The sequence below is a fragment of the Benincasa hispida genome, chromosome 9, assembly GCF_027475165.1.
Source record: "Benincasa hispida cultivar pf3 chromosome 9, pf3_genome.v1.1, whole genome shotgun sequence".
NCBI lineage: Eukaryota > Viridiplantae > Streptophyta > Magnoliopsida > Cucurbitales > Cucurbitaceae > Benincasa > Benincasa hispida.
This window is the reverse complement of record NC_143486.1, coordinates 20,594,027-20,666,115: the sequence shown is the minus strand read 5'-3', so window position 1 is coordinate 20,666,115 and position 72,089 is coordinate 20,594,027. Positions and strand designations below refer to the sequence as shown.

At 34.4% G+C, this 72,089-nt stretch overlaps 6 protein-coding genes and 1 long non-coding RNA gene across 8 annotated transcripts; 2 read left to right on the top strand and 5 right to left on the bottom strand.

Annotated features, from left to right (window-relative positions):
* Positions 1-10,606: 10,606 nt before the first annotated feature.
* On the bottom strand, positions 10,607-10,948 carry LOC120084599 (uncharacterized). The gene has a single exon (XM_039040407.1). The coding sequence runs from the start codon at positions 10,946-10,948 to the stop codon at positions 10,607-10,609; it is 342 nt and encodes a 113-aa protein (XP_038896335.1).
* Positions 10,949-20,949: 10,001 nt separating this feature from the next.
* On the top strand, positions 20,950-23,305 carry LOC120085192 (large ribosomal RNA subunit accumulation protein YCED homolog 1, chloroplastic-like). The gene is made up of 3 exons (XM_039041080.1): positions 20,950-21,078; positions 21,277-21,930; positions 22,885-23,305. Exons 2-3 carry the CDS (start codon positions 21,383-21,385, stop codon positions 23,297-23,299), a joined length of 963 nt encoding a protein of 320 aa, XP_038897008.1. The 5' UTR covers positions 20,950-21,078; positions 21,277-21,382; the 3' UTR covers positions 23,300-23,305.
* A 2,477-nt stretch (positions 23,306-25,782) lies between these two features.
* CCB3 (cofactor assembly, complex C (B6F)) lies at positions 25,783-27,935 on the bottom strand. Of its 2 annotated transcripts, XM_039040254.2 has the most exons (3): positions 27,771-27,915; positions 27,630-27,673; positions 25,783-26,460 (listed from the first exon to the last, which is right to left on the bottom strand). In XM_039040254.2, exons 1-3 carry the CDS (start codon positions 27,823-27,825, stop codon positions 25,924-25,926), a joined length of 636 nt encoding a protein of 211 aa, XP_038896182.1. In that variant the 5' UTR covers positions 27,826-27,915; the 3' UTR covers positions 25,783-25,923. The 2 variants fall into 2 exon arrangements, with proteins under 2 accessions (XP_038896182.1, XP_038896183.1); XM_039040255.2 differs by lacking the exon at positions 27,630-27,673 and having other exon boundaries at positions 27,778-27,935.
* Positions 27,936-30,900: 2,965 nt separating this feature from the next.
* On the top strand, positions 30,901-32,940 carry LOC120086891 (uncharacterized). The gene is made up of 2 exons (XM_039043706.2): positions 30,901-31,262; positions 32,279-32,940. The coding sequence occupies exons 1-2, from the start codon at positions 30,952-30,954 to the stop codon at positions 32,709-32,711; spliced, it is 744 nt and encodes a 247-aa protein (XP_038899634.1). The 5' UTR covers positions 30,901-30,951; the 3' UTR covers positions 32,712-32,940.
* A 3,821-nt stretch (positions 32,941-36,761) lies between these two features.
* On the bottom strand, positions 36,762-39,884 carry LOC120084600 (exopolygalacturonase-like). Its single transcript, XM_039040408.2, has 5 exons — positions 39,576-39,884; positions 38,344-38,658; positions 37,398-37,687; positions 37,095-37,311; positions 36,762-36,998 (listed from the first exon to the last, which is right to left on the bottom strand). Exons 1-5 carry the CDS (start codon positions 39,882-39,884, stop codon positions 36,762-36,764), a joined length of 1,368 nt encoding a protein of 455 aa, XP_038896336.2.
* A 7,061-nt stretch (positions 39,885-46,945) lies between these two features.
* LOC150033681 (uncharacterized) lies at positions 46,946-52,177 on the bottom strand. The gene is made up of 4 exons (XR_016532308.1): positions 52,081-52,177; positions 51,955-52,012; positions 48,703-51,047; positions 46,946-47,601 (listed from the first exon to the last, which is right to left on the bottom strand). It is a non-coding gene; the product is annotated as an uncharacterized LOC150033681 (long non-coding RNA).
* Positions 52,178-62,996: 10,819 nt separating this feature from the next.
* Positions 62,997-65,157, bottom strand: LOC120084601 (exopolygalacturonase-like). The gene is made up of 5 exons (XM_090317019.1): positions 64,846-65,157; positions 64,178-64,492; positions 63,675-63,964; positions 63,367-63,583; positions 62,997-63,248 (listed from the first exon to the last, which is right to left on the bottom strand). The coding sequence occupies exons 1-5, from the start codon at positions 65,155-65,157 to the stop codon at positions 62,997-62,999; spliced, it is 1,386 nt and encodes a 461-aa protein (XP_090173145.1).
* Between the last annotated feature and the right edge of the window lie 6,932 nt (positions 65,158-72,089).

Here is a 72,089-nt window from a genome sequence, read left to right as displayed (position 1 = left end):
GACTAAAGTCTAACGCATGGCCTAAATCGAAAGGACGCATCTCGAAAACGCAAAACACTCAAGTGCTGGAAGCCCTAGGCACGTCCTTTCGTCTTCGTAATAAATGCGGACGTCAGGCGCCGCCTGACGTCACCACTCTCTCTCCCCAGACCTATAAAACGCGCAACCCTTCATTTTCTTTCTTCTTCCATCGCCTTCAAAGCTCTCTTCGAAAGAAAAAAAACCCTAGCGCCCGAAGCCTTTACCGCCGCTCGATCAAGCTTGTTACTCCGGTCATTCTTTGGCAGCAATGTCTTTAGCGTCCAACAGCCAAAACCAATCAATGAGCTACGGAGACATGTCGCCGGTGAGCTCATTCTCTTCTTTGTCTGCTTCAATGTTACCTCCTCCAAACCCTCGCCAAACTTCAAAAACCCCTGTTCCGACCAAGCCTTTGCACTTGGGGCCTTCTTCTACTTCCCAGCGACTATCTCGGTCGAAACCCATCAAAACCACCACAAACCCTTCCTCTAAAACCCACAAAAAACCCAAAACCATTGCAAAACCAAAACCCAAAACTCCTACAAAACCAAGGCAGCAGCGCCCTTCTTCCTCCGCAGCTGCCAAGAAACCTTACACCAAGCTTGCCTCACCACCGTTCATTCCAAATATTACTCTGGTGGGTCCGACGCATGACTCTATCCCTGTTTATCTCCATAATGCGCCATCGCTCGCAGTGCGTCGACCTCCCCCACTATCCATCCAACCCTTAGCCACTATTTACTCTATTGAAGCAGGAGCCAGCCAACCGCCACGTTCACCATTATCATTTCATCCCCTGGGTCGCCACATATCCCATCCGGCACCCTACCAATCACTCCACCAAGGGCCAATTTTGATAGTCCTGTTTCAGAGCGAAACATCGAGGAACTAGCGGAATTGGCTCGAAGAGACGAGCAAGAAGTCTTCGGAGCAATCTTGGCAAGCTTGAATCAGGGCCAAGAAGAAGAACAAGTGATGCATCTTGACCCAACCAACACATCACTTGAAATCGATGAAGCGGAGCGCTATGCAATGATGCTTGAAACTGGGTTGGAAGAAGAAGAAGAAGATGAAGAAAGGGAAGTTGGCCCGGATGCGTCGCAACCTCACCAATCTGATGCGAATGAAGGGCCATCAAAAGCAAAGAGAGTGATGAGAAAAAGAAAATTAATATTGGAGGAAGAAGAAGAGCAGTTCGCATCCGGTCCTGAGGGTGCAACGCATGAGAGCTGCTCAAGGCATATAACTTTAGAAAAGGAATTGGAACAATATCAGCCCACAAGGTAAGGGCAAAGGAAGTTAGCTCTCCAAAGAGAATTGGAAAATGAATTAAGAAAGCTGGCGTGGGAAGCCAAGGCACATGAGGCAGACAAGCGCAAGGTAACTCACGCGTTACCTAAAAAGACCACAAGGAGAAAATGCCAGTTTAGTGACATTCTTACAGAGAAGGGCTTCTTCCCTGAACGCAACCCATTGTCGGCATACATAACTGAAACTGTGGAAGCAATGGGCTGGGGTCAGCTATGGTTGGGCATACAAGAATTTGGCCCAACCTTGTCCGCCAATTTTACATTAGTGAGTTCGACATGGAGAAAAGTACGGCATGTGTTGATGGTGTATTGGTGCGCTTCTCAACCTATAAGATTAATGAAGTGTTCAATATCACAAGTAACCCGGATGCAGAGGGAAATTGCATCTTGGAACATCCGACTTCGAGCCACGTAGAAGATATGTTAAGAGTAGTGGCCAAGCCTGGAAGCAAATGGCAAACATCAAAAAATTGAGTAAAGATGTTAGCTTCCAGGAACCTAAAGCCAGGCGCAAACTTATGGTATTATTTGATTAAGAAAAGCATCATGCCTACAACGCATGATGAGACATTATAAAGAGAACGCATCCTGGCCACTTATTGTATCATGCAGCGCATTCTTCTAGATGTAGGGAGGATAATAAGAGACCTGATCAAAGCCATTAAAACTAAACCACGAGGATAACTTTATTTCCCTTGGCTAATTTGCGCGCTGTGTGAACGTGGGGGCATCCCTCTGGGGGATGATTATGAGGAAATCAATGGTCTGATGGACATCAAGTTGATCAGGCATTTGCTTCGCAGTTTGCCGCACCAGCCTGCCCTACCTCGCAAAGAAGCGATAGCCAGACCTCGACCCTCCAAACACGCCCCCAAAAGAAGACGCGTCTGGGTGATTGAACACAGCGATAAAGCTTTGGAGAATGAAGATTATAAAGCGGAACATGCATTCACTGATGAAGAAGCGCGGCCAGACCTAAACATCACTCTCTAAAACTCACCATTGGCCCCGCAAGAAGGAAGTCTTGATCCAACGCACCAAGAGCCTACCGATGTAGATCAAGAAATCCCTAGTCCCCTTCTTTCGCCCTCACCAATTCCAATTCCAACTTTTGTGCCTCCTTCAGTCATTTTTGAACCAATTAGGTTAGAGTCAAGTAATTCAGAAAATATTAAAGACTCAGTTGGAAGAACTGAAGAGCCAACACCGCCACAACAACGCACTGATATTGACGAGTTGAAAACTTTTATTAGCGATCAACTTAGATCACTGGTCGCGTCCATTGAAAGTCTTCAACAACAAAACAGGGTTCTAACGGATTACTTGTGGCAACAAACAAGAAGAATGCAAGACCAATTTGTCTACACAACACAGTATATTAATCAGGTCTTGGTCGGAATGTTTGCGCTGCCACCACTACCTGCTCACCTTAGGAACCCTCTGCGATTTATGGATGAAGACCCTACAGAAGAACGCAGGGATGATGCGCTAGCACAATAAGTTTCGGTGTGTTGGTTATTTCGTATTTTGTTTTATTTGATAATCTTTTATATTTGTTTGCTTTTTTTTTTTATTCCATTAGTTATCCAATAAAAATGAATGAAAATTTCTCATTTTTTTTATCCTTGCGTTTGTCCTTAGCATACTTTTTTTGTTCTTTAGTTATTTTTCTAGTCTTGTGCATTGCTTTACCTCAATGATATTAGCAATATGAAATTTATAAGTACAGAGTAGGTGTTAGGAAAATCAACAAAGCCTGAACTTTTCTAAAACGACTACATGTTATCTTTCTAACGCATGCAAGCTTTAAATCAAAACTCCTTTCGAAACTCTCAAAGCCTTTTCGAATTTTTGTTTCTCTTTTAGTAATGAAGACTTAGCCTATTTCCAAATTTGGGGATGAGGGAAATCCGAGTTAAGACACATTAATCGATTACATCAAAAAGAAAGGAAAAAAATAGCAAAATGTTAAAAGCAACTTCTCTATCATTACTCTAAAAGAAAAACCTCAAAGTGGTATGAGTTAAAAAGTTGGAACAGGCACTTAGCCGTAGTTGGATGCTCGCATCACACTCGTGGGGGCAAGCCAAAATGAAGTTAAGTCTCCTAGACCAATGCGTCCTAAAAACTCCTCTATTTAATTTAAAGAAGTTGTATCTTGAAATGCATGAATGCTAGATATGAGTTTATTTGTAAAGGGCTCTCACCCATAGTTGGATGCTCGCATGACACCTGTGGGGGCAAGCCAAAACGAAAGTGGGACACCTGGAACAACGCACGGGTAATCGAAAATTTATACTTTTTCTTTTTAACTGACATCTATTTTAAAAAGCATCTAACGCATTGCTGGTTTAGAAAAACGGGAATGTTTTGAGAAACGAAAAAGAGTTGTTGACGAAAGGCTTGCTACACCTGAAATAAACCATTATTCCTTTTAGAAAAGAATCGACCTGCGTTACATTTTCCAAACTCTTGTCTCAAGCTTATAAGTGAATATGATGAAAGGTGAACACTGTACACTAAAGACAAGGGAGATAACAAAAAATTATTTATGGAATGCTTGAGGACAAGCATTGTTCAACCTCAGAAAGGTCTAAACAACCCTATTGTAACGTGGCTTGCTGATCCACATAAGGATGACCTCGGAAAGGTCTAACAACCCTATCTGACCAATGTAGGGATGACCCTAGAAAGGTCTAACACCCCTATTATGCTGCTTCTTGATCAACATGGGATGACCCCGAAAAGGTTTAACAACCCCATTTTGTCCACATAGTGATAACCCCATAAAGTTCTGAAGAACCCTATTATAATATGGCTTCCTGATCCACATAGGGATGACCACGGAAAGGTCTAACAACCCTATTTGACCAATGTAGGGATAACCCCTGAAAGGTTTAACACCCCTATTTGTTGCCATTTCTTGATCAACATGGGATGACCCTAGAAAGGTCTAACAACCCTATTTGGTTCATATAGGGATGACCCCAAAAGGTCTAAATAACCCTATTATAATGTGGCTTCCTGATCCACATAAGGATGACCTTGAAAAGGTCTAACAACCCTATCTGACCAATGTAGGGATGACCCTAGAAAGGTTTAACACCCTTATTTTTGCCACTTCTTAATCAACATAGGATGACCTCGAAAAGGTCTAACAAACCCATTTGATCAACATAGGGTTGACCTGGGAAAGGTCTAACAACCCAAATATGGCTTAAAGTATAATAATGTTTTATGGGGCTTTTTTTTACGGCTAACTGCATTTGGATCATGTTGTCGAAACTCATTCCTTTATGGTATTTTTTTTTCAAAACGATGGTTCACTTTATCGAACATATCTAGCCTGGTGAGAGGTACCTCGTGATTCTTGGAGACATAGGTCAACCAATAAAAGATGGCCTTAGCTTTCTTGTGGCAAAGACATTAGCTCGTCCCTTTGCATATCGTTGTCCAAGTTTAGACAACAACATGATCCTTCCCAAATTACCAATGGAAGCGCCTTTGACTCAGGGAGAATGTGTATGGGTTTTACAATCTTCCATTTATGATGAGGCCCGAACAAGTGTTAACTCTTGGACTTCGTATAATTGAGGGTCAGGTCCACTGGAATACCATAATGAAAATGCCTAGAGAATTTGGCCTTATTGATTACTACTGGGAGTGGCTTAAATTTTTAGTCGGCCGAAATGAGCAATTCCTTTATGATGTCAGTTAATTTGGCACAGTGATGGCTTCTCTATGCACGTATGATCATAATAGTGACATAGTTCGAGCCTTTTTTGATGCTTGGTATCCTTCAACCAACACTCTTCATACCATGGCAGGCAAATTATCAATTTCTTTATGGGACGTGGAATCCTGTGTGAATCAGCAAGGACCACCTTGCAAGGCTATGGTCATTTGGAGGTCTTCCAATCTGGGGAAGATTTTATGAGGAGGTGATTCCTTCCTTTAAAGAATTAACTGGCTATCGTGATAAGGAGAAATATTTGCCAAAAACCTGTGAACATCTTTTCCAGGCGTATTATTCAATAGTATGTTGCAGAGAGAAAATCACACGAAACCTTCTAAGAATGATTCCCTAGTGTCCATTAGCTCATGGATTTCTTTTTTGTTCATAGGGGCTCAGAGATACGATAAGCCTACTACACGGAAACAAAAGAAAACCTCTCACTCCAGGTCTATTCAAAATCCTCATGGTACAAAGATCGCGTTTCGAGAATGATTGAGTAGGAAAAATATGTTATGCACGAAACTTGAGATAAAAGATGACTTGAAGGATAAAACATATTTGGCTGCCTTTCTATCCTATTGGTTATGCCTTTTTGTGTTCTCGCAAAAGGGAGCTATCTTCGCCCTGGAGTCTTTAGAATTGCTAGCTTGATGGCTAACAGGACTGTCTATAGTCTTGTTGTTCCAGTTTTAGCCAACATATATCACGACTTAGAGTTGATAATAGAAGCTTCAAACCCAAATGGATGCATGGACTTTCACTTTTCCATGCACTATGTCCATGGTTAGCTGGCCCACTATTTTAATACGTAATATCCACTTCTGTAGCCGTGCGGGGTCCAAAGATGTCCAACTTTTCTGGAGAAGGTGGCTCAATCTATTTTGACGAGTACGAGGCGTAGGAACTGATCCATAACAGCGCTATCATTTAATGGCACGTGAAAATTTAGAACATAAGTAGGCATGAATGCTGACTGATGGCAGAGATCTATCATTCCTAAGGTCCAGTTATTTTTCTAGCATGCGATCAGGCTACCTATCTTCCAATGTGGCAATGATCAGACTATAGAATCATACAGTCCCTTTAACTTTGGCCGACAATTCGACTTTTACCAGAACATTCTTAATCATATAGGGGGAATACTGCTTGGCCTCACACCGAGTAATGTGTTATATAACTAGAGAGTGTGCACGAGACGTAAGACATTATCTTAAGTATTCCTATTGACCCGCACATTAGACCCACACAAGCATATTTCTCCATGGTTTAGGGATTGGTGGCTGACAAAGCACGAAAATTACTTTGAAGAGAATCGACCTCATTTAGTGACCAATGCAATTCCTCCTCCGACACAACCCAAACTACCCAAATTTAAAGGGGCCATCCAAGAAGGCAAATAGATTCATTTGATTGAAGAGACAATGACGATCTTACAAAAAGTTGCTTCAAACCCAATTGGAGAGGATAGTCATAGTAGCACCGGTGATTGTCATTGGAGAAGACCCTCAAAGAAGCAGAAGGCAATGGATAATGACTTTTTTAAAAGGGATCAAAACGACCCAGCGGTTCCTAATGCCCTCAACTTACTGGTATATCGACCCTTCCTTTTTTCTAATATTCTCATCTCATTTATTTGACTATATGGTTTACGTCCTTGTTTTCTCTTTTTTTATTTTTGTAATAATCCTTGAACAATTCTCTTCAAATACTTTTGGCGCTGGGAAGCGAAGAATCTGTAATGTGGCCTTTTGCTATTGATTCAATTGCTGAAAAAATTGGTACTTCTAAAGCATTGCCAATGAATCCCGTCAAACAATCTTATCAACTTTATGCTATTCTTGATGACACCCATCATGCCAAGGAGACAATAGATGTTGGGAACGTTACAGTTTCAGATCCTCTAGTCAAAGAAATTGGTTGCTCTTATGTGTCTTTAATAGACGAAGTCTTACAACCCAGGGAGACTTCAAAAGCCTTGGCGAGTCCAGGTGGTTGTGAACCTGCATTTGTCCGTACTGGTAGTTTTGGGGCCTCTATTAGCACAATTTCGACTGTTGGCTCATCTTCTTATGACCAAGAAGCTTCTAAGACATGTGAATAAAATAGCACCTCTGGCTACTTCTGAGGTATCCGAATTTTGTGGTGTCGATTAGTTTCTGATGTTCGACGTCAAACGGTCTTAGCCTTGTGGGAGACTATACATAAGAAAACCATGCGTACTCCTTTTGAAAAGGTACTTTGTCTAGAAAAAGAAACTCACGAGATATTCGAAGCCATTTCCAACATTTGTGGTGCCAAACTTCCCCCTCTCATAAAACTCGTAGATGATTCCTTTTGAAATGTAGAGAAGTATAATAAGTTCCAATCATTATTTTCTTCTCAATTGACTCAGACAAGTAAAAGCCAACGTTTAGAGGAGGCCAAGTTTAATCTGGATAAGATATTGTATGTCGAAAGTAGTGCCCTTGCTAAGAGAAAAGCACAACTAGAGCATGATTCTCAAGCCTTGCAAGAAGAGGAAGAATTAGCGAAGCTGGAAGCTATATGAACCGAACGAGCCAAAATATCCAAGTTAATCTCCGAGAATGAAAATATTTTGAATCAACATAAGCTTCACACCTCAGAAATGCGGGGGATCATAAAAGATATTGAGACCACTTCAGTTCTTTCTGATAAAGACATCAAGGCTTTGGATGTACTACGTCAGATGTTAGAAGTCATATAGCAGGAGCTGGAGAACTACAACTAAGTACCATGATTTGACGTTATCCACCTTACTTAGCTACACATATGCCGGTCGTTAGTGGCTTAAGCATTCTTGTAACTCTGAGCTCTTTTAGTTGTTGGATTTGTTTACTGTAGTGCTAAGAAACTCTTTCTTATATGAAGCCACTTTTTTTCTATTCTTTAAAAATTCCAATGCTTGAAGTTTCATTTAAGTTTCTACTTATGCAACTGAACTTTTTTTTTTTTTTTTATCATGTGATTGAACTTAAATTTCTTTAAGCTGTCTACATACCCTTTATAATAACAGGGACCAAGTCATAACTTAGTTCAAAAGATTTTTTTTAATGAGTCGTTCACCTGTTAAGTTCATGCAGGTCAGAAGCAACATGCAGTTTATACTTTTATAATAAGGAGTTGTTTTTATTTATTTATTCATTTTTTTGTTACACTTATCAAGTTTAAAATTTCTTAAGAAACTCGTCGTTGATTAGGCCAATTCATAATCCATCTTAATCAACGATCTTGTATGCTCAATTTGTGTAGACCTCTTTGACGATGTAGGATCCATCCCATTTAGGTGAACTTATTTTCCATATGTCTTATCATGATAATGGGTCTTCTTACAGCAAGCACTAGTTCACCGACTTGAAAAGATCGAGGCTTCACGTGCTTATCAAAGGCTTTAGACATTCGCATTTAGTAACTGATGACGGGAAATTAGAAGTCAAATTATTCAACAACTAAAATCCCTTGGACACGGTATGCGATGCATGTTCTTAAGATATGTGTTGATAGTCATGCGTCGATGGTCATGCGTTGGAATGAATATGCGCCAACAAATATATGCGATGACCATGCATTCTATCACAAGTTTTCTTGCGCTCACGCCAAGTATAATGTGAACGCAAGTTTCTTGGGTGATCCGAGGTCGAACACAGGGACTTGTAGCAAAATGAATGCGGTAATGTGCATGCAGCGGTTTAAATAAAAGAATTGAAGGGAGGTTGCTAAGTTAATACTACTCCTACTTCTATCTAACAGACAACTCAATGGGAATATGCATGAGAGGTAGAGATACGAAAACACTTGACATGAAATAAATGAATGGGAAAATAGATAAAATGCAGAGATGTTTTCATTGCAATCCTTAAGAGTGACCGCAAGAGCAACCTTAGTCAACGCAAGCCATGCAATCATGCTACACACATGTGAACCTAACTCTAGGACGTATGCGGTATATCTGCGATATTATCGAGAAGCCTATGCTTGCCTAGACCTCCATAACCAGCTCACTAGCTCTCGCCGCATGAACGTGGCTACTGCATAACCCCTTATCCTATTTCCTGGACGCATGCAAATCCAATCTGTAGGGTGCATACACTGTGTGAAGCAAATAGAGCTTATCTCTAAGATCCCCATTCTTGCCTATGCATTCCAATCCACTCTCCCGAGTCTTAGATTTATGTTTTGGATTACTCTCCCAAGTATGCCTAAATGATGAATGAAGCGCTCATAGGACAAGGTGACCACATAAACTTTTCTAACCTAAGATTGTTACTATCCCTAGTGAACAATGCATACATTACTTAATGCAACCAACCACTTACCCTCCCTGGCAGTTGATTGTTGTTGACTTTACTCATAGACAAGCAATGCGTTAGCCTATAGACAGGCGTTGCCGCAACTTCACACTAAGAAAATAAGGTTACTCACACACTCACACAACGCACACCTCTCGATAGGTTGCTACATGCTTCATATCCCTAATCCACATGACTAAGTATGCAAATACCCAAGCAATCTCACTAAGTTTGCAATGAAAGTAAAGATGCTAAGAAAAGAAGATAAATATGGAGTCGAAGGAAACAGAGAAATGCATTGAAAACAAATTGTATAAATTCCTTAATCACAAAATGTCATACAATACAATATAAGAAAAGAAAGGGAAATGAAATGATCGGCTGAAAGCAAAGACTTGCTTCCATCGGATGTGCGTCAAGGCTGCCGGGGGTGCCATGGATGGGCAAAGGAGTTGACTCTCTCGAGATCTAGCTCGGTCGAAGGCTCCGGTCGTCACTCGGAATGGATGAAGGAGGTGAAGAACTTTCAGCATCCTCTCACACATTTTGTCTGGATCACAAGGATCCACCCTAGGCGAACCTCAGGCAAAAACCTTGAATAACTTGAATTTTCGCTCATCGGCTTCTATTTATAGAGCTTAGATCGCTGACAGCATTAATGGACTACTTTGAGTCTGACATTCGGCGTGTTATTCCTTTTCTGAACCTCTACCGCTAACGGCGTGGTAGGTGAAATGTCAGCATCATCTTTTGGTTTTTTCTCGAGGTAGATGCGTTGATGCATTCATTCCACCAACCTTGTATTGATCCCATTAGTATGCGTTGTTGCGTAGCCACAATCATTTAATGACCGCATTAGCTTAATATTGCAACTCTACACGATGACCGCAATCGATAGGCGAGCGCAACTTCTATGTGATGGATGCATACGACTGATTACCGCAACAGCCATGCGTTGATCGACGCATTCGACCTTGCGATGGAGTGTTTCTTCGCATGCGGTCGTCTATGTGTGGTTTGGTTTCCGCGTTTGTGTCCATTTCCTGTTTTTGCTACAAAAATAAAACTTTGAACACGTAAAACGCAAACTAACGGGTTAGCTGAGATTCAACATGCTGATCGACGCAAGCTCATTTTCTCATGAATTCCTATCATGATTGCCACATATTCTGCTTAACAACCTTCATAATTCTAAGTAAAAGGCCTAAGATGACATGTATTTCTACATGTCATCAGTAACACTCCAATGCTTGCTGAGCTTCCAGTCGTCTTTCATCAAGTGCTTCTAACTCTTGAAGATGTAGCTTGACATTGTCTTTTGTAGTCAATCCCTCTGGTACCACCATTCTTAGTGATAGAATTTGTCTTTCAAAAGGAAGAACAACCTTCACTCCATAAATAAGAGAGTATGGCGTGACTTCTGTAGGGGTATGATGAGTGGTTCGATAAGCCCAGTATGCCTCCCTGATCTCTTCTTGCCAATCTCTTATTGACTTGGAGAAACTTTTCTTCAGCAGGTTGCACAACGTTTTATTGAATGCCTCTTCCAACCCATTTGTAGCAGTGTTGTACATAGATGACTTGAACTACTTTAACTTGAACTTCTCACACAACCTGTCCATCAAACTATTAGAGAACTGTCTCCCATTATCTGTCATAATTCAATGGGGGATACCATACCGATAAATGATGTGAGTGCGGATAAAGTCCACCATGTTTTCCTTCTTAACTTCTCTCAAGGTGATGGCCTTAGCCCACCTTGAAAAGTAATAAGTGGCTGTGAGGATGTAAGAATGTCCTGTTGACGACTTAGATGTACAAAATCGAGTCCTCACGCTTCGAAAGGCCATGAAGCAATAGCTGGATGTAGAGGTTCTAGAGGTTGATGTATAAACTTTGCATGGTATTGATAGGCTACACACTTCCTTGCGTACTCCATCAAATAATGGATCAACCTTGGCCAGTACTAACCCATCCTTTTCAGTAATAACTGAAGCTTTGGTCTAGATTGATGCGCATTGCAAACACCTGAATGCGCTTCTTCCGAAGCCTTCATTGATTTGTACTTTCCAGGGAATCAAAGATAGAGCCCTTCAAGAGAGTGGCGATATAAAACCCCTTTGTAATAAATGAAGTGTGTAGCCCTCCTTCGAATCTTGGTCTTGTGGAAGGGGTTGTTTGGAAGCCTTCCATGCTCAACGTAATCTATAATGAGTTGTCGTCGGTCTTCCTCATCAGTTAAGAAGACTGATATTGCATTCATTTCTTTTAGTCATTTTGCCTTCAAGGCAAGACTTACACACATGTAAAGAATTTTCTTCTAACTCACTTAGAAGTTTATTCTTCACCAATCTCTCAATCCTATTGAGATTGATATGTCCTAGTCTTAGATGCCAAAGTTGGGTATTTTCTTTAGGAGAAATTTTAAGTCTTTTATATTGAGTTACTGCAGTCTTAAACATTTCAGTGTTATGGAGTGCCTTAATAGCTAACGATCTTAGCACAAAAAGGTTGTTTTCCAGCTTTGCAGAATAAATATCAACACCAATTTTGGAAATAAACACTTTATTAACAATGAAGTTAATAGCATAACATTGTTCAAGCAAACACTTTACAGAAACTAAGTTTCTTTTTAAACCAGGAACTATATATACATTTTCTAAAATAAGAAATTTGTTTTGTAAAGTCAACTGGAGACCTTCCACTACCACAACCGAGACGACGTGCCCACTTTCTACCTACATCGTCATCTCACTAGCATCTAGTTCTCATCAGGAACTAATTCCCTGAAATGAAGAATAAACGTGGTTAGTGGCCCCAGAATAGATACTTAAGACAGAATCATCATTTTCACTAAGCAGGTTTCCAATACAAGTAAATCATATTTACCTTACTTGACCTTCTTCTCTTCTGCTAAGTATTTGGGGGCAAGTCCTCTTCCAATGCCCATCTTGGTTGCAATGAAAACAAATTCCCTTTGTAATCCTGATTGGCCTTTTGCCCCTTTGAGCAGAAACTATAGGGTTAACTTTCCCTATCCTACCCTTCTTCTTCTACCCCTTTTTGGTGCAGGAGGAAGATGGTACAGACTTTGTCTCAGAGGTCGAACCTCTGTAGAACTTCTTTGAGGATGAAGCAACATTTGCCTCACCCTTGTGTTCCTTGCTTTTCATCAAGGATTGGAAAGTTTGTAGCTCATTGAGCAGAGTGGTCAGGTTGTAGTCAATCCTATTCAAAATAGCATTGCTACGAAAGTGGAAGAAACTTTCAATTAAAAATTCCAAAATAAAGCTAACCTAACTGACTTCATCGATGCTAGACCCATTCATCTCTGCCACGTTGAAGTAGACCATAATGCTAAGAACATATTCTCGAACAGATGCCTCTTCTTGCACACGGACATTGAAGATGTATTTTAGAGCGTCATGCCTGAGCTATGTAGACAGTTGTCGAACATTCCCCACAGGGACTCCATGATCTCATGGGTCATGAGCATGGGTTAATGCTTTTTGGATAAGAATTCGTTAAAACTTGCCAAGATGTATGCTTGGGCCTTATCGTTTACTCGTATGCCTCTCGAACATTTCGAGGAGCATTGGGAGTAGGAATGGGAGGACAGTTCTCCATAAGGACAAAACGTAAGTCATCGATGATTAAAATTGTGTTGATCGTGTTTTCTCATGAAGCATAGTTTTTTCCAGTTAATTTATCAGCGACAAGCAAGTTTAGAGTTGTGGTATCCATTGTAATAAAAATTTCTGAAACTATACAAATTATTAATTAGTCTACTTGCATTAAACCACTAAGAGAACCAATCAGTTTTTAGCAAAATAGTCTAATGTACTCTAAGTGACATCTATTTTGCAATGATGTTTCAGTGAGGCAGGAAAAAAGTCATCGTAGGGTGATCAAGTTTCCCTTCACTAAAATGAAACACTCTCAACCATTAAACAGAAACAATACCTTTTCACTGTAACTAACAATCACCATTGTTCGGTCTATAGTTTGTTAACTTGCTTAACAATTCTCGTAAGTTTAACCCCTCATTTTAGGTTCTAGAGTTCTGTCCCAATGAGCCAACCATAGGAAAAAAACCGATTGGGACATGAAACTAAAGCAACCCTATCCATTTCTGGAGATTAAATAAAGCGTCATGCAAAACTGCCATCCTTTAGGGGGACACCCACGATGCTAGAGGCGATGCATGAAACTTTACTTCAATCTAATGAGAGAGACCAAGGGATGTGTTGTCACACGTCCCACACCCACATACTATAAACACTCTCTCCATTCACCTTGATATTGATCTATACAAATACCACTCGTAGGGGGACATCCATGGTGCCTCGAGGCTGAGTATAAATCTCATGGTGTGAACTTTAAGGGAGAAACATGAAAAGGATAAAATAAAGTATCATATACCCCATTTTCCTTCCACTTAGTGTTTTACCTAGGGTTAATTAACTTAGAAAATTTCAAATACTGATTTTTAACTAAGTGACTGTTTAATTTGCCCAAAACAAATATTTGTCTTTGGATAGTTAAACAATTTTGATTAAGGTCTATTAAACTCTTTAATAGACTTCAATCAAACTTGCATGCATGTAACAAATTTATCTAATTCACCTTTCCAGGTAGGTTCCTAGGTAGGGGTGCGACGTTTCCGTCATCTTAAGTACCCCAGCCTAGACAGAACCCGCCTTAGACAAAAGGTTCTTTATAGATACATTTATCACATATTTAATATTTTACTAAGAATCAATTTAATCCTATTAAAATGATTAAAAGATTAAACTAAGATTTTTAATCTTATTAGAAATGCGATCTTAGGTCTATCTCAATCATGTTTTAAAACAATTTTAAAAGATGATTATAACCTAAGGTTTGCGTGCAACTCTTAATTATTGATTTTAATTCTAATTTCATTTAGTTATAAAGATTATAAATAAATAAAATAATTAAAACATTCATCGCATGCTTGATATACTTTAATTAATCATAACATTTATAAATTAACCTAAGGTAGTGTCATGCTTCATGCAATCTCAATTCATTACTAACATATATAACAATTATATAATAATGTAATGAACCATAGTATAGCATACATCCATACATTCATTCAACGATATACTATAACAATCACAATATAAATTATGTATGGATATGCTATAAATACATGCATACATATACTATAACATTTATGCTATATGATGCATGAGCATGTTATATAATTTAAATCATGCATATACATACATTATAACACTTATAATATAAAATGATGCATGAATATAAATACATAACCTATGGTGGGTTTTAAAATTATATGACATACAATATGACATATAAGAAAAAAACATACATCACATGTATATTTAAAAGCTAATTATTACAAGAATAAGAGTCAACCAGTTCAAATACAAGCGAACTGGGCCTTGAACCACCCGAATCATACCAACCAGCCACTGAACCAAACCCAAACCGCCTGAAAGGATTGAATCGCGGCTGAACTAGGTGAACCATGAATCGAACCGGACCAAAACTAATTGGTTCTTTCTGCATCGCAGTGTTGCAATGCTGAGAAAGAACACAACGTTGTTCTTCGTCATAGCATTGCAATGCTAGGGCACAACGTTGCAATGCTGCGAGATAGTCCCTTCTAGGCAGTATCGATCTCCATCGAAAATTTGTCGAAAAAAGTCCCATTTTCTCCATATCTGCATCGGAAAAGCCACGAACGATACAAGGACATTCAAATACAGACTCTATTTCTCATAATTATGCACAAAACAGGGACCTTTACAAACCAATTTGTAAAAGAATAAGTCATCAAACTAAGTATCCTATCCAGAAACATCCATTAACAAAATCACATTCATCACAAGGCTATTCATCAGATGAATCATGGACAAAATGCAGAAAGAAAAAACCCACAACACTGTAAAATTTAATTAAAAGAAAAAAATAATTTGGGATCATAACCAATGGCTCTGATACCAATTGAAGGGTCCCATTGAAGGGCCCTTGAGCGGAAGCAGGATCGTCCAAAATCCCATTTTTATAGAGAGAGAAAGTTTATAGAAAAAATCAAACAGATTATGCATCTTAACAAATAAATACAACATGCTCAATAAAAAAAAAGGTTTTAGGGTTTCATGAAACCATACCTTTGACGACTTTCTTCATACAGGAAATCCCTCGATCTGAAAATCACGTACAGAAAGGAAGATGGCTAATTGGACACGACCTTTTGGAGTCTTCGGTATTCTCTGGTGAGAATCCAGGGGGAGTGGACTCTGATAAGTTTGGATTGAGGGAAGGAATGAGAGTTTTGGGATGAAGAGAATGCGGAGAATTCAGAGAATTTTTCTGTCAAAAAACACAACCTTCTCAGTATTTCTGTCTTTCACAGGTTGAAGAAGATCAAATTCCTGAAACCATAAAACCACCCACTTAGGGGAAAGAGTTACAATTCAAATTAAATTAATTTTAAAAAATAAAATTAATTTATTTAAATTATCATTTAATGTATATATAAATATGATAACTAACTTATCATATAATATATATATTAAACTATATGTTATATTAAATATTGTTGTAAATAATTAATTAAACTCTTTAATTAAATTATTCACCATCCGTTAATTGTTGGGCATTTTACTAAAGATCAACAGCTGCACTCTTCGTACTGTAGATATATTTCTATATCCATTGGATATAACCAATCAACAGTATGATGATCCTTCACAAATTGCTCGTAAGTACAACTAGGCCAAAATTATTGTTTTGCCCCTGTAGTTACATTTAACTTGTTAAGTATAATTAATCCCTCTAATGAACAATCGATCATAGTGTAACTATGACTAAACCCCTCTCAGGCCAGGAGAGGGGGTGGCGCCACATTGTTCAAGCCTCGAAATCAGCCCTTAAGGGAGCAATTTATCTACTTACCCCGACCTCAAGGAAGGAGCAAATTCCTTCTTGTGTAGCTATGTTCCCAACTCCCCAATTCGACGAATCCCCAAAATGGTACGCTTATTGAGTTGGCAATCTGGCTAGTCTCTCTCATATAAATCAAAGGACCATCCTCATAGGCAGGAATTCACAACTCACTTAGGATTCAGGTCATGTTACCTATGGTCATCCTTGTGAAATGTAAGTCTCTATTATGAACGACATTATACAATGAGACTAAACATTTTGTGGTCCAATGTTATACAAACTTCTTTGTGTAGAATATCCCCACTCACATATCTACATATGAATGAACAGGATCAGATCATTTGTAGCACTTTACAACAATTATAACACCTACAAAGCAAGTCATACTCGTAGTGTCACCAAGATAAAGTACCCAACCTTATCCATCTACTACAGACCATTTAGGTTATCACTTAAACATGATCTACTCGTATGTCTCTACATACATGTTTAAACTACAAGATAACCTTGAATGTTAGTTTATTGGTTTGTGGTTAATGCAACTAATTTTGAAATAAAACATCATATATTTTATTAAATAGATAATAAGTTTGTACAATATAATTCAAACTATAGAACCCTACAAGATTTAGGACATCAATCCCAACATCTATGACATTAAACAATGCAACCTTCCAGTCGCCAATAAGAAGTTCTAAGTGTATCATGCCTATCGCTTTTGGATACCTTGATTGTACCTTTGAGTTACCAACTTTATTTTTAACAATTCTTCGATGAGGATGCCCAATTGTTTCATAGTCGTCTAGGGCATTATATTGACGGTTGATCCATTGTCGTTGAGAATTTGACAAACTCTCTGTTCTCGAATATATCTCGAGATATACAAAGGTCTATTGTGAAGCTTTGATTCTAGCAATAGATCTTCATTTGAGAAACCTATGGACGTACAACACGAGGCATACACATGCACTATAGAGGTCAGTGCAATAGATTTGTTGAATTCTAGCAATGTGTCGATGAGAGTTGTCTGGGCTACTTGAGGGAGCGATAATAGGTCATCCACACTGAACAATGGTGAGTCTTTTAATTCTTCCCTCGTTTTTTTATAAACTTAGAGGAGTATCCTCTTCTCCTGTCATGTTGACAGCGTGACATGCAATAACCTCTGGCGTTTTCCTCGAATCGCGGCCATAAAAGTTCTCCGGAAGGAAATCTGCTAACGTCACCTGTCGCCTAGGTTGATAGAAGTCCTCATCTTCCTTTTCAATGAGCTTGGGCTTCCTATCTTTCTTTTTTTTTCTTCCTTTTTTGAGTCTTATCCTTCTTCTGTAACTCCGATAGGAGCGCGACTCTTTTTGGGAAGGACTCAGATTTCTCTTCTTTCAACGCGTTACGAGGACCCATCCTTCATCATCGTCACTATCAACGTATTCTTCTCTATTTTGTAAATCTGTCATTTGGATCTCTTGCTGAAATCATACAACCATAGGTTCGAGGGTTCCAAACTGGACTAAACTATCTTTTTCATCATAACATATAATCGATGTTGGAGTGTTCCGAGTTACTGCCACTAGACGTGATTTTTTTGAGCAACCTTGTCTAGATCTAGCTCAATCTTCCTCTCACGAGCCAACCTTAGGATCAACTCCTTTAGCACAAAACATTTTTCTATTGGGTGGCTAATCGCCTAGTGATACTTGTAGTAGTTAGGATCGTCTACCTTCCCTGCTTGTTCTGGTCATTTGCATTCTAGAAGCTAGACAAGTTGCCTTTCTAACAGCTGCTCAAGCATATCTGCAACATCAGAGTCAGGAAATGGATAAAATTTTTCCTTCCTTTCCTTCAAAGTTAGGCAACGTCGCTCGCCTCTATCATCTTTCTTCTCAATTTTCTTCTCTTTTCCTTTCGAAGAAAATTTCAACGAGGTCGTATTAATGACCATTGATTCCTTTACAGTGCCCTTCACAACTGTCGCCCTTTATCTCTTTCTTGTCTTTCTTCATTCAAGGATTAAGAAATCCTTCATTCCCCTATTCGTGATGCTCAACTCCATATCGTGGGCGCGAGTTACCAATTCTTTGAACGTATGGGGCTTTATTCCCTACAAAATGTAGAGAAGTCCCTATTACATACCTTGGGTGCACATTTCTACAACAGATAGTTCAGTGAGTCGGTCTTTATAGTCCAAACTCAAAGCTATCCATCACTTGATATAGTTGATAACTGGCTCCCCTTTTCTTGCTTGGAATTTATCAAATCCATCATGTTGACAGTGCGTTTGGTATTGTAGAAGTGGTTCAGGAATTCTCATTCAAGCTACTCCCAATTGTCGATCACTTCAGGCTCTAAGTCAATGTACCAGTCACCTTTGAGGGTTCTGACAAATTGCTTGATTAGCAGTTCTATTCTAGTTCTTGCATTCTCGTATGTTTCCACAAAGTGGGAATGTGTTGCTTTAGGTTGCCCTTTCCATCGAATTGTTGGAACTTTGGGGGTTGGTATCCATCAGGCATTCTCAAGATGTTAATACTCTAGGTGTATGGCTTGTAATACATAAAAGAAGTTTGAAACAGGGCTCCATACTAAGCCCTTATAGAGGTCATGATCATATCTTGCAGGTTGTTGGACTGACAGAGAGGCAATTGAAGTTGATTGTTGCAATTGATTTTCCTACAACGCGGTCTTTGACGTGGTCTTCCCTTTGTCGTTTTCCTTGACAGTAGGAATTTGGCTTGATTCAGCAGCTTCTCGAGACTACATCTGTTCTCTTAAGGCAACGATCTCGTGATCTCGCTCCTCAATAGCTTTCATCAGAAAATTTATCTTCCTTTCCATTTCTGCCATGACCGCCTCAACTATTACGTCCACCATCATGACAGAAATCACATCTGGGTGTGATCCTCTTTTTTGACTTGGAGGCAGAAGTAGAGTTGTCAAACAAGGGATTTTCCTTGATGACAATCCCGCCTTTAGGAGACGCTGTCATCTATCTTAAGATGTTGTATGCGATGACGGGACCTTACTTTTTCTCTTGGATTACTTCCTTTGAACGACTACAGGTGATAGGTCCCGTGTAGGAGTCGCTTGTAGCAATTGCCTTGAATGCAACTTTCTTTGGTGTCATTGATTTGTTTGGATGTTGAGAGAGAGATGAGAGGTAGAGATGTCCCCCCGGGCGTGCCAATTTGGTCACATGAGATTTCTGAAGAAACTTGTTTCGTGGAGTTGAACTTGAGTTGGTGTTGGTATTGATGTTGATTTGATGCGACGTGGTTCGATCTCTAGTACTTGATCCTCTGATTCTCTCTCAGTTAATTATGTACGCTTGACTTGAAGAAGTAGAGCATGTGATTTTCTTGAAGTTGAAGTCTTGGGAAAGTCCTTGTATCTTTAGGATACTTATGTCTTCAAGGAGTGTGGAATGTAGAATCCTCCCCTCCAAATTAAGGGAGCTCCTCTATTTAAAGAATTCTCTGGTGGGCTTCATGGGCTTGGACTTGGCTGATCCATGGGCCTAGCTCTTGGGCCCAATTAGTTGGACTTACTCATGGTTGATCCATGGGTCTGGCCTTTAGGCCCAATTAGTTGGTTTGAGCATGATTTGATATTTGGGTCCAATTCAACCTATTTTTGGGCTTAGTTGGACTTTAACTCAAATAATAATATCAATTTGGGTCAAATTAATTTTATCAGGTTCAACGATCATGATGAAAACACGTGGTGTCATCGGAATTTGTCTTCAACTTCAATTTGGAACACATGTCAATTCCTAATTGGTACACATGTCAATTCCTAATTGGTCCCAAATTTAATGATTTGGAATTTCGTCATTTATTTAGTAAATGACGTGGCAATTTGCTACTGGTCCAAGCCACAGTCATAAATAGCCTCCTCAAGTTTTCATATTTCAAAACTAGCATATGTTTTGAAAATTCGTTACTATAGTTTTTCTCGGTCCATCTTGTTTGAGATCAACCACCGAGATTTACATAAAATTTTAACTTTTTCTAACTTATTTTTGGCTCTGTTAGTGAAATCTTGAGCACTTAATACCGAGATTTTATCAATTTTCCTAAATATTATGTATTCTTTCTAAATTTTATATCAAATCTTATCTAATTTTTCAAATCTTTCTGCAGAAAACTAAATTTTTCTAAAAATGAGTCAGATTTGGGAGATATAAAGAATTTCGGTATATCTTGAGCAAAATTAACAGTGAAATTATATATATTTGGGATCTCTTGGTAAAATCTCGGGTAGATTAACATCGAGATTCTTTATTTTTTTTTCCCAAATCTTATTTTTTTTATTTACAAAATTTAAAAATCACAATATACTTAAGATCCATATGAAAAATCATAATTGGTAAATTCATTTGGAAATTTGGGAATTCATATGAAAACAAAAATTATGGGTAAAGGTTTGAAAAATTAGGTAAAAATTTGATATAAGATTTGGTAAAAATAATCGAATATAGAGAAAACGGTCCAAAATTATGAAAATAAAATCTTGTTGTTAAACTGTCCAAAATTTCATGGAAAAGACTCAAAACCATTGATAAGCTAGAAAAAATTATTTTTTTTTTAATTAAATTCGTAAATTAGTTTAACGAATTCCTAAAAAGGGTACTAATTTTGAAATATGAAGTTAATAGTGTTATATAACTGGAAAGAGAACTGAGCGCTAAAATCCTTCCCCGACTTAAGCGATAGATATCTGCATAGCGTCACCAAAATCTCCACCATTTTCGCGAACTCAGGTACTCCTACCCTTCTATCCGCCTCTCTTTTCTCTGTTCTTGTATAGTTCTTTCCATTTTCTATGTTGCGCATCTGGACTTTCTTGCCAATGTAATTTTCAGATTGGGTCGCAACCTGTTTGAAGAAATGCCTAACCGAATTACCCAATTAACTTGTTCATACTTTAAACTGACCTAGTTTCTCTGATGTTCTTGTAGAATGGGATTGTTTTCGACTTCATAAGCTGGTTAGTTTGAATAATCTGCAGAGCCTGCTTGTGTAGCTAGAAATTCCCTTATCCAATTTCTATGTGCAGTATTTAAGATGTCAGCCACATTCCCCACATCATCCGTCGTTTCATCTTCTCATTCCAACGAATTTATTAAGGTTTTCTACTTGAAATCAAAAGGGAATGTTTCTTTTGATTCGCACTGCCGAGTTCCATGGAAATTTATGAGAAATATTCAGCCAAGCTTGGGTGACTCATGTATTATGCTGAAATCTACTTCCATAAAGTGTGTGAAACCTACTTATCAATCCCTTTTTGAGGACAATTCCATAATTACTGATTGGGAGGATAAAGGAGACATCGAGGAGATGGGCTCACCTTGGGAAGGAGCAGTTATTTACAAGAGGAACTCATCAGTTTCTCATGTGGAGTATTGCACAACATTAGAGAGGCTTGGATTAGAGAAGCTTTCGACTGATGTCTCGAAATCTAGAGCATCAGCAATGGGTCTTCGCGTAAGGAAGGTTGTGAAAGATTATCCTTTTGGAACTCCTGTTCAAATCTCTGTTGATGTTACAAGGAAAGAAAAGAAGTTGAGGCTTGATGGGATAGTTAAGACTGTGATCACTCTCAATTGTTATAGGTATTCTGATTACAAATTAGCTCCCTTATCACATTTCTATTTTTTTTCTTTTCAATCAGCTAGAGCATACTATACACTGAAATGCTAATCAGTTTTGTTCTCTCAACAGGAATTTTAGTGAATAAGGAAGTTTCTTCTATTCTTGTTTTACATTTGTTTACTACTCGCTTGCTGAACCCTTCTTTCCATAGCTGATTGTTGGTTGGATGGTCAGGTCACTAAGCATTTTTTCTGTATATGCCAAAAACAAGATATATTATTATTCACATCTCTTTTCCTTGACAATTTGTGCTTTAAAAGAAAGACTACATTACAAAAAATATCCTTGAAATTTGTCATTTGTTTAAGACAAACCCTTATTCTTTCAATAGTTGCATTGCTTGACCTTTCCTAAACATTTCAAACCATCCTAAGAAGAGAAATCTTTTAAAATTTCATACAGAAGTTTGAGACCTAGGTCACTTCCACCTGTTTTAGGTCCCAACTTTTGTCCAAAATGTTATAAGATTTCTACTCCAATAGCAGTTTTGAAAGAAAAGATCAAGGTTAATATTGCAACTTTTGAACGAGTAGAGGTACTTTTGAAACAAAGGACAAGGTTTAGGGGTGTTTTTCTATAATTTAACTACAAAAATGGCAACTATACGACCTACTCGAGCTACTCAATGACTGCATTAGATTGCCTTCTAATCGATTTCAACAGTTGACTTGTCACTTACAAGCAAGCCTATCTCACATCAACTGGGTTGAAGTATTTGCTTTCTCAATTTTCCCCTCTTACACCTCCACATCAATCTACTTCTTTGCTTAGCATGTCCATGTAGTTTATCATGGGAAAAACGAATAAAAAACCACATCCGGTGAACATGATGACTGTATGCTCATAAATTTGTTCTGTACCATTTATGCTAATATCAATGAGGTTCGTAATATGCTAATCACTTTGTGTTGCAGGTGTTGTGAACTTGCTCCAGAATGCATTTTCTCAAATTTCTCCATCATACTAAGCGAAGAACCGATCGAAGAACCTGATGTCATAAATATGGGAATCATTAGCGGGCAGGATATGTTCAAGACATATGATGGGAATAGTGATGAAGATGATGAAGAGTTAGTTGATTTGGATGATCAACTCTATTTTCCTCTTATAGAGAAAGAAATAGATATATCAAAGAACATCAGAGACATCTTGCATCTGGAAATTACTATGAATGCGATATGTGATCCAGGATGCAAAGGTATGTGTCTGAATTGTGGTATAAATTTGAATACTGGAAGCTGTAACTGCAGTAAGCAGGCTGTAAAGAAGAATGATTTTGGTCCTCTAGGAAATTTGAAAAAGCAAATGCAGAAAAATTCTAAGATTTGAATGCAAGATCATGTGTTCTATTTGATCAAACCCTTTCTTTCTGAAAAGTCTCTTATCTTGGCTGAGCTCTTTTACCAACCATCTCTTTGTTATCTTATTCGTTTTGCATTTTTAACGTTGGTTAAGTTAGAGCACCTGCAAGATATGTCTATTATTACTCAACCCCCCAAATCTCCACTTTCTATTGGAGTATCTTAATTTTGATTGAATGCATGAATCCTGCACAATGGGAATGAGAGCCAAATTGAGACTTAAAGTATGACTGGAATTCTAGCATGGCTGCTTCTATTAACAACTTTTGTCCTTTAGAATAGGAAGGAATACTGTCATTACAGATTTACAGCTTGAGTTTTCATGGAGATTCACATATGATCCTTATTGCAGTACTATTTTGTTTCAGTGATGAGTACTAAGCCTGTTTACTTACCTTTGAAAATGTAGTTAGCAAGAAGAAATTATTGGTTTTGGAGTTCGGAAATGAGAAGATGGTTCTGGGTATTGGGAGACGACCAATTGAGCCAACAAATACAAAAACATTCAATTAATTTAGATAAGATTACGTACTTTCATATCATAACAAAAAGCTTTGTGGTAATCAATTATGCTATTTGCCACTAAGGATTAGAATATTTGGACAACTACACATACAAAAATTTCTAATGGATAATATGCCATATTAATAATGGGACATCAATAAATGAATAATTTAGTTAACACATAAAAATATAAAAATGGAAATACCAAGAAAAAAAAATGAAAATAGAAATGATGATCGTGAATGAGAGAGAGAAAAAGACACACTATATAATTTATATTATATAATATATAACAAAAAAAACTTGAACATGAAAAAAAAAAAGGGGGTGTGGTTTGTGAAAACAGAGATTGGAAAAAAAAATTATAAAATAATTATGAAATGCCTTGAGTAATAACCGAAATCGTAATTTTACGAAAGTTAACCTAACCGTCCACCAACATGGCAAGTAGCGTACTTCGATAATGAATTCGAGATGCACAAAAATATGGGCAATAAATCAAAATATCGTCAATATTTTCGATATATCTCGATTTTTTGATGGTTTTATATAAAAACAATGTTAACCCTTAATTTCTCTATTTGTATGTCCATTTTGACAATATTTCAATGACAATTCAGCGATTTTCTCATCCTTACTGATAAATGTTTATAAGTGTATATAAATATTTATCACTGATATGACGTTTTGCTATATTTATAAATTTGGTTTATTTTACTATATTTGAAAATAATCTAAATAATATGAATTTACATGCATGATGACCTAAAAACTAATATTTAGATGAAATGTGATGAGTTTTTCCAATTGATTTTTTTTTTCTAACCTTTTGTTGGTGTGACCAAATCTTATTATTTTTTTTACAATTTTTTTTTTCTCTTTTCTCTAGCTCCCACTCTCCTCCCTCTTGCTCCCTCACCCATCACACTCCAAAATGAATATTGAAAAATGTTTGCTGTTTCCTCTTTGTTTTGGTCAATTGTTAATAATTTGGGATCTTGACCTAGATATGTTATTGGCATTTCCATTAACATTTCTATAAAATAGAGACTTTAGCATTTCAGTATTTTAAATCTTGGTGTAGAATGCTTATGAAACACTATTTTGTGAAAGTTTTGAATTTTCTTCTAAATATGTAATTTTGTTCTTCTTTATCACATCTTCAACCCATATTATATTAGGTTAAAATTCAAAATAATTAAAGGAAAATTATTTTAAATGACAAAACTGTTAAAAATATTTACAATCAATAGCAAAATATCACAGTATATCCGTGATAGACCGCAATAGACTACTATTTGTGTCTATCTGTGTTATGATAGACATAGATAGTAGTTTATCATTGTCTATTGCGGTTTATCACAGATAGACGGTGATATTTTGCTATTATTCGTACATACGTTGGGTTCATTTTCCTATATTTGAGAACAACCCATAATTAAACATAATTTATTAATTAAATGCAACGACAAAGATATTAAAGTAATATTGTATTTTACATTTTATTAAGTGAAGAAATTAAAATAGAGATTTTGAAAATACAAAAACCAGACATAATTGAAAGTACATGTTAAATATCATCCAAAATTATCCTTCTAACGCTTGCCTGTGGTAAATATCATCCAAAATATCATCCATAATTGAAAGTACATGTTAAATATCCCCCAAGCCCCATTCATCGTTGGTATCATTGTAGTGTCTCAAATTAACATGTGCTATAAATTATAGAGTAACAAAAGAAGCTTTGTTAGTTTGGAATGAGGTCATCTTCAAGCCACAATAGTAATGTAATCTCAATCACATTTTTTAGCTGGGATGTTCGATTAGCTTGGTTCTCAAAAAATCGAACTTTCGGACAATGTTCAATTTTCTTGAAACAACACACAAAGTTCATGTCGGTCTCAGCTCAAAACCAATCCGAAGTCAAACTGATTAGGCTCTCTAGGATGGGGAAAATTTTCTTTCATTAGGAATTTCAAGTTCTTACATTCTTTGCCTTTTGGAACCAAAGAGGCTAAGCTAAGAACATCAATTACATATACAGAACAAAAGAACAAAAATGTTTCTCTGAAGCATTGTCATCAAGATTCAGCTGACCTGTTGAGAAAGGAGGACAAGCAGCCCTTGGGGACCGAGCAATATCTCGTTGAGGAAACTAACCAATCCAAACCACACGACAGGTGTTACGTCAACTCCGCCGAGAGGAGGTATCACCTTCCTTGTTGCAATTAGAAGTGGTTCAGTGGGGGCATAAGCTATAACATATGGAAACTTCCCCACAGGCAACTTAGGATACCAAGACATTACTATTCTCGCAATAAACAAAAATGAAAACGCCGAGAGAAACGGCCCCAGAAAGCCGATGGCAAGCTTTGCCATTCCTGGGTCGAGGTCGGCCAAGGCCACATTGTTCATGAAATCAGAGGCAGACATTGATGCATCTTGCAAGGCAAAGGGGATAGTCCTTGCAGCTTCATATGCAGCAGCTGGCTTTAATGGAGCAGTGGCATAGGCCAGTGACAGATGAAGCTTGGAAGTGGTGAAAGAATCCAACATAGATGAGCTACATTTGGTTGCTTGGAATCTGCAGTTTGGATTTCTTTGAGGATGGTACTTGAAACCTCTCTGTCCAAAGAAACAAAGTAATAAATCTAAACATTTGAGCATTCAATGCAATCGACAACATGGATTGGACAGAGACCAAATACTAAATCAAAAGCTTGTAATAATGTGTTTTGAACGACTTTTTAAGTGCTTAAAAAAGAGATTTTAAGCACTTGCAAAGTAATTTCAAATACACGTGATTCTGAAAACTTTTTACTTAAACAATGATACAACACTAACTAGAACTAATGAGTTCTGATTTAACACGAGGAGAATAGGCCAACGATACGGTGAAAAAGTTCGACAGAATGAGTGGAATACAGCTTAAAATAAAGGCCAACAACATGGGGAGAAGGGTCGCTTTTTATGACTTGATGGGGTGTGTGCGATCTTATGAGCTTTGGTGGGGTGAGTGGACTTCTAGGATTTTTAGAGAAGAGGAAATTGACCCTAGTAAGGTTTGGTATCTTGTTTGCTTTCATGTTTTTTTGTGGGCTTCAATTTTGAAAATCTTTTGTAACTAATCTATAGGCGTTATTTTGCATATCTGGAGTCTCTTTCTACAAAGGGAGTCCTTTTTGTGACTTGTTTCCAATAAAAAACATTCTATGTTTAAAAAAGTAGTTTTAAGTGCAAAAAAAAGTGTTTTTTTATAAAAATTTTAAGGACTTGGAAAGGCAAAACAAGACCTAAATCTTTTTCATCCATCCACCATTGTTTTATTTAGCTAGCTCATTCGTTATGCTGGAATCGTATAGTAATGGTCTTAATCACAAGAAGTAAGAACATAATTTGAATTTGCTAAACTATAAAATATACCCTTGAATTTTGCCGTTTGTTCTAAATATACCTTTCTTTCAAATGTTGCAATATTAACCTTAACCTTTAATAAATATTTCAAACTATCGTTGGAGCAGAAATTCAAAAGAAGTTTGGATGCAAATTAGGACCTATAACATGTGTGACAATGAACTGAAACGGTGTGATTCAAGTCCAGTATACTCCTACAACGTTCCAGGTCTCAATCATCGTTCAACATTGTAAGAAAAATTTTAAGAGATGCTTGTCCAACTGAACAAATCAGAACCCTCCATTCAAAAACCACAAACAGAGAGTAGTAAAGGAAAAAGAAATGAACAGAAACAACAAAATCGAGAGCAGAGGAGACAGTGTAGGAGGTGAATACATACAGAGAAGCTTGAATTTCCATAGTTGGGAATCAAAGGGGACGATCCTATACTTAAATCACAAGGATTAAGTAAAAACTAAAAAAAAACCCCATTTCAACGGGAAATGGAATCGTAATAAAACAAGGAGAAAGAAAGAAGAACCTATTACTCGAATGCAGCTGAGAGAGGAGCAGGCGGCGGCGGTGTCGGCGGCCATGGCTTTCGCAGAGGAGCTCCGGTGGAGGAAGAAGGAGAAGGTTATCCCTTTATCATCAATGGGCCAAATTGGGTTTGGGAAGGAGATTTGAAAATGAAAATGAAACTCGGACACCCATTAAAATGGAGGATTCATGATTCGATTGTCACGGTTGTCGTTGGCCGGTTCAACCCGGTTTAATTGATGCCGGCCTAATCTCTCTCTTTTTTTTTCTTTTTTTAATTATTTTTATTATTTTCATTATTATTATTATTATTATTATTATTATTATTATTATCAAATTCAACAAGTTCATGAGTTTTGTTTAATTTGTTGGATTAATTTTTGAGATAGGAGAAGTATTTGAGATGCAATTAAAAATTTAATAACTTGAATGAGAGAAATTCTAATACTCTACTTTCTTTTTATCTTAAATGGTATTTTCATTACTTATATCTTGTGATATTGTTTCGTAGTTTCTTTTGCTACTTTGTCTAAAGAAAAAGATTACGTGACAAAAGTAAAGGTTCGAATGAAATTTAGGAATAAAATAGTTTAAGATAGATTTTTATTGTATTACTTTCTGGCTATTTTTATTATTGAGCTTTTAGGATAATATATGTTTTCATATAAATTAAAAGTGAGGAAAATATGAAATGAAGAATTATTTATATTTAAGATAAATGATAACAATTTTACGTAGACATATATATCTATTCGATAAATCTTTGAGAAGGGGAAGAATTTATTAAATGTAGGTTGACCAAATAATATTTAGGATCTTTTGTTACCTCAAAATGTAGTTCGTGGTTGAGTCATTTCACATGTTTGGAGTAGAAAACTTGACCTAAATAAGAGCAAGAACTCTCAAGTTGCTAGCAATAACAACAAACCAAATATAATGAACAATTATTTGAAGAGATGTAAGTTCAAGCAAGACTTTCTTTGAGAGAGATTTGTGGAGATATATGACCATAACTCAAGATCGATTAGATAGAAAAATAAACTTTAGTAAATAAATGAGAACGATACCTATTCAAGTATCATAATCAATAATCTTTCAAAAGTTCAAATGTCTCACTCTGTATTAAAAATTTGGTTAAATTATAAAAACGTCCCGAACTTTACACTTTATGCTAACAATGCCTTTGAAGTTTCAAAAGTTTCAAAAATACCTCTAAATTTTCAAAAAGAGTTAAAAAAAAAAAACTATCATTGCTGTTAGTTTTGGATGGAAACCGTTAAATTAAGTTTCCTGAACTTTCAAAAGGTTTAAAAAATACTCTTAATTTAGTAAAAATTCAAAAATACCTATACCATTAGTATTTGAATAAAAACCGTTAATTCCTCGTGACAATAATGACTTTAAAAATTAAAAACAAAAAACAAAAAATAAAAAATAAAAATAAAAAGTTCGAAAAGAAATTTTTTTAAAATAAATTATATAGACATCCTCAATTTTTTTTTTCATATAGGTACTCTCATATTTCTCTTAATTTTCTAATTCCTAGCCTACACGAATTTTCTCAATAACCAAAATAAAAACTAAAATTTTAGGTTAAAATATAAAGTACCACAAAATTTCACAAAATTCCAAAATTAAAATCTCCTCTTGAAACATACCAAAATAGCAAAGAGTCAAATAAAAAAAAGTATTTGACTATTTATCGTATATATAGATACTCTCATTTTTCTTAAATTTTCAATTCTTAGCTTATACCAATTTTCTCAATAACCAAAACATACCAAAACGTTGTGATGTTGAAGGCCCCCTCACGAAGTGTCTTGGAGAGAAAATTAGAAGGATGTCTCTTCATGTGCGCGTATCAAATGGAGAACGTTGCGGCACTACAGGGGGGCAACACTACAACACTTACTTAGCCGACTATCTCTGTGAATGGTACGAGGCACAGGTGTTGTAGCGCTTGCGTAACGTCGTGCCTCCCCTTGCTTGATTTCACCGTTTTGTCTATCTCGTTACTTGTTAATTGCTCTATTTAAGCCCGAATTACATCCAAAACATCCCGACAAGCTTCTTTTGCAAGATAGTCTATCTAGGAACTAAAATAAATATTAAATTCCTAAGAACCAACACAATTTAGGCTGATGGTTTTTTTATTTAACTATTTATCATTTTGGTATGTTTCAAGAGGAGATTTTGATTTTGGAATTTTGTGAAATTTTGTGAAATTTTGTGGTACTTTAGGTTTTAGATTAAAATTTTGGTTTTTATTTTAGTTGTTGAGAAAATTGGTGTAAGCTAAGAATTGAAAAATTAAGAGAAATATGAGACTACCTATATGAACAAAATGAGGGTATCTATATAATTTATTTTAAAATTGATTCTTTTTCGAACATAAGAAAACTTTAAACAAATTGATCATTAGAAGTATTTTTTTATTTTTAAAAAAAATTTTAAAGTCATTTTTGTCATGGGGAATTAACAATTTTTTTTGTTCAAATACTAATGGTGGAGGTATTTTTGAACTTTTATTAAGTTAAGGGTATTTTTGAAACGTTTTGAAAGTACAAGGGTATTTTTGAAACTTTTTGAAAGTACAAGGGTATTTTGAAACAAAACTTTAACGGTTTTAATTCAAAACTAACGACAATGATATTTTGTAAACTCTTTTTTGAAAGTTTAAGAGTATTTTTGAAACTTTAGGTGCATTTTTTCCCAAAGTGTAAAGTTTATGGACATTTTTTTATAATTTAACCTAAAAAAAAAATTCTTCTAAAGTCTCATTTGATTAAGCATTTGCTATTTAAAAAGTGTGCCTGTTTACAAAAATAAGTCGTTGAAAATTACTTTTTTTTTTTTTTTTTTTTTTTTTTTTTAACATTTGGATTGGTTTCTAAAACATTCCAAAAAAGTTAATAACAAACCAAGAAATCAATGGATAAAAGTAGTATTTATAACTTTTAATTTAGAGTATTTCTCATTTTCTAAATACCCTTTTAAAAAGTCTTCAAATGTACTAGAAACCTTGCTTTGTAAATGGGCATGATCACTTTACAAGCAACGAACTTGATACACTTTTGAGAACCTTCAAAGTTTATTTTTTTAAAAGATCTCCAATTTAAGCTCCCAGGGGACATCAACTACCTCCTCACTTCTCCTTGCCTAACGGCCAACCGATCATATCAATGTCATCCGACCAAGAAAAATCAAGCTTTCACCCCAAGATACCAGCAACCAACAAGAAGCACATCATAACGCGTATCATCGAAAACGACGGCGTACCGCGGATGGCTGCGTGGGGTGGAGCCTTCGCTTTCGCTTGTTCACTCGTATTAGCTTCTACATTCAAGAGGAGCAAGAAGATCATATCCCCGAAAAGGCCGAGTCAAGACGGTGATTCGGATCTTGATGTCGGTGATGACGATAAAGCTCGACGAATGGAAGGACTGCAACTTCTTCTTCAGTCTTCATCAACTGATATCATCAATCGTTCATGGTTAGAACTACAAGCTCCATATTTCCTTTGTTGTGTGAAATGTGTGTACATTTCTTCCCTTTAACTCAAACTTTTTAGAATGTTGGAAGAGTTAGATAATTAACATCCTACTTATATTTTATTTAGTTATTTAATATATTTTGGGGAAATTTTGATTTATATACTTTATACTTTGTGGGTTAAATCAATTAAAGCCCATCTAAATTAATAATTGTATGTGATACTTCATAAATGTTTTCACTTTATTTCATTGAAAATAAACTACATAAAAAAATATTTAATTTTCTTCGCCCAAAATCCAACCAAAGTAAAAAAGAAAAAAAAAATGATGTAATTCTATGAAAAGACTACTCTTATGCTTAATATTCACTTATTTCTAGTATTAATTCCATCTTAGAGAAGTTTTAAACATGTGTGAGAATTATACATGCATAAAGAAATACTAATAGAGGATCATCCAAATTGATTTTATTTATGGTAGTTTATGGTTTAATTGATATATAACTTTTTTTAGTATAACTTGGGATGAGAGGATTTGAATCACGAATCTCTTGATATTCAACACATATAGATGTCAATTAAGAATTAAGCTCTGGTTGGCAATTGACATATAACTATTAGTTTGGTATTTTGATTTTTTTCGTATAATAAAGTTGGGAAGATCCAAACCGCAGATCTCTTGATATCTTAATTGATTTTTTTTTTTTTGACAATATTAATTGATTCAACTTTAGGGCCTTAATTAAATAGATTTTTATTTCTCATATTTTTTTAGTTCAACAGTTTGGAGGGAGTGGTTTAAACTTTACTTTTTTCTAGCTAGCAAATTCTATTAGTTCATAACTTTATAAGTAACTATCCGTTAGAGCATATAATAATTTGGTGGGTAACTAAACTTTTACTATGATGGTTGAATCTCATGTTACCTTATAATTGTCGAACTATATAAACAATATCTATATTGTAATAATAATCATTCATTTTTATTGTTACTTATGTATGATATTATTTTGTAGCCACACAACGTCGAATATGTCAGTGAAATATACTTCAATAGAAGACTCGAAAGAAGAAAATCGACCTCTAATGACGGAACACATCTTAGAAAAGAAAAAGGAAGAAAATATTGTAGTTGTTATTTATGAAGAAGGAGAGTACCCAAATTCAGAAGAATTTATAGAAAACGAAATCCAAAAATATGAAGAAAGCTCAAAAGTTACAAAAAGTTTTCCATCTGCAGAATTTGATGATACTTGGCTCGAAGAGTGGACGTATAGACCATCAACATCATCTTCTTCGTCTTCGTCCTCGTCATCGTCAGAGGAAACTTCATTTAGTATTGGAGTTTTTTCACAAGAGATCGATGGAGATGACAAAAGTATGGATATCGTTATATATATTGATGACGACAATGAGAATGGTGAAGACGAACAATTTCAGAGGGTTTGATATATTGAAGAATCTTGATTCAAATTTGTGTTCATATGTAAAAGATACTATTTTGATCTCGTTTTTATATTGGTTTGTTTTAGTTCATTTTAGTTTTTATATTTTGAAAATATTCAAATTTAAATAATTTAGTCCCTATAATATTTTCAATGAATCTTAATAACCGTGATCCTACCAGTAGGAAAAGATTGATGAAATAAATACCAAAAGTTTACTTTTATTTTTGGTACAACAATGGATACAGAAATTCGAACCGCAAACCTCTTGAAGGTCACTAATACATCCATATGGTTTAACTTAGGAGATGTTTGACTCACTAACATGAGTTGATTTGAGTTGGTATTATATAATACCAACTCAATGTTCCCCACCAACTCTAAATGTTGGTGGAGTTGAGTTGGTATATTTTACCAACTCACTCCAACTCTTCCTTCTTCCAATATTTTCAATGGTTCCATCCATCAGCCACTATCGATGACTATTACTATCACGCCCCGAGAACTAACTCCGGACTTCGACAATCACCTCGGATGATAACTCCAACGACCAACTTTAGACTCCGATAACTACATCTGATGACAACTTCGTGCTAGGATTTATGTCCTAAATCTTACAGTCTGTGTAAATTTGAAAACAAATTATTAATAAATAAATAAAGTGTTTATTTAATTAATAAAGTATTCTTACTTTATTTTGCATTATTCAAAATTTCATAAACTAAGATCCAAAGTTATTCATTGTAACTTAAACAGTCTGTAGTTGACATACAATTAGATCGACTTCAAGGAATAACCTGAAAGGTCTATAGTATATGGATAAGGTTGGGTACCTTATCCTGGTAACACCACAGATACGACTCACTTTGTAAATGTTATAACAGTTGTAAGTGCTACAGACGATTTGATTCAAATCACTCATGTGATGACATGCAAGTGGAGTATCCTATACAATGAATCTATATAAGATTGACCCACGAAATATAATCTCTATTTGTAGCACCGTTAATCGAATAGATTTATATTTCAAATGATAACCATATAACTCGATCTTAATTCTGAGTCAGTTATGAACTCCTATTCTTTGATTTGTATGGGTGAGAGTGACCTTAGCCGACTAAATATGCCTACCATTTTGAGAATGATATCGAGTGAGGAGTTGAGAACGTAGATTCACGAGATGAAATTCACTCTTTTCCGACTTTAGGGAAAGTAGACATATTGCTCCCTTAAGTGCTAACTCCAAGGCTTATATTAAAACTATATGTTATTAAAACTTTGTGTCTATTTGATATGAATAAGATTTATATTAAAACTATATGTTATGTGAGAAATGTTAGAATATGGTTGAAAATAATTCAATTAAATATTGGATATTTAATTAACTGGTTGTAATTTAATTTAATTTAATTAATAATTTAATTCATTTTCACCCCCGGTATGGTGTACATAGGTTGGGTTGTAATAGATATCATATAGATATGTAAGAATTGAGTTTTTTTTTTTTTTGAGATTTTAGTTATTAAATATATGTTGTGCATAAATTTAAGTATTTTAAATTAAGAAGAAAACAAATAATACCCCGATAACCCATCCAACCCAACCTATGTACACCATACCGGCAACACCTCTGACAACAAATTTCGATGACCAACTCCGACAACCACGTTCGTAAGCTTCAATAACCACCTTCGACTACAAACTCTGACGAAGGTCCTTCGATGACCATCTTCGAGCAAGCAACTCCGATGACCAACTAGGAGCTTCGACAACCACTTCCAACGATAAACTTTGACAACAAACTTTAATACCACCTTCATGTACCCAACTTCAGGCTTTAATGACCACCTCCAGCTACAAACTTTGGCGAAAATCATCTTCGATAATCAACTTCGGCGATCACCTTACCGCGACAAACTCCAGGCTACAAAAACTGCCTCTAATGACCAACTCCAATACCCCCTTCATGCAACCAACTTTAGGCTCCGACAACCACCTCTGACTATAAACTCCAGCGAAAATCATCTTCAATAATCAACTTCGACAACCACTTCTAACAATTATAAGACTGATGACTGTTAAAATTTTGCTATAGAATTTTTGATTATATAAATAATAGTATTTCTACATTAAGTGCAATATTTATATGTAAAAATTTATAAAAGATGTTTTTATTTAATTAAATTCATATATCAAATGAATGTTTAGAATATTTTAACGAAAAGTATGTATGTAATTGAAAAGTATGTAATATATAACAAATCATAGAATAAAATTTTTCCCTAAATTTCTAGAAAAAATTAGTAAAAAATGAAGATTTCTTTTCTGATGATCCTCCAAATTCGGAGGAATTGAATGTGAAATTGTTGAAGAAATGTGATAACAATTCATTGGTTGCTAAGATCATAAGAGAGATTCAATTAAAAAAAATCATGACAGAGTAAAATATACTGAGCAACAATAGAAGAAGAAGAAAAAGAAGATGAGAATGAAATTCATGAAAAAAAATTAGGTACCAAAAGTTTTGATTTCGCTTTGGTTTGTCATTTTATTTAATCATATTTCTACAAGAAATGTGATGGATTAATTTGTTTATTACCCAAAAAAGAAAGAAAGAAAGAAAGAAAAACTTTAAAAATTAAAAGAAAAAATTGCAATCTATATTTTATTCAAACAAAGATGGGTATAATTATTGAACAAAAAAGTTTTGAAACAAAAACAACAATCAGAAAAGCAGATTATTTAGAGTTCAAAAACTGCACCAGATATTCTGACATATGAACTCAACTCTGCATCCCAAGCACAGACATATGAACTCAAACTCAGATCAAATAACTCTATACCCCAAACACAAATATATGAACTTCATAGATATATAAACTCTATAGATATATGAACTCTCCAGACATTCTATTTCAACTCAGCGCTCCTAACAGCCCTTTAAAATTTTGGTTTATGTTTGTTTGCTAAGATAATTGGTATATGAATTGGATAAATGAGAGAAAAATGAGGGTATCCATACGAAAAAATGTGTTAGTACATTTATAAGTTGTTTTAAAATTAGTTTTTCTTTTCCAACCCAACATATCTGTAAAGAAATTACTATACTAACAGTAGTAGAAGTATTTTAAAACTTTTTTTATAAGGTTAAGAGTATTACTATGAAACTTTTGGAGAGTTCAGTGATATTTTTATGAAACAAGTTACTAATGCTTTCTGTCCATATACTAATTAACGATAAGGGTAATTTTGAACATTTTTTAAAGTTTAGAGGTATTATATTATTATTGAAACATTTGAAAATTCAAGGTTATTTTTGAAATAAAGTACTAATAGTTTTCATCCAAAACTAATTGTTAGAGTATTTTCAGACTTTTTTCTTTAAAGTTTAATGGCAATATTAAACATTTTTGTAAGTTCAGAGGCATTTTCAATAATTTGGCATTGTTATTATTATTTTAAAAACAATAAAAAAAAATTTGAAAAGTCAAGTATAAAACAAATAAGGGTAATTGCAATGGATTAACACTTAAAGGGTCAATAATTAAGTGTGTAGCAACATCTTAAGTAACTGCAAATATAACAAAATCAACCAGCGATAGACTCTACTGCTGATAGACTCCTATTAGGGATATAGTCCATCACTGGTAGACTTTGAAAGCTAGATTTAAAATTTTATATATTTGCAAATTCTTTTGTGCCATTGTGCTATATCTTCTAATACTTTAGATCTTATGGCTATATTTGAGATTGAACCCAAATAAATAAAACCAAAACCCTGTATATTTCTTTAAAAGGAAAACCAATATCACATTACCTTTTGGGATTCTTAGTTCTTATAAATATAATTTAATCAATTGTAAATTAATATCAATGGGGCACCATATGTAAGAAAGCTTGGCATTCAATAATAAGTTGTTTGAAAGATCCAATATGAGGAGAGAAAAAAATCACATTGTGTTCATCATCTGAAACAGAGAACACAATGTGTTGAATCTAATTCATAAAAAATCCCCCATGCATAAATCACCCTTGACCACACACATATTAACGTTTAAACAACACAAGCTGGTGGGTTCTGCATCCCATATGAATCAATCTTTGCATTCGAACATGAAGAAAGAATGGTCGTATTCCTCAAGTTGGGGCCTCCATAAGTCAAGTTAATGTCCCTAAGCTCCACCTCCTCGCATGGAAGCAACTCGCTGCACTCCAACGACACCGCCACATTCGTCGTCGATGTTCCCCGTATGTTCTTGAAGTGAACATCGCTGATCTTCCAGTTCGAAGCCTGCATGGAGTATTAGTTACAACTTTGTTATAAAGATTAAGCTCATCGGTATTAACATGATGAGTTTTTGTTTTTGTCATTGTTGTTATTATGTACCTTCTTCTGCTTAGTGCCGTACGTTTGATCGATGATTATAGGGTTTTTGACGTTGTACATTATAATGTCTTCAAAGGTTATTCCTGAGGCTAAACCCGAGATAGGGCTAGCCCAGGTCTTGATTCTGGCACCATTGGTGGCATTGAAAATGGTGCAATTCTTTACTAGAACGTCGTAGACACTCTTCTCTTTTGAGTACTTGCCTAAGCTGCCAACGCTGAAGCAGAATAAAGAGCTCTAAGATATATTTTTCTTTGTGTCTATTTAATCTTTAAACTTTTTTTTAAACGTACACATTATTACCTGAGACCATGTCCTGGGCCACAAGTGACATTGGTAACGACGATTTTCTCAGTACTATGGCCAATGGAGACACAATCATCACCGGTGCCAATGACACTATTCGTAATGGTGACTAATTTTGAGGTACTAATATGCATTCCATCGGTGTTGGGGCTATTTCCTGGAGCTATGATGTTCATGTTGGTAGCAGTGAAATTGTAGCAATAGAATATAGATGTGTGAAAGCCCTTGCTGTTCAGTGAAGCCAGCCCATCAACAATTGTGTGGTTTAATTTTGTGAATTTAATCGACTACAAAAAAAGAAGAGATCAATTAATCAATCATGATCATAATTAAGTTTAAGGTGTGTTTGGAATACATTAATATTTAATTTAAAAAATAAATGGTTTTAGAAGAAATTGAAGTGTTTGATAACCACAAAAAATAGTTTTTTAAGTGTATATTAATGAGTTTTTATCAAAAAGTGTTTAAATAAAAATGAACCTTGAAAAATACTTTTTTCTCAAGTAAATCCAAATGCTTAGTCTCTTATGCATTTTAGGTTTTTGTTGTTTAAATTCTATTTTGGTCAATGAACTTTGAATTTTGTTCTATTTTTGTCTCTAAACTTTAAAAAATGTTCGTCTTAGTCCCTCAACTTTTAAAAAGTGTTTATTTTGGTTCCTAGTATTAGTATTATGTTAACTCTTGTAAGATAAAGGTGAAGTAAAATATCAACCACCAATGTATCAAAATAGTGAACGTCCAAATTTTTTTATACAAAATGAGGTTTGAGATTTCCTATAAAAAATCACTTTTACCACTGAATTCAAAATTAAAACCCAAAGGCTCCATTTCGTTTTTAAGTTCAGGTTCGCATTAGACACAATTCTAGTAGTTTCGAGGGTTTTAACTTGTAATTTAAAATTGAAGGAAAAATGATTGAGTTAGGTAGAAATATAGTTACGATTGGAAGAATCTGGCACTTGGTATTTTTCTTGCAGTCATTATAGGGCCAAGAGGCAGCGCCTTGGCCGTCAAAGACGCCGGAGCCAGTGAGGATGAAACCAGTAATTTCTTCAATGGAGAACCATTCTGGAGAAGAATATTGAGTGATATCGGTTGTAGCCTTCACAGTTCCCTGATTTTCGAGGGTGATTGGGAAGCTTTTGCACGGTCCGGCGAAAGTCACCGGACCCACCAGAAATGTGCCTTGTGGGATCAAAAACTTCGCCGGACCTTCTGCGTTCCGGCAAGCTTCAATCCATGTTGTCATGAATGCCTGCCATGTGAAAAATCAATATATTATTATTTTTTTGGTAAAATGTTAAAACAATTATACCATTCATATCTACCAAAAGAAAATTGTGATTGGTTTAGATTTATATAATGGTAGAATTTAATATCTAAAAAATGACTTTGTGATCAGTGCAAATTATTCAAATCAAACGTTCAAAAATGCAATCTTTAACAATCTACATTCCTATAATATTCATAATTAGTATTTTCCTTTTCAAATATTAAAAAAAAGTTGATTATTATTAGTGCACAAACCATTTCTGAAATTGTTGCAATTATATTTGTTCTCAAACTTATGCAATGATGATTTTTTTTTTCAGGCATTCTGAGGTACACACATTTGCCAAGTGATAATTTTTTTTTCTTAGTTTGGTTTATGTGTAATTATTTGAGTGGATAGTAAAACAACGAGAACAACTCAAGATGTACTCAAATATTACTCTAAAATGATTGTAATTAAACCTAGTTGTTGATAGAGCTATAATAAGCTATACACGTTAGGTTGTCATAGAGAATTATTACTCAAATTTAAGGCTCCATTTAGTAATTATTTCATTTTTTGTTTTTTGTTTTTGAAAATCAAACATATTTCATCTTATTATGATTTGTATCTTTCTTAAGTACAATAATTGAATTTTTAGTTAAATTCTAGAAAAAAAACAAATTTTAAAAATCTATTTTTTTAGCTTTTAAAATTTGACTTGATTTTTTAAATCATTGGTAAAGAGTAGATAACAAAAGAAGAAATTTGGAGGTAGAAGTAACGTCTATAAGATTAATTTTTTAAAAATAAAAAATAAAAAATTCAATGATTATCAAATGTAGCCTAAATAATTTGACAAGATTTAAAGATAATTAACTCAAATTAAAAGTTTGAAGTGGTGTGTTGATATTTCTCACCTGTGCATCATCGGTCTTTCCATCACCTTTAGCTCCATGTTTTGTAACATCAAAAACCGACCCACCATTCCCATTCAGATCAACATTTGCCTTAATGTCATTTACCGTGCCGCCGAGGTCCGGAAGAGTTCCAATACCAAGAGGCAGCGGTGCTGCTGCAGGATGAAGAAGCGGCTGATTTACCGTTGATACGACCCCGTTGACGAGATTTGCAGTGCCGGTGATGTCGTCAAAAATGGCAGCAACCTCTGCACAGCATTGCCAAGCAAATGCTAAGAGAAGGATTTGGAAGAGGCTAGGACTTGTCATTGTCATGGTGGTGAAAGTGTCTTAAATAGTTTGCATGCACAAGTTAGGGTTTTTCGAAGGCAATCAAATGGTAAATTAGATTGTTTTTCTTGGATATTCTTTTGCAATGATCAGAAAGCCTTATTTATGCATGTTTAATGGGAAAACTAAATTTAGAAAATTGGGACAAAGTTTGATCAGTTTGGGGAATTATTCCAAGTATAGAATGATGTGTTAGCCTGGCTTGTTTTCTACCTTCAATTTAATGAGTTTGTTCTTTGTAACAATATAATGATTCAGTTCCTTTGACAGTTCAATCATTTGGGCCAAGCTCTTAAGTTTGGTAACGTGGAAGATTGTTGTTAAGATCATTATGTAATTGACAAAATGGTTTGGTGCATAAAAGACCATACCAATTAAGAGGAGATTAATAAAATTGAAGAAGCCCATGGTTAAGCTTACAAATTTCAAACGGGAAGCCCTCATTTAACAAAGTTTGGGCAAATTTCTGTTATGTATTATTGTTAGAGAATCAGTGTTGATATTTTGTTTAAGGGCATTGTGACTTTTGTTATCTGTGTTGGGTATCTTCATATTTCGTGATTTGTCCTTCAGAATGCCCCTGCAGTAGTTGTTCCAGACAGAATGTTGTTTTTGAAAATGTCGATCCTGCAGAATAATTTCTTTTCTTATCTGGAAAATCCTGTTCCATTTGTTTATTCTCGCGAATTTATTTTCTTTTCAGAGCCTTGCAGAATCATCTCCATGTTCTTTCCGCTTTGCATATTTAAGGAGTTGCTAAGGCTGGCAGTTTTTGAAGATTCTTAGAGCCGTTTGTCATGTGTGTTATTCGAAAAACCATAAGTGTGTCAATCTTATATTGGAGAAGGTTGTGCTACTTTAGATCCTGATACTTACTCTAGATTGCATTGGTTTATATACTTCAACAACTTGAGAAGGGAGCCTAAGTAAAACAAATGAAGTGATCTCTATTTGAAGTTGGAAAGATAAAAGTCTTAGTGAGAGGGAGTCGTCTTATACTCAAGGGGAGCCTAATGTACATTGAAAGGGAGTCTCATGTTTAGGAGGAGCCTAAGTGTTCAATTAATGATATTCATAAGCTTAGGGAGAGTCTAAGTTCTTTGAGAGGGAGTTTCACACTTAGGAGTTGCCTAGGTGATCTTGTAAAGAGTTAAGCGATTCGTATTTCACTGTATTTGTCGTGACTCTATAGATAAGTACAATGTTGTAATTGCCTGACATTATATTAGTGAAAATATTTTTCCACAGGCACACTGCCTCCTAAAAATAAGTGGTATTACACTGAGCTAGGTTACTAAATGTTGTGTTCTGTTATTACTTTAACTTTCTACATTCATCTCAGTATTCTTTGCATTGTTGTAACATCGGTCTTAACTATAACTGTTGTGTGTTAGATTATTTCTTTTTCAATTATAATATAAATCAGTGTCTTTTATGGTGCATTTGGAATGCAAAGTTGAGTTGACTTGAGTTGGTAATAATTATCAGTAGGTAATAATTATTTGTGATGGTAATAATTATCTGTGTTTGGAGTGCAAAGTTGAGTTAGGTTGAGTTATGGATGTTTGGTGCAGTTTTTTTTTTAACCTAAAAAAGAATGATCAAACTAAAAGAGAATGATCTTTTAGGTTTTTGTTTTATTTTTTTTTCTTTAACTTTCTGTTCCACCATTCAACTAAACACTAAAGAGATCGAATCCCCAGTAGAAGGGATTGAATGCCTATTGCTTTAATTTTGTTCAGAATTCACAGTACAGAAAAATACAAAAAACATTCACAATAATGTAGTAACTGAAGGAATTGAATTCATTGCAGAAGCGTGTGAACGTCGCGCCATTGATAGTAAATTTTGAAACAACTCAAAAAAATAAAAAGGAGAAATTTAAATAGAAATATATAGAATAAACATCTACAATTTAAAGCATGCTTTTAAAGAGGAGAAAAAGGGAAAGGAAGGACTTACCCTTGTAGATCTTTCTTCACTAATTTCTCTCCACAAATCATGAAAAATGAAACTTCTCGACACATTCTTCTTTCTCTGACCCAATGAATAGAAACAACGGAGGACAAAACCATTGAATTACTTTGCTATTCTCTGGAATATAAACCAAGGAAGTGAGATCTCCTTGATTTTTGAAGAGAAAAAGTATTTTGTGAGGAATAATTTCTCTTGAGAAAATTGTAGAGAGGATTCTAAAGCTCAGACAACCCCTAAAATTCTCTCTTGGCTAATCTTAATGAGAGGATGAGTGGGGGGAGGGGAGTTATAAATCCTTCCACTACTATGCAGAATAACACCCTTAGTGCTGAGTTTGATATGAAGGATTTGGGTGCTGCTAAAAAAGTTTTGGGTAAAGAGATTTATAGGGAGAGAGATAAAAATAAGCTCTTCTTGTCATAGAAAAGCTATATTCAGAAAATATTGTTCAGGTTTGGTATGTCATTAGCTAAGCCTATAGATACTCCTAGTGTTGCAAATGATCGTTTGTCATCTGTGCTTTCACCATAGTCTAAAGTTGAGAAGGAGTTTATGTCTCGAGTTCATTATACTAGTACAGTGGGAAGTTTGATGTATGCTATGGTATGTACTAGGCCTGATCTTGCCTATTCTGCTAGTGTTGTCAATAGGTTCACGAGTCAACCTGGGAAGAAGCATTGACAAGTTGTTAAGAGGATTTTTCGTTACCTTAGAGGTACATCTAATGTTGGTCTCGTTTATGGGAATGACACAAAGTATTTGGTGACCGATTATTCTGATTCTAACCATGTTGGAGACGTTGACAGTAAGAGATCTATGACTGGCCATGTGTTCACTCTGAGTGGTTCTATTGTTAGTTGGAAGGAAACTTTACAACCTACAGTTATTTTGTCTACTACTGAAGCAGAGTACATGGTCTTGATAGAAGTTTCTAAAGAAGGAATATGGCTGAGGGGGTTAGTTCGTGATCTTGGTTTGCATCATGACCAAGCTATTATATATTGTGATAGTTTGAGTGCAATATGTCTAGCCAAGGATCAATTTCATCATGAGAGAACTACGCACATCGATGTAAGATATCACTTCTTAAGAGGTGAGTAGAGAGTTAAAGTGATGACAATTAGTACTGTTGATAACCCTGCTGATATGTTCACCAAATCGGTTCCACAAGGCAAGTTTCAACATTGATTTAACTTACCAAATGTTTTGAATTGTTAGTGGTCCCTTTGTAGGACACTTTGAGGCATGAGGGGGAAGTCTGGGCATGTTTGGCAATGTTGTTTATGTTGCATCAAGTACATCTATTATATGGGAGAGAATTCAAGTCAAGGTGGAGATTTGTTGGAATACCTTGAATTTATTTGTTGACGTTTTGAACAACAAAAAACCTATTTAGAATCTGCATTTAGCATATTTATTTATTTATTTGTAGTTATTTAGATTATGACCCTAAGGTTTAGAGTAGTGCGCTATATAAACTCTCTAAACCTAGAGGCGCTATTTGTGTATTCAGATAACATTCTCTCGAATAATACTGTTCTCTCTCTACCCCGTGAACATAGCTAACACACCGTTAGTGAATCACGTATATCTATGTGTCAATTTTTTTACGTTCTTTAATGTTCTTTAATTGTCATTTTTGTAACAGTTATTGTCTCTGCTTCTCTTGAATCTTTTGAACCTAAATCTTCTAGTTTTGTGAACACTGAATCTTTGTATCTCTTGATTGTCCCAAATCTTCTAAATTTGAATCCTCTGAATCTGTTGATCCTTAATCTTTAAACTCTTCAATACTAGAATTCATGAAATCTGAGTCTATCAATTTAATATTTGAAAAAAAATTAATCAACTATTTGGTTTTGGTGAATATGATAATAAACCCTGAGCATCTAGAAGCTCTAAGAAGGTTAATTATGATTCTTTAGAAAAACTGATTTTAAAGCTTACATCCCTATTGCTTCTTTTTCAGGTAGACTCTTAAGTCTCGAGAAGAAAGAAGAAAAAAAATAAACAAACTGAGAGCCCTGGAAAGAAGACTGCTAGATTTCTTGAAACGAACTCAAAGTAGTGGGTTAAGAAAGAGGAATAAATGATTGTTACCCAAGCAACAACGGTAATACCAAGTAAGCAACCTTCGAAACAAGATGATCCATGTATGTTTTGCTTGCCTTGCACCATAGGTAAGATGAAGCTGCAAAATGGTCTGATAGATCAAGGGGTAACTGTGAGTATTATACTTGCATCTTTGTTTTATGAACTTGGGTTGCTAGATATTAAAAGCACAACCATTGTAATCCAATTGGTAGACCATAGTTTGAGTAAGCCATTAGGAGTAGTACATGATGTCTCTATAAATGTAGATGGCTTAATCTTCCCAACAGGCTTTTACGTTCTTAACTACGACCAAAACACTCATTCTCCTTGGAACTCTATCATTTTAGGTAGACCTTTCTTACGAACTGCTCTAGCAAAAATTGACGTAGGCAAAGGATGTGTCGATTTTGAAGGAATCATTATTTTATTTTATTTTTTTTTGTTTTAGATAAAAATGTCTCCATTAACCCACTTGCCTCTATTGAACTATTATTTCCATAGAATGATGGAGAAGCAGCATCAAGAAAGATGGATGGATGGAGAAGGCCAAACTAATGTATTGTTGAGAGAAAATAAAATCTATAAGTTATGTTGTATTTGATGCAATATAAAACTATAGACTGATATAACATATAGTGTGTATATATACAATAAAGTAGTTATTATATATATATTTTAGTATTTTTAATTTAATTGAAATTAATTAAAGGGAAGGAGTTATAACTCCATCCCCCAACTTCTCTCAGTTAATATACGTGGGATTCAAGTGGTTGGAGATTCATCTTCTTCCTGAAATCTCTCTAAGAGAAAAGTTCTCTCGAACAAAAAATTCCCTCTCCTCCTCTCCTTCTCCTCCTCTCCATCTCCTTCCCTCTTCCAAGGATTCAAGCAAAACCCACAACTCTTGCTTGAATCCTTTATCCTAAGAGAATACAGAGGGTTCTCAAGTGGTGGTTTTCCTTTTTGGAGAAAGAAATCTGTTCGCGTGGAGAAGGTGATCTGTTAATGGCTTATACGAGAGAGTTCTTGAAGAAAGGGTTCTTCAAAGGTAAGGTTCTGAAACTTCAAGTATTTTATTTAAAGAATGCTATCATTTAAGAAATTGCATATCTTGTTCTTATTTACTGTAAAACTTATATTCAATCAAAAATGAAATTTGGGTCATTCTTGCTTCTGCTCAAAGGATCTTTTTTTCGAAAATTTCCTTCACTGATGAATGTCAAGGAAAGAGAAAGGTATCAATATTCATAGTATGTGCTATCTTGCTCCGCTTAATTTGGGATTGTTCTTGTATTTTGCGTGTTTATTTGGCTATTTGGTAGGTTTTGAGCACTTAAGAGGTAGAATGGAACGTTAGTGATGAAATGGAGCTAAAAAAGGCAAAAATGAAACTTAATTACATCAATCGAGAAAGAGAAGGCCAAAATGACCAAAATGCCCCTATAGGCACAGTGCACAGTGAAGCGGCGCTATCGCCTGGTGCTTTTTCCAATAGCACCAAATTTGGTGCAGCACACAAACACTCCGAACACCAGATGTACGAGGATTTCGTCAGCGCTACGACATTACCACAATTTTATAAATACTAATTTTAGCCACCCAGGTCAGAAGTATCGTCGATCTGTTAATTTCAATCAACTTTTACACGATTTCTCTCATCTTTTCTTCTCTTTTTAGTCTGGGAATGTATCAAAATAGCTCCTTGGCATTATTCATAAAGTTTATGGTCCAAGGTATTCGTTTCTAGCTTGGGTTTTAGGATTTTTCCCTATTTTGATGTATTTGTGAGTTTTTAACTAGATTATTGTAATTGTTGGATTCAATTCAATTCAATTCTATACTGATTATGATTATATTATTGGACACTTTGAAATTTTATTAAAATTTGATATGTCACATATAAACTTGTGTTAATCACCTAGAAGCAATAAGTTAAGTTAGCTTGCAAATCAATTTGGATGAGTATTGTTATAACTAAATTAGAATTGAATCATCAACAAATTATTGATTAAGGCTTTTCCTATTAGATATTCAACCTAACTTTACCCTAGACCTTAATACAATAAGGCCAAATCGAATTTGCATGTTGTTCATAAATTTGAATTGGACTAATTAATTGATTTTCACGAATTAATTGGCCTTTCTAATTAATTTGGTTAGGTATAAACAATTACATCATTCTGGTAATGAGAATTTTATGATCAAGTACATTGAATAGGAGAATTCCGTCATAATATAAGCTAGGTGATCGACTTGAAAATGTGTGCCGCTATCACACTTCCAAGGACTAAATAAATTTGTAACTTTAGTCTAACAACCTACACTAACACGTTGTACAGATGGTAAGAAATGGATCGTCCACAAAGAATTTGATGAATATTTTAACCTAATTTTGAATTCGAGTGGTAACTGGGATGGGGTTTTGTAAAGAAAATGACAAAATTGTGCAAGAATGTAAAGGCGAGAATTTAAATGCGTAATTGAAATAATGAAAACTCGATTTTCTTATTGATCTAGTTTAGTTAGGTTTCCTCATAATTTTTCTTGGTATTCATAGGCATTTAACAAATCAAGATTCTTTCTAATTATTCACTTAGTCTATACACCCTAAAAGCATAGGAATGCATAACCCTAGTTTCTTGATTAAACAAGTAATCAAACCTAAATAACTCAATTAATGAGAATCGATAGCGACTTAATTAATTGTTCATTTGCATTAAGAAATAGCAATTCTTGACTAAGATTGGATGAGTAGTTCGAAAAGCCTAGATACTGGTCCAACTGTTCTTGAATTACTAAGCATGTATAATTGTGAACAAGATTAATTCCAACAACCTAAATTCACACATTTGCACTTTTTAATTGTGATTGCCTTAAGAAATTAAGCACATAGACCTGCTATTATTTCTAGCATTCATTGAATAAAAGAAAGTTGGCAAAAAATTCTTAAATCCAATGCATAGAAATTATTTCACATTCAAGAATCAATTTTAGCAAGAATTTATTATAGAAATCAAGAAATTACATGAGAGATTATTTAAAATTCAGCCTCATATCAAGAAAATTAAGAATCTAACGTAAACTAAACTAGATTACTTACCTTAACGTAGCATATCCTTCAAGATTTGATCAAAGAATAGCATGGATACATCAAAGGTAAGGAAGAATGAAAGAAAAAGTGTAGAAAAGTAAGAAAATTGAGAGAACAACGAGTGAAGATCGGATCTCTCCGTCAAAATGGTGAAATTTTGCTTTTATACTTAGGTCCCAACGTCACAACGCAGAGCATAGCGTTGCAACTATCTTATCGATTTCAGACCACAAGTGTTGGACGAGGGTTATGGTAACATTGCAACTCTGGGACCAATTTGGCAGGCATGCACAGAATCCTTTTTTGTTCGTCAAAACCCTGAGTGCCATGACGCTGAGGGTAGCGTCCCTGTTTCCTCGCTACTACCTTTCAGTGTTGCACAGCAGTATGGGGGGAGGGTTGTGATGTTGCTGGATGGTATTTTCATAATTTCTTGTGTCTTCTTCAAATTAGTTGACTCCAAGGTGCATTTTAAGTCCAATTTAACTCAAATTTCTCCTAAATGCCTCTTTTTCCCTTTCAAGACGAATTTACCTATAAAACAAACAATTAAGGGACATAATCATTACTCTTTTTTAGAGCTACCAAACACCCCCAACTTAACTCTTGATTGTCCCTAGCAAGGAAAAATAAAAATATACATTCAATCAAAAAGGTTTTATTCGTTTTATTCAATCATTTGATTTATCCAATTATTTGGTTTACTAAAACATTTGATTTACTTAATCATGTGATTCTAATCTCAAACCTCAGCAGTCTAAGAAAGTAATCCAATCAATCACTTAGATTGTCAAAGATTTGAAAATAATAAATTGAAACTCACTTTTTAACAGACTTTTTTGAGTAAAATCATGGATGAAAGAATACAATATTTTCGTTATTTTATAGTCTAAGACACCGAAAAGGGTTTATTTCACTCTCATTTCTTATTCTCCTTACTCTTACTCGGTTATCGGTCAAAGACATACCATCTTGCAAAAAAGAGAGGCAATACTAAGGCAAGGGTGCCTAAAAACTCACACACACAATGTAGAAGATATCTTTTTCTTACCTAGAGGGTTAACTTTCACACTCAACCACCGGGAACCTATTCACTCTTTTCTCGCAGAGTCCTAACTAGACACGATGGACGTAGTTGTTTTCATCAATATCCATGCACATACACACATTCTTTTCACCTCTATCCATGCACACCCACACACACACTTTTCTTGTGGTTTAAATAACCTTTTTTTTGTAGCAACTATTTTTTTTAACACCACACGTTAGGCCCTTTTTTATCCACTTTATCTAGTCTTGCTTCTAAAACAACTTGGTTACTCTAAAGGCTAAAGCTAGGTCTTTTGAGGTGACAAAGAAAATCAAGAAAGATAAAACTTTTCTAGAAGTCTATGATTCTAAAATGAACTTTAAACAAGGCATTCACTTGTTTTTTATATGTGATTGACACGAAAAGTTTTTTTTAAAATGGGGTCAAAATTTTGTTTGAAATATTTTTTGTATCTAAAGTCTCCAATGTGTTAGAGTTAGGAAATATGCAACGGAAAAAAAAAGGATCGTTAAGCATTCTAATTCATTAATTTTGGCTCAAATTTAAGCATGCTCATAAAATACAAAGTGGGTTTCATGATATACCTTTGAAGAACACCTCAAAGCCTTCTCCACTATCCTTTTGGTGCCTTGGATTGAGTTGTGGGACTCAAAATAAGCTTGGATTAAGAGAGTTTTGGAGGAAATAAAACTGATTTACAGCAACCTGAAGAACTCTTCTTCAAGAGAGATTTTCAGCCAAAATCCAATCTTTTGCATGCTCAATTCCAATGAGATACTTCAGTATATATTGCATGACAATCATGCAAGAAGAATTGTTGCATGAATTGCAACTCATGCTTGGATTTTGCTGAGAATTGGGTGAGTAGAAAGTGTGTAAGCAAGTTCGAAATGGAAGTGAGAAAATCCCAACTTTTCCGTTTCCAATTTTCTTCTTCTTTTCTTTTTAATTTTTAATTTCTCAAATTAAAAAATAATTTCAGTTTTTAATTCAATAATTAAAACTAAAATTGTATTTAATTTTACAAAAATTAATTTAAAATTAATTTTTCTAATAAAATTAATAATTAATAATTAATTAAATTAATTTAATATCAAATATTAAATTAATTTAATACTAATTCCACTATCATGAATCTCTATTCATGAATTTAATATTTAAATCATATTTAAATTTTAATCGATTCTCCAATTCCATTTAATTCCAAAATTAAACATGTAATTACATCTCATATAATTACTAATTCCCTTAATTCTAATTCGAATGTTTCAAATCAACTTATCACACTACTCCAAGGCTAATCCATTTACGAGCTAGTAGCAGACCTCGTGGATCTACAGATCATGGGCTCCAATGATCTAAAATTAATTGGTTAAACTCTTTACACCAAATTAACCCCCATTTGTTAACTACTGGGTCACTCTACTAAAGCCCATAGTTGCACTTCCCTCATTGTAGATATATTATGTCCACTCGATATAACCATGATTAGTAAGTTAACCTTCACAGGTTGTTCGTAATAACGGCTGGGCCAAAAATCTGTTTTACCCCCGAGATTACCTATTGTTTCTTAAGTCCCACTAATTCTCTAATGAACAATTGGTTTATGATCTAATCAACAAACCAAGTCCGTCTCAGACCAATGAGAGGGTGGCAAGATTCGAAGTCAGCACTTAAGGGAACAACCTCTCTACTATCCCTAAAAGCGGGCAGGAGTGAATTCCATTTTACACCCTATATCCCCAGCTATCTTACCCCTGAAATGGAGGTTTATTGAGCCGACGTTGTTGAGCCAACCCTCACCTATACAAAATCTAAGGATAATCCCATATACACAGGAGTTCATAGTTAGCTCAAGATTAAGGTCAAGTTACCTAGGTAATCAGTTTGAAATAGTCAATCTTAAATAGTAAACAGTGTTAGAAAGTAAGAGTAACTGATTTCGTGGTCCGATCTTGTAAAAACCCATTGCACAGGACGCCACCACTTCTCATATCATAACATGTACAAATTAGGATCACATTGTTTGTAGCACTTTATAATTTCTTGTAACAACTACAGAGTGGGCCGCATCCAATAGTGTTACCAGAATAAGTCACCCAATCTCATTCATATACTATAGATCATTTTGACTATTTACTCGTACCTGATTCACTTTTATATCTCCACATATAGTTCAAGTACTCATGTAATAGTCATGGGTCTTTTAGGTTATTGGATTTCTAAAATGAAATAAGCAATACATTTTCAATAACAACTTATTGAATTTTCATAAATAAGTTTGATTGTTTACAAACCACGAATTTTAGGACATAAAACTCAACACAAAGTATACATTTAAAAAAGTGCATTGTCAACTTTTCATTGATTAGAAAGAAATTATTAAGTAAAAACAAAATGATTGAATTTGTTTTTATGTATGTTCATACAATCAAACATTCAAACATTTGCAAATTTGCACATTGAACAAAAAATGAAATGTTCAGAGTCACAAAATTTTGTAGATCATGAAGAATAAAAAAGTATAACGAATGATCAAAGATCACAAAATTTTTCAGATTTCTTAATTTTTATAGAAGTAAAAATTATCACAATATACCAAAATTTCAAAGCATCAAAGCTACAAATTACAAAACCATAAAGCATAAACCACAAATCCGAGCTTAGATGCTCAAAGGTTATCCAAATATGAATATATTATGAATCAAAAAAATTTTAGCATCATTTATCATCTAGATATTAAGCCAAACTCAAAGCATACATGCATTGCACCCACACCCAATGTTAAAAGCAAACATTTTCCACAATGTTTTAAAGTAAAAGAAAGCACAAGGACAAAAAAGAAAGAGGAATAGAAAAACTCCCATGATTTTTGGATGGGTATTTTGGTAAGCATGAAATACTTTTCTTCTTTTATTTTCAAGACTATCTGCAAAGAAAGAGATTCAAAATTCTCTCAATTATTTGTTACCAAAAATAAGCTAAGTTAAACAAATCAAAAGAAAACAACTAAACTAGAAAGCAAGTAAATTTAAAATTCTTGTTGCCTCCAGGTAGTACAATTTTTAAGGTCACTTGCTCGACCATATTTGACCTGATCATCCTAGATCCATTTATGTAAAATTCACTTATATAAATCTCAACCATATAATTGATATTTGGATCATATCCAAATATTTAATTCCTCTCAATATAAATCATATTTATATTTAATTACATGAATCTCATTCATATAATTAGTATTTGAATCATATTCAAATTCCTCTCATAATACCTTATATTATAATGTATCAAATACATTATCTTAATTATATCACATATATAATTAATTTAATTAATTATATATATAATTATTTCCCTCAATTAATTTGAACACTTCAAATTAATCTAAAATTAATTCTCAATTAAATCCCTGTTGAGCTACATATGAGACATATGGACCTGTAAATTGAAGCTCCAATGGTACTTAGATAATTAATTAAACTCTTTAAGCTAAAAAACTGCAGACCCTTACATTTTGATCTCATAAAAAATAATAAACTAAGCTACCAAATATAGAAAACATTTATTTCGTAAAATCCCAACATTTAATATAGAAATTCACCCATCTTTTCTTCAATTTTTGTTTCAAAATAGAAAATCAAAGGTAGAACATGGTTGTGGTACCAATTAAAGGAATAGAATTCCTTGCGGAAGCATTTGAACGTCGTACCATTGACAATCAATTTTAAAAAAACTCAGAAACACAGAGAAACTTATAGAGAAATATATAGGATAAACATCTACAATTTAAAGTATGCTTTTGGAGAGGAGAAATAGGGAAAAGAAGGACTTACCCTTGTAGTGCTTTTTTCGTGTAATTCCTCTCCACACATCACGAACAGTGGAACTTCTCTGCACAAACTTCTTCCTTGAGCCCAATGAACAACAACAAGAGGAATAGAACACTACCACTAGATTACCTTGCTATTCTCTAGAATAAGAATCGAAAAAGTGTGGTCTCCTTGATTTTGGAAGGGAAAAAATATTTTGTGAAAGAGAGAGAATTCTAAAATTCAGACAAATCCTTGTTCTGTAAAGAAATTCTCTCTTGCCCAATCCTAATGAGAGGATGAGTGGGAGAGGGGGGAAGGAATTATAACTTCCTCCACTGCCACGCAAAATAACTCCATATTCTGATTTTAATATTAATTTAAATTGTATATTAAAACCAAGTTAAGATATGATCAAATTGATAAAGTTAATTAATTAACATTTAAATTACTAACTATTAAATATCACATATTTTATATCCTTTGAATCATATTCAAACATCAGCCTCTTATATAACCTATATGAATCTCATTCATATTAATTGTAACCTATAGTTTTACATGAATCTTGATAGCATAAAAAATGTGCTATCTAGCTCCCCTTATTCCGGATTGTTCTAGGATTTTATGTGTTATGCTATTTTGTAGGTTTCAAGCACTCAAGAGGTAGAATCGAATAGAGTGATTCAGGGTTATTTGAAGCAATTCAAAGTTAATTTGAGCATCCATGATTCAAAGGAGAAAAATTACCAAAATGCCCCTGTGCTGGAGCGTTTCAACCATCTACCAAGCATAGAGCTATGCTCAAAGATAGATTGAATGCATCGTTGGAGCATCATAATGCCCGTTTTATGCTTTTGTGTTACACTTCAAGGCATTAGTTGAAGATTCAAGAGAGCATCGCAACACTGCCATCAACATTGCAACATTACAAAATTTGATGAAGAAAACACGTGTGCCTCATCATGAAGAGTGTAACCTATAGAGTAACAACACTCCAACCTTATGCTATGAATTCTAAAAGCCAACGTAGTCACGCTGCGCTTAGCGTAGTTACACTCTACCAATTTTATAAATAGGATTTTTACTACCTAGGTCAGGGAGTTCACCATTCTGCTGACTTTAGTCGATTCAACATCGATTTCTCTCCTCTTTCTTCTCTTTTAGTCTGAAGATGTATCAAAACGATAATTTGACATTTTTCATGAATATTATGGGATAAAGTATCGTTTCTAGCTTGGTTTTTTGGATTTTTCTACCTATCTAATGTATTTGTGAGTTTTCAAACTAGTTTATAATAATTGTCAAATTTGATTATGTTCTTGAATGTTTATGATTATATTATTGGATGCTTGAGTATTTTATAATTATCACTTTTAATTGACATTTGATACGTGACATTTAATCTTGTGTTAATCAATTAGAAGCAATAAGTTAGGTTAGCTTGCAAATCATTTGGATGAGTATTGTTCTAATCAACTTAGAATCGAATCAATAGAATATTTAATTAAGGCTATTCCTGTTAGCTATTCAACCTAACTTTGCCCTAGATTTTAATGATTAGGCCAACTTGAATTTTCATGTTGTTTATCAATTTAAATTAGGGTAATTAGATGATCATGTCGAATTAATTGGGCATTCCAATAATTTGGCTAGGTATAAATAATTGGTTGACTCTAGTAATGAGAATTCTATGATCGAATGCATTAAATAGGAGAATTCTATGATAACCCAAGCTAGGTTCTCTCTCAAGTTGAATTTCATCACTTTAATTTTATTTTATGCATTTAAATTTCTCTTGCAACGAAACAATCTTCAAACCCCCCCTCTCTCTTTGGTTACCCAAGGACTGAAACACTTTAGTTGAGAAATTTGAGGGCTTCCTAAATTCGAACCGTGCTACCACTGCTACATTATTTTGAGTGGATGTAGTTAAATTATTTGGTTTAAATTTGGGTGATGAAATCTACTCCGACAAAATTGGGGCTATTGCTGGGGAGTCAAGTATTTTCTTTCTTTTTTTTTTTTTTTTTTTAAGAATTTATGGTTCTTTGTTCTTTCTTTTAATTACTAGATCCTCCAAGGATCAAAATTCTTTGTTGTATTTTTTAGAGCTTGGTAGGGAGGAAATGAGATGAAGAAAAGAGGCTAGAGAACAAAGAGCTTCAGAAGAGCAAATCCGTGCTGAAAGCACATTTGAAGAAGAGCATTCTGAATAGGAGTTTGAACAGGAGATAATGGTACAGCCTGAAGAGCTCACCTTGAAGGAGCTTTCAACTCCTGACCTTACTCAGCAGCCCACTACATCACTTACCCTGAGACTACAGGTAATTTCGAGTTAAAAACTGGTCTCGATGGCGCAGCCTGTAGAGCTCTGTCACACCCCACCCTAGATTATTCTACCTAAACCTAAGATGAGATGTGAGGATCGTAGACCCCAAATGTGCAATGGAGCCTACCATCAAAATTACATGCTTGAGACGTATATAATAATTCATGTGGGCCTTGACTTGCACTTTAAAACATGTCTTTATTTTAACCAATGTAACACATTAAACTACTGACAAATATAACCAACACCTCAAAACCCCAGTTTTTTGCAATAATTTTACTTCTAACACGAACACGAGTACATACAAAAGTAGGCATGTAGTACTGTATGAGATAGGTGGCAGGCGTCACATAATCAACTGGAAACTCAAGAAGTGTTACCTAGTGGAGAAAGTAAAGGAAGAAAGGTTAAGTTAACAAGCCCAATGAATGGTGGTTTTATTAAAGACATACTATAGTAACAATATAAAATCTATGAAACACTGATTGAAAATCCCAAATAATAGAGATAGAATAAATGCAATTTTATAACAACATAATTTTCATAAAACAGCTGTTGAGAAATAAACATGAGTAATTGTTGTTGGAGACGTAAAAAACATGAATAACAAAACTTGCCACTGAAATTACTACCCAAGCATGGTCATACTATATACAGAAGAACTTGATGTAAACATGGTCATACTATTCACCGAGCAAACTCAAGGTAAATAGTAGAGAAAAACAAGGTCATTGTGGACACAGAACAACCCTCAAAAGGCATAGCACCCTAACACACGACCCAAAGCTTATGTGTGCATTGAAGTGAGTCCCAAAGACCTCCGATATATCATGACTACACTACGAAAACACATTCATGTAAGTGCAGTAGGTAATTACCATGGCACAACTTTAGTGAACTAAAACTCAAATCTTAAAACATGCTTGCCACTTTTGAACACTTAAAAACCATATCTAATCAATACATGATTTCATAATAAACATAAAACATATCAAACATATATGAAAATCGCAGTTATATTTAGAACCATGAAAATCTCGTAAAAATTATAGCATAATTAACAAAAATACAAACACACAGCACTTGCTTGAAATCATAAGTAAGGGTAATTTTCATAAAATTTCATAATACTTGTTAAACAATAAATAATGTCATAAAATAAACCACTCACCAAACTTTTGAAACGTAAAATTCAGATCAAAAAGCCGTTCTGATGTCGGTTTGTCCTGGAATATTAATTTTATCAACATGTAGATAATTACTTATTTGATCACCCCATTAAATCAAATTTAATAATTTAACCAAGGTTCTTTTATACATTCCATTTTTTTTTCTAATTAAATCTTGAATTTAATGACTCAACCTCCAAAATTTTCTCTCCCCCTTCCCCTACATAAAATTCCATAAAACCCTTATTTTTCATCACTCCTGATGTACTTTGCTAATAAGCACCATTTTTTCCTTAAAAGCAACCTCTCTTCCTTAAAATCTCTTTCTCACGTCCTCGGTATCTTCTTCTCCATTTTTTTTCCCCTCTTTTCACCTCTCATTTCCTCCCTTTGCATCTTCTCTTTTTGCAACAATCAACACATCTCTATTTATTATTTTTTTTTTTTTTTATCAATTCACCTTTCCCTTTCCCAATTATAATAAGAATAATAACAAGTGTATAACATCATTTAAAAAAAATTGTAAATATAGTCAAATCTATCGACGATAGACTTCTATCATTGATAGACTCTTACTAGTAATATGGTCTACCACTCCTATAAAAAAATAATATGGTCTATCACTCCTATAAAAAAATAAGGTCTATCACTAATAGACTATTTAAATTTGATCATATTTATAATTTTTTTCATTATATTATATCTCTAATACTTTGGGTCTAATGTATATATTTACAATTGTCCCAAATTTAATTTTCTTCCATCTCTTTTCTAAGATATTGTAACAAACTCCTTTTTCTCCCTCATTCTCATAACTATCCCCTTCGTCTTCTTCATTTTCTTTAACCATCATTTTGCTTTCTTCATCAAACTTCCATTGCCCAGAGTAAGGTTACAGTTTTTTTTCCCATAATTTTTCATGTATCAATCATCAAATTACAAATTAACAAGAAAAAAAAAACCCATAAATATAACCTTTCACTAGTTTCAATCATAATCCTTCACAATTTTTCTTAATTAAACTTAAGAATGCTTACCAATTTCTACTCCAAACTTTGATCTGCAAGTTTTCAACACTTCTTTGCGAGCTTCAAATCTCAATTCTCCTATGTTTTGTTTTTCTCCTTCCACCATTATTCTCCTTTTTCCAATATTATTTTCTTCCTCCGATCTCATGTGAATTCAAAATTCCATATATATATTTTATATATTTTTTTAAAAAAATCTTATAATGACCCACCACATGTCCATCCTCTCAACTATGGGTGTTCATGAGTTGGGTTGGGTTCAAAAACTTTTTAGACCCTCGGATTGTAAAATTGTTCGATCCAAATAACCCTTATTAAAAAATGATCTCAACCCAACCCAACTATGAAATATTTGGGTTGGGTTGGTTTGAGTTAGTCGGGTCATTTATTTAAAATTTTGTTATAATAAGAAACAAAGCATAAATATGTAAAAATCTTATTTAATTGTTTTCATATAGGAAAATTATTTAGTTGGGTCATTTATTTAAAAATATTATTACAAGATATAATAAATTTTTCGAATTATCAGTTCTATCAGTGTCTATCAATATCATTAATAGACACTAAGTCTGTCAGCGTTCATCATTGATAGTTCTAAAATTTTGCCATATTTTGTAAATATTTTGGTTTATTTTTCTATATTTAAAAACAACTCTTTCATATATTGAATTAAGATTTACAACTCAATTTCAATTTATATAGTGAAAATTTTCTTTAAGTGCAAAAAAAAAAAAAAAAAAACTATTTTTAAGAATTGTTGAAGAATAAATTATTCAAAAAAATAGTGGCATTAAATAAAATTAAAATCAATATATATAAATAATTGTGTTATAAGTAAAAAATATATATATATATTTTAAAGTTAATAATAAATTCGGGTTGATTTGGGTTATATTAAGTGAACTTATGAACCAACCCAATCGATAAAATTTTCATTTATTTGAACTCAACCCAACCCAAATGAGTTGATAACCCAACCCAAACCACACGATTTGGGTTGAATTGATTTTTTGGGTCATCGAATTTTTTGAACGTCCCTACTCTCAACACACACCATATATACGCACCCCCCAAAGATTCTATCTCCAAAATTTCAGCACACAGCCCACTTTATAATCTTAAATATTTTAATTATATGTTATTTTTTTTAATACGAAAAGGACAATTTTACCCAAATTTTTTTTCACTTTTCCCTTAATTCAATCTCCCCCTGTATAACTATCTTTCTTCCAATTAAAACATGTCTTTATTTTCTTTGGTTTATTCAAGGAAAACCAGGTGGTTTATTACAAGCTCACCCGGAAGGAGTTTTTCAGCTCCTGACCTTACTCAGCAGCCCCTCTACATTACTTATCCTGAGACCACATGTAATTTCGAGTTAAAAACTAGCCCCATTCACTTACTACCTTCTTTTTCTAGACGTGTAGGTGAGGATCCACACAAGCACTTGAAGGACTTCCACATTGTGTATAGTGGAATGCACCCTCACGTTGTGACTGAGGAGTAGCTCAACCTACAGGATTTCCCGTTTTCTTTGAAGGATGACACGAAGAACTGATTATACTATCTACCATCAGGATGCATCACCACCTGGACAGAGATGAAGAAGAGGTTTTTAGATAAATTTTTCCCAGCATCTAAAGCTGCCAAAATAAGGAAAGAGATTTAAATGTTTTCCCCCTAGGTAGTGGAAGAGAAGAGTTCCAAGTGCCACACGAAGTCAAGGTCTGCCACACTATAGAGTTCATTATTTGTCTTAGTACTTTGGGGTTCAGTTTTATATAGTTGGTTTAGAGTTTGTAAAACAGTTTGTATGGACATTAAGTTATTATTAATAAAGTAATATTTTAAGTTAAATTGTTTATCGCTTGGTGTTAGAAGTTGTTAGGTTAAACAGGCCAAAATGGACAGTAGATGTCACAAAATGATGGTATTTGCTGTCTTCATGCCTCCTTCTAGGTGAAAGAGGTACATCTGGGAGGAAGTGTGACGCAAATGAGCATATATTTTTATAAAAAAAAATTATGAATTTCAACTAAATAATTTAATTTCCTAAAGTGAATGTTGCAGTATTTAATAATTGTGATCGGAATCATGTTATAAAGGAAGAAATAATTATTCTATTGAAACCGCACACATAATGTTTTGAAGGAAAATTTTATTTTTTAAATGTGATGAAAAAGAGACAATAATCTTGTTGTATATTAAAAGTTGTTCTGAAAATTAAAATTCTCAATAATGAAAAGGAAAATGATATGTGGAAGAAAATTTTGAGAATTTATTTAAATCTCTTGAAGAGATAACTTATCTTTTTAATTGGGAAGCCCTAACTTAATTAACCAATTTTCTATGAACCTAATCAAATCATGCATTCTAAGATTCAAGTATAGCCTATAAACCCTAGCATACGAGAATCAATTATTTGCTACTTATCAATTTAAGCTACACTAACATCAAAGAATCATGCAAGCCTAAAATCTTTAGCATACGACATACATTCAACGGGAAAGGCATCGATCTATCCAAGAAACATACATCTAGAATTAAAGCATATTAGAAAAGGCATAATTGTGATATGAAATTTATATAAGATAATCCTCAAAGAAATTACCTGGGTTCTATTCCCAAGAATAAGAAAAGAACTACTTACTTCAAAATCTTTGATAAAGAAAGATAAAGAAAGAAGCTTCAATCCATTGCTTACACCCAAGAGAAATTAAAATTCTAACCTAATGATGCAAAAAAACAAATAATAATAATAATAAATAAATAAATAAAAATAAATGAAGAAGAAGAAATTGAGGTCTTTCCTCAGCCTCCATCAGTTTCTATATGATAAAGCCCTAAAAATTCGAAGAACACATTTATATCAGCAACGCAACGTTGCAATATTGCCCTCAGTGTTGCAACACTCCAATCGAAGCATAGTCCTCGAGCATTGCAATGCCAACGTTACGCTGATGCGTTTGGCCGCACACACTCGCGCCTTTAATGTGTCTATCAATATTTGGAGTGTCAACACTCACGCCATGCGTTGCTTCTACTCAAATGTAGCACTACGCTCGATCAGAGGGTTGCGACACTCTCCATAGGGGCATTTTGGTCATTTCGGATGCATAATTTCACTTTTGATAGCTCCAAATCAACCCTGAACTGCCTATAAGGCTCTAAAATACATGAAATGTATGCATTCCTACAAGAATAGATATTTAATCATTTAAAGATAACAAGCAAAGGAAATTAATGACATAAAAATAGCTCTTTTGGAGAGCTTTCATTACAGTTTGATCAAAATGTTCGTTTCACCCCTATATATCTCTTTTCCTTAAGTACCATTGATTCTTCTAACTAATCATTTATTTATAGTCCAACCATAAAATAAGTCCCTCTCGAGCCAGTGAGAGGGTGAGGCCCCTTATTCAAGACCTAAAATCATCACCTAAGTGAACTACTCATCTACTAGCCCTGCGGGGCAATGAGTGAATTTCATCTTGTGAAGTTATGTTCCCAACTCTCTATTTAGTCAAGTCTCTAAATGGTAGGCTTATTGAATCAACAACTCGGGCCACCATCGCCCATACAAATCAAAGGACTAACCTCATAGACAAGAGTTCATAAATCATGCAAGATTAAGATCAAGTAGCACATGATCATCCTATGAAATATTAATCTCATCAATTAACGGATTTACAAAGAGAGATTAAATATTTCGCAGACCGGTCGTATACAAATTCTTTGTATAGAATATCCCCACTCACATGTCTCCACATGAACAATTTGGATAAAACCATTCATAACTATTGCAAAGTGGATTCCTACCTATAGTGTTACCAGGATAAGACATCCAACATTATCCATATACTATAGACCTTTAGGTTATTTCTTGAACATGATTCACATGTATGTCAACCTACATACTGTTCAAGACTACATGTCATAACCTTGGATTTTTTGGTTAATGGATGAATTAATATTGCATAATTAATAATTAGATTAATAGACTAATTAATTACGAGGCTTTAGGTCACAAACTCCAACACTAAAATTGATATTCCAATGCAACATGTTGTTTGCACCATGCTTGAAGCGTTCCAAAGATAAATATCCTAAAAATAGAAGTAGTCAATAATTAAAATGATTCAACTAAGAATATGAGTATTCCAGAAAAAATCCTAAATTGAGTACTGATAAGAATATTGAAGTAAATAAGGATGATAATGAGATCTTAATAAATTATGTCATGACATGAAAAAGATGAAACCAAATTTACATAAGGTTGACAACATTTTTGCATACAATGTTGCTCACGATATTATTTATAAAAATGAGTATTATGTGTCTAGATCTATTGAAAAATGTCGACATAGAAAGGATTGACTTATGTGGAAAGAAACAATCCAATAGAAATCTACTCATTTTTCAATTGTGAGGACTAGTAGTACAGACATTAGAGAATGCCAAACATCTAAGATACAAGTAAGTATTTGTAAGAAAAATAAATAAAATAAGGTCACTAGATACAAAGCGAGATAAGTTCCACAATAATTCTCTCAAAAAACGTTGGTATTGATTATGAGGAAGCATATTTTGTAATAGTGGATATAATACCATGAGAAATCTAATTTATCTAACTGTGTATAAATATCTTAACATACATCTCAAGAATGTAGTCATACCACATTTATATGAATCTCCTAAATATGAGATTTAATTTATGAAAAACCTTAACGGATTAAAGGTATTAGAATCATATAAGTCAAATATTAGAGAATTATATTTATCTAATAGATTCTTATAAAACATTAACGAATATGATATAATCATTTTATTAAATATTTGTTGAAATAAGGGTATAAAATAACCCTATTTTTTCCATATGATATTATAAAAAGAAATCATAATCAAAATTTGTTATCTATGTATATGTTGAAGATATGAATCTATAATGGAAATTTCTGAAAAGATTTCAAAGGCAGAAAAATTTCTTAAGAAAGAAATTGAGAAGAAAGTTCCGAAAAAAATAAAGTTTTGTCTTAGATTACAAATAAAGCATAAAGCATAAAGCATATTAGATTGCATTAATTCATACATAAAAGATCTTATATGGATTGGTTAGATTATTGAACACTCCTACAATGGTTCATTCACTAGATCTGAAAAAGATATCTTATCTGATCTAAGAAAGATAAGGAAATGCTTTAGGTTCGAGAGAACCATAATTTTGGGAAATAGGTTGACTTATATTTCTTTACTAGTTTTTATGCTGGTTGTTGTAATATTTTTAGTAATGTTGTTACACATGGATATAATATTCCTCCAAAAGAAAGATATTATATTGGAGTAAATTGAACATATATTATATTTTATTTGAGAACTAATTTACATTGATTTATTTTCTTCCTAATCAATTTAATTATGATCTAGTTGATTGTGAAGATGCAGATTAATTATCTACCCCATAAGAGCTAGATCTTAAACAGATCATTTAGTATATGGAGAAGAAATTTTATATTATGGTAGTCGATGAAACAAATGATGACAATTACTGAAATGTTGACGATTCATTAGACTAGCCAAGAATGTCATTTCATGAAGATAACACCACATATGAACTTATACATTCATGACCTTGAAGAAAATAATGACATCATTATCCAACAAATCTCTTTAAAAGACAACTTGGCAGTCTTATAATGAAGGTGTTATCCACAACAACATTTGAGAAATTAGTACACAACATTTGAATGCGACGACTATGAGATGTCAAGTAATATTTTCATGAGGGGGAATAAACTCACTGAACTCTTTTTCCCTCGACTATGATTTTCCCACTGGGTTTTCCTATAAATGTTCTTAATAAGGAAATTATTGAAGTATATAAAATAATGCACTCTTTTTCTTCACTAGAATTTTTTTCGATTGGGTTTTTTTCTAGTAAGATTTTACGAGACATTTATTTTATATAATATGGATATCTAAGGAGAAGTATTATAAATGTAATATATATTATAGATGTACTATGTAGTGTAGATACCCATAACCTATATAGGTTACCAAATATCATAAAGCTCCCATTGAATTTCATGTTGTAACATACATCCTCCATTGAATTCTATTTTGTAACATACATCATTCCATGTCCTATAAATAGTGGTGTATGGTGTCTTTATAATACACACTACAATTGAGTTCAATATTTGCTCTCTCTAGATTTTTCTTCTACTTGGCTTGACTTTATTTTTCTTCTTTTGTTCTTGTTTTGTTCTTGCAATGTTCTTATTTTACAACATTATTGTAATATTTAAATTTAAAATTTAAAAAGATAATGAGAATTAAACATTTTAGTTATTATTTGCACATGAAATATTATTGTTTTTAGTAATTTTTTTTAATGTTTTACTTAAATAAAAATTGTATTGGAAAAAACCTAACTAATATAATATATATTTTAGAGAAATTTTTTTCGATAGAAAAATTACTGAAAATATTTTAAAATATAATAAGCTATTTAAAAAATTGAATAAAAAACCACAAAGCTTAGTTCACTACACATAAAGTCATATACAAGGTGGTGGATTCTGCACCCCAAAAGTAGAAATCTTTGCATTCAAACATGAAGAAAGAACGGTCGTATTTCTCAACTTGGTGCCCCCATAACAAGTTAATGTCCCTGAGCTCCACCCCCTCGCATGGAAGCAACTCGCTGCACTCCAATAACACTGCCACATTCGTTGTTGATGTCCCACGAATGTTCTTGAAGTGAACGTCGCTGATCTTCCAGTTCGAAGCCTGCATGAGGGATTAGTTGCAGCTTCATTAAAATCACAAATGAACTCAAAAGGTTACGCTAGCTCATCGGTATTAACATGGTTAGTTTCTTTTTGTCATTGTTGCTTTTTTTGTTTACCTTCTTCTCCTTCGTGCCATAGGTTTGATCGATGATTATAGGATTTTTGACGTTGTACATTACAATGTCTTCGAAGGTTATTCCTGAGGCTAACCCCGACACGGGGCTAGCCCATGTCTTTATTCTGGCACCATTGGTGGCATTGAAAATGGTGCAGTTCTTTACTAGAACGTCATAGACACTCTTCTCTTTCGAGTACTTGCCCAAGCTGCCAACGCTGAAGAAGAATAAGAAGCTTTGAGATCCTTTTCTTTGTGTCTATTTAATCTTAATAAGTTTTTTTTTTAAAAAAATAGGTATAGAGTAACCTGAGACCATGTCCCGGGCCACAAGTGACACCGGTGACGGTGATTTTCTCGGTACTGTGGCCAATGGAGACACAGTCATCACCGGTGCCAATGACACTATTCGTAATGGTGACCAGTTTTGAGGTGCTAATGTGCATTCCATCGGTGTTGGGGCTATTTCCTGGGGCTATAATGTTCATGTTGGTAGCAGTGAAATTGTAGCAATAAAATACAGACGTGTGAAACCCCTTGCTGTTCAGTGACGCGAGCCCATCAACAATCGTGTGGTTTAATCTCGAGAATTTAATCGACTACAAAAAAAAAGAGAGATCAATCAATCAATCACGATTAGTATTAAGTTTAGTCTCTTAATCATTTTAGTTTTTTTTTTTTTTTTTTTTTTTTTTTTTTTCCTTTTAAATTTAGGTATATATTAGACACAACTCTAGTAGTTTTGAGTGTTTGAACTCGTAGTTTATAATTTAAGGAAAAGTGATTGGGTTAGGCAGAATTATTATAGTTACGATTGGAAGATTCTGGCAGAAGTTGTTTGTCTTGCAGTCATTGTAGGGCCAAGCAGCAGTGCCTTGGCCATCGAAGACGCCGGAGCCAGTGAGGATGAAACCAGTAATATCTTCAATGGAGAACCATTCTGGAGAAGAATATTCAGTGATATCAGTTGTGGCCTTTACAGTTCCTTGATTTTCGAGGGTGATGGGGAAGCTTTTGCACGGACCGGCGAAAGTCACCGGACCAACCAGAAATGTGCCTTGTGGGATTAAAAACTTCGCCGGACCGTCTGTGTTCCGACAGGCTGCAATCCAGGTTGTCATGAATGCCTGCCACGTGGGATATATATATATATATATCAAAGAAGGTGAAAATTTGTTAAAATATTTAAACCATTCATGTTTACAATATTTTAAATTGGTTGAGTTATAAAATGGGTAGAATTTAATATCTAAAAATGACTGTGTAATTAGCTGGAGGGGGACAATAAAAAGAATGTGGACAACTCAAGATATACTCAAATATTGGAATAAAACGATTGTAATTAAACCTAATTGCTGATAAAGATATAACAAGCTAAGGTAGCTAGGTTGTAGTAAAGAACTACAGCTCAAATTTAATTAACTTCAAAAGTTTAAAGATAATTAAAACACTGATGTTTTGTGTGATATTATATTCCCACCTGTGCATCATCAGTCTTTCCATCAGCTTTAGCGCCATATTTTGTAACATCGAAAACTGCACCACCATTCCCATTAAGATCAGCATTTGCCTTAATGTCATTAACTGTGCCGCCGATGTCCGGAAGTGTTCCAATACCTAGAGACCGTGGTGCGGCGGCAGGATGAAGAAGCTTCTGATTTACCATTGATACGATCCCATCGACAAGATTTGAAGCGCCGGTGGCATCATCGAGAATGGCAGCAACCTTTGCACAGCATTGCCAAGCAAGTACTAAGAGAAGGATTTGAAAGAGGCTAAGACTTTTTATCATTGTCAAGGTGAAGCGTCTTAAATAATTTGAATGCACAAGTTAGGGTTTTTAAAAGGCAATTAAACGGAAAAGTAGAATGTTTTTTCTTGGATATTTCTTTCCAATGATCAGAAGCCTTATTTATGCATGTTTAGTGGGAAAACTGAATTTAGAAAATTGGAACAAAGTTCTATCAGTTTGGAGAATTATTCCAAGAATAGAAGAATGTGTTAGCTAGCTTGTTTTCTGCCTTCCATTTAAGCAGAAGTTCTTTGGTAACAATAATTCAGTTCCTTTGACGGTTTAATCAGTTGGGCCAAGCTCTTACGTTTGATACTGTTGCAGATTGATGTTAAGATCATTGAGTAATTAACAAGCAATGTAGTATCTTAGAGTTATGGAGTTTGATCATATTTCAAAAATAAAATGGTAGTCCGAAGAGTAGGACACAATATATAGGAAAAAATTTCACTTTTCCCAACACCAAAAAGGCGTTGGGAAAAGTGACATTTCTTGACGCTGTCGGAGAAAATTTCTACCCTGATGATAGTTGTATTGAAGATTTGATTTGTTGGCTTTATAATTTTTTCTGAGACAGTGGCTCCATAGATGTCTCAAATAAAATCTTAACATCCAGTTGTGTCGTTAAAATATTTACCTTATCTGGAAATATCCGTCTGTGAAATTTAGTTTGGTTTGTTTCTTTTTGAAGCGCGGCTTTTTATTCCAAATAAGGACTTATGTCCTCGATTGGATTCGATTATTTGTAATTGAGCAAGATGTTTTGCAAACCTTAGGGTTGCCGCATTTGTTTAATTCAGTAAGACGTTTTCTATACTTTGTCCAGACTATTCTACATCATGTTCTTGCTCGTTTGCTCACTATTTCGCTATGCATGTTTTTAGAGTGTAACACTTCGAAGAGTTTCACGGTCTTAGGGGGAGCCTAGGCCATTGTTGCCAGAGAAGAGATTCTCAATCTTAGGGGGAGCCTAAGACTCAGCTTCAGAGAAGGACCTAAGATTTGTCAGTGAAGGGAGTTCGCTGATCCAAGAGGAAGATAATCAAGTTGAGAGGAGTCTCACACATTGTTAGGTGTTGAAGTGTCAGAAGCTAATATTAACATACTTACGGGGAGCCTAAGTTCAGTTAAAAAGGAGTCTCACAACTAGGGGGAACCTAGGTGACGTGTGAGTTAAGCTCTACTTGAGCCACTAAGTTGGTGTATTACAGATAAATACTATATTGTAAACTGCTTAACTCTTTAATATTAGTGGATTATCTTTCCTAGACACTCTGCCCCTTAGACGTAGGTGTTTAACATTAAACTGGGTTATGAACTACTGTGTGCCTTTGCTTGTTTACTTACTGTTGGTATTTTTGTTGTTAAAGTTATTATCAATGCTTTCTGTTTAAGATTCGCAAATCGAGTGACGAGTCATCTTGTTGCCTTTTTCATTTGGTATCAGAGTGAGTTACCTTTATCTTAGGTGCTTCGATCATGGACAGAATCAAGGAAGAAGTCTCTATTAGTTGTCCACCTATTCTTGATGGAACAAACTATTTGTACTGGAAAGCTTGAATGATCGCCTTTTTGAAGTCAATTGACAACAAAACTTGGAAGGCTGTTGTATCCAGATGGACACGTCCTACCATCAAAACTGATGATAGGAAGGAAATCTTGAAGCCAGAGGCTCGTTGGCCTAGAGATGAAGAAGAAGCTTCTTTAGAAAATTCACATGCCTTGAATACAATATTTAATAGTGTAGATCGCAACATATTTAGATTAATAAATACTTGTGTCTCGGCTAAGGAGGCATGAGATATCTTGTCTATTGCTCATGAGGGAACGCCAAAAGTAAAGATGTCTAGGCTGCAATTGGTGACATCGAAGTTTGAGCATCTTAGAATGTATGATGAAGAATTCATTACTGAATTCAATGTACATTTGCTAGATATTGCAAATGAGTCATTTGCTCTCGAAGAGAAGATTTCAAAAGAAAAACTTATCCACAAGGTACTTAGATCTCTACTCAAGAGATTTGACATGAAAGTCACTACCATTGAGGAAGCTCAAGACATAAAAAAATTGAGAGTAGAAGAATTATTTGGCTCCTTAGTCACTTTTGAAATGTCCTTTGATGGGAAAATCGAAAAAAAAAATAAGGGGTTTGCTCTACAGTTCACTATTAAGGAAGAGTTGATTAATGACGATAAAGAATCAGAAGACCCTCTTATTGAATCAATTGCATTACTTTGAAAATAGTTTAACCATGTGCTCAAACATTTTCGTAAGAGGTCTAACTCTTACAGTAACAATAAGTCTGGAGGCCATACTTCACCCAATCAATCCAAATCTCCAAATAGGAAAAAGGAAACTGACAAGTCAGGTAATCTACTTTCTCACAAGAAAAAGAACTTCAAATGTAGAGGGTGTTGTGGATTTGGTCATATACAAGCTGAATGTCCCACTTTTCTGAAGAGACAGAGCAAAGGATATGTATTAACTTTTTTGGATACCGAATCTAAAAATAGTAGTGACTCAGAGGATAATGTCAAAGAACTTGTTAGTAACATCTCCATGGACACCTCATCATGTGATTTTTTTAATATGTTGTGTATGCAAAAATCGATCATGATACTGCAGGACTTGAGTCTACGGATCATTCTTATCATACTCTTTTTCCCAAATGGCAAGATGATTAGAAAGCACTTGATGTGCAGAAGGTAAGAATTGAGACTTTGATAGTTAACAATCATAGACTTATGTCTACTATTGCAGATTTGAAGTGTGAACTCTATCAAGTTAAAGATAAAATGGAGTCAATTTACAAGAATGTAAGAATGTTGAACATTAGTACTAAGTCTCTGGAAAAAATTCTGACAGAAGAAAAAACTACTGGTGATAACTCTGGGCTTGGTTTTTTCTAAAAGAGGAAGTCAACGTTATAATCTATCAAAACTAAAAGGGAAGCAAAAGCTTGAGTTCGTTAGAGCTGAAGATCCAGAGTTTTATGGCTTTGCAGGCACATCTACCAACAACATTATATTGAAAGATAATCATTTGACTAGATCAAGGTGGTTTTATTACTATTGTTGAAAGGTTGGGCACAAACGTCCTTTTTGCTATCAATTACTAAAGATTTTCTACAAACCCATCTATTCCAGAAGTGCTTCCTACTTATCACAGAACCATTATAAAAAACAGACAATAGTTAAACAGGTATGGAGAGAGAAAAATGTTAAAAACAAATGTAATGTGGTTTTGACTTTGCTCAGATCCTCCGCTAATGGTAACTGGTATTTTGATACTGGAAGCTCTAGGCACATGACTGGTGAAAAAAGCTATTTTTTCGATCTAAAATCTATCAATTTCGCAAAAGTCACTTTTGGTGATTGTGCTTGTGGAAAAATCACTTTGGAAGGAAAACTGAATTATCAGGTCTTCTTCCACTGCAAGATGTAATGTTGGTTATAGGACTAATGCCAATCTTATTAGCATTAGTCAGCTGTACGACCAAGGACTGAATGTGAGCTTTACCAAAGACAATTGTGTTGTCACAGACAATGTCAAAGCTCTTGTTATGACAAGTCTACGTTCTTCTGATAATTGTTATCTATGGAGTTCTGATCATTCTTCACAGTTTTATCATCTCTCTAGACAAGATGAAGCGAGCTTATGACATAAACATCTTGAGCATGTAAGCATGAAGACTATCAGAAAGTTCTTACAATTAATGTTTTAATCGGTCTCCCCTCTTTGTCAGCCCCTTCAGGAATTATTTGTAGAGATTGTCTATCTGGTAAAAATAAAAAAATAAGAAAAATCATGCTTCTCACAAGAAATTACGGCACTCAAGCTCTTCCTATGTTCTGGAACTTCTTCATATAGATGTAATGGAACCCATGCAATCTGAGAGTCTAGGAGGTAAACGACATGTTCTAGTTGTTGTTGATGACTTCTCCAGATACAACTGGGTACATTTTCTTTGTAAAAAATCAAACACGTTTTATGTTTTTTGTGCTCTCTGTCTTAAACTACAATGTGAGAAAAATCTTAATATGCTACGTATTCGAAGTGATCATGGTAAGAAGTTTAAAAACTCACAATTCACTAAGTTTTGTTAGTCTGCTACGATTCACCACGAATTTTTAGCTCCTATTACACCACAGTAGAATGGAATTGTGGAAAGGAAAAGCAGAACTCTTCAAGAGATAGCTCATGCAATGATACATGCAAAGCATCTGCCATTTCACTTCTTGGCAGAAACACTAAACACGACTTGTCATATTGATAACAGAGTGGTCTTGCGACCAGGAACTTCAAGCACTATTTATAAAATATGGAGATGTAGAAAATGTAATGTGAAATATTTTCATGTCTTTGGAACTGTCTGTTACATTCTTGTTGATAGAGAGACTAAAAGAAAATGGGATTCCAAGTCTGATGAAAGGATATTTCTTGGATATTCTAGAAATAGTCAAGCTTACCGTGTCTTCGACAAACAAACTCATACTATAATGGAGCCTATTAACGTTGTAATTGTTGGGTTGTATATCTTAAAACTCGCATTTTATAAGATTAAACATATTCTATTTACAATAAAGATGTTATTGACGTTTATTCAATAAAACTATTATCGAATATATAAATTGCACTTGTAAATCCTAAATCCAATAAACTAAGATCCTTGGCTATTACATGAGTACTTGGACTTTATGTGGAGACATAGGAATGGATCAAGTTCGAGCAAATAGCCAGAACGATCTATAGTGTATGAATAAGGTTTGGTACTTTATTTTGGTGACATAGGGTGCAAGATGAAATTCACTCATTCCTGCTCTTAAGTACTCTACATCAAAATTTCAGAGAAAAATCAATAGAGATTCATGTTTTTGGAATTGGTGTTTGATTAACTTAATATTTGATATTAAATTAATATAATCATTTAAATTATTTTATTAATTATTAAAAATTAATTTTATTTGAAAAATAATTATTAAATTAATTTTGTGTAAAATTAATGAAATTCCATATTAATTATAGAAATATTATTGAAATTAATTGATCAATTTTGAAAATTAGTTTCGAAAATTGAAAAGATAATTGAATTTTAATTTTTGAAAATTCAATTTTTTGGATTTGACAAAGTGGGGTTTTCCCACTATTAACACACACAATTTCACTAATTCTCCCAAGGAGGAGTGGTCTACATTTGAGGTAATGTGGTTAATGATAAGCTTGCACAAAACTGAGTAATCTTCAACTCAGATTGAGGTCATGTTAAGATTTTTCTCTGAAATTTTGATGTAGAAATGTTCTTCATTCTACATGCTGAAAGATCAGATTTCCCCTTCTAAAATCCCCTAATTATTAGCTTATTTTGGATCCTAAAATCCAATCTAAGGTCTTAGAGAATAGTAGGAAAGATCAAGTGGTGGTCTACAACACTTTGGAGTGGAGATTCAAGCTCAATTTGAAGATAGAAGAGTTCTACAAGGGTATGTTTCAGAAACCCTCTTTTTATCTTAAGAACATGGTTATTTAGATGTTGAAATTGATGAATTGGAATACTTAATGATCTTGATTTCTTCCACTAATTGTATGCTAACTCCATTAGTAATTGATGATGATGCTACATTCCCTGGTTCTTCTTCTAGTGAAGAAGAAGATCTCAATATCAATCTAGTTGTTAATACTAATGTGCCTAACATCTCGTTTGACTTGCCTTCAGACATGAATTCAGAAAATCTAGTGGAGATTAACCATAATACCTCAAAGCAATCAGAAGATAGTAACAAGCAGCCTTCTAGCAAGGTTCGTAAAAATCATCCTCCTAGTAACATTATTGGGGACCTAGAAGAATGAGTGAAAACCAGAAGAAAGCATAAAATTAATTATCTTGACATGATCAGCAATATTTGCTTCACTTCTCATATTGAACTGGAAAATGTCAAAGAAGCTCTTGAAGATGAATGTTGGGTAAATGCCATTCAAAGAGGAGCTCGGGCAATTCATGAGGAATGACGTCTGGACTTATGTCCCCAAGCCTAGATCTGTAAATGTTATTGGTACAAACTGGGTTTTCTAAAAACAAGACTGATGAGAATGGAAACTTGACCAAAAATAAAGCAAGATTAGTGGCTCAAGGATACACACAAGTTAAAGGTGTGGATTTTGATGAAATCTTTGCTCCTATTGCAAGATTTGAAGCCATCAGACTTTTACTCGACATTGCTTGCCTTTTGAAGATTAAACTACATCAGATGGATGTGAAAAGTACTTTCTTGAATAGAATTCTCAATGAGGAAGTGTACATTGTTCAACCTAAAAGATTTATGGATCCTTCTCACCCTGAGTATATGTATAAACTCAACAAGGCCCTTTATGGGCTTAAACAAGCTCCCAGAATATGGTACGAGCATCTAACTCAATTTCTTGTCAAAAATAGGTACAAAATAGGGGGAGTTGATAAAACTCTCTTCGTAAAGATATTTTGTGAAAAGTTTTTGATTGTTCAAATTTATGTTGATGACATTGTTTTCGGAGGAATGTCTCAAGAGATTGTTGACCTCTTTGTGAAACAGATGCAGGATGAGTTTGAAATGAATATGGTGGGAGAACTGTCTTATTGTCTAGGATTCTAAATCAAACAACTTAATGAGGGAATCTTTATCTCTTAAAGCAAATATGCCAAGAATTTAGTGAAGAAATTTGGCCTTGAAAGTACCCGTGATAAAAGAACTCATGCTTCAACTCATGTAAAAATGTCAAAAGACTCCGCTGAAACTAATGTTGATGAGAGTTTCTATAGGAGCATCATTGAGAGTTTGTTTTATTTGTCTGCCAGCAGACTTGACATTGCCTTTGCCATTGGTGTATATGCTAGATATCAATCATGTCCTAAAAACAGTCATTTACTCGCTGCAAAGAGAATCATCAAGTACATAAAT

Bases quoted from the DNA above. Each gene is read 5' to 3' on its own strand.
- LOC120084599 (XM_039040407.1), bottom strand. From the start codon at position 10,948: ATGTACAACACTGCTACAAATGGGTTGGAAGAGGCATTCAATAAAACG.
- LOC120085192 (XM_039041080.1), top strand. From the start codon at position 21,383: ATGTCAGCCACATTCCCCACATCATCCGTCGTTTCATCTTCTCATTCC. The intron at 21,931-22,884 runs GTATTCTGATTA...TTTGTGTTGCAG, and splicing joins ATCACTCTCAATTGTTATAG to GTGTTGTGAACTTGCTCCAG.
- CCB3 (XM_039040254.2), bottom strand. From the start codon at position 27,825: ATGGCCGCCGACACCGCCGCCGCCTGCTCCTCTCTCAGCTGCATTCGA. The intron at 27,674-27,770 runs GTTCTTCTTTCT...ATTTAAGTATAG, and splicing joins CAGCTGCATTCGAGTAATAG to GATCGTCCCCTTTGATTCCC. The intron at 26,461-27,629 runs GTATGTATTCAC...TTCTTTGGACAG, and splicing joins ATGGAAATTCAAGCTTCTCT to AGAGGTTTCAAGTACCATCC.
- LOC120086891 (XM_039043706.2), top strand. From the start codon at position 30,952: ATGTCATCCGACCAAGAAAAATCAAGCTTTCACCCCAAGATACCAGCA. The intron at 31,263-32,278 runs GTTAGAACTACA...ATTATTTTGTAG, and splicing joins GATATCATCAATCGTTCATG to CCACACAACGTCGAATATGT.
- LOC120084600 (XM_039040408.2), bottom strand. From the start codon at position 39,884: ATGACAAGTCCTAGCCTCTTCCAAATCCTTCTCTTAGCATTTGCTTGG. The intron at 38,659-39,575 runs GTGAGAAATATC...TTCACATGGCAG, and splicing joins GAAAGACCGATGATGCACAG to GCATTCATGACAACATGGAT. The intron at 37,688-38,343 runs GTAACTATATTT...CTTTTTTTGTAG, and splicing joins AGTGCCAGATTCTTCCAATC to TCGATTAAATTCACAAAATT.
- LOC120084601 (XM_090317019.1), bottom strand. From the start codon at position 65,157: ATGATAAAAAGTCTTAGCCTCTTTCAAATCCTTCTCTTAGTACTTGCT. The intron at 63,584-63,674 runs GTTACTCTATAC...ATTCTTCTTCAG, and splicing joins GGCCCGGGACATGGTCTCAG to CGTTGGCAGCTTGGGCAAGT. The intron at 63,249-63,366 runs GTAAACAAAAAA...TCCCTCATGCAG, and splicing joins ATGGCACGAAGGAGAAGAAG to GCTTCGAACTGGAAGATCAG.